General features: G+C 40.5%; 2 protein-coding genes across 5 annotated transcripts; both read right to left on the minus strand.

Moving 5' to 3' along the window:
- Window positions 1–1,688: 1,688 nt before the first annotated feature.
- Window positions 1,689–27,307, minus strand: LOC307037280 (Na(+)/H(+) exchange regulatory cofactor NHE-RF4-like). Its single transcript, XM_079678055.1, has 11 exons — window positions 27,236–27,307; window positions 24,067–24,094; window positions 21,292–21,353; window positions 20,988–21,199; window positions 20,197–20,268; window positions 15,483–15,615; window positions 7,713–7,849; window positions 7,415–7,622; window positions 6,451–6,647; window positions 6,204–6,377; window positions 1,689–2,263 (listed from the first exon to the last, which is right to left on the minus strand). The coding sequence occupies exons 1-11, from the start codon at window positions 27,249–27,251 to the stop codon at window positions 2,231–2,233; spliced, it is 1,272 nt and encodes a 423-aa protein (XP_079534181.1). The 5' UTR covers window positions 27,252–27,307; the 3' UTR covers window positions 1,689–2,230.
- Window positions 27,308–27,717: 410 nt separating this feature from the next.
- On the minus strand, window positions 27,718–44,086 carry nlrx1 (NLR family member X1). 4 transcript variants are annotated; one of them, XM_079675872.1, is made up of 12 exons: window positions 43,704–44,086; window positions 41,988–42,041; window positions 40,578–40,690; window positions 37,292–37,682; window positions 36,790–37,021; window positions 34,753–35,920; window positions 34,390–34,573; window positions 33,477–33,572; window positions 32,694–32,780; window positions 31,591–31,842; window positions 31,296–31,500; window positions 27,718–29,580 (listed from the first exon to the last, which is right to left on the minus strand). In XM_079675872.1, the coding sequence occupies exons 2-12, from the start codon at window positions 42,002–42,004 to the stop codon at window positions 29,410–29,412; spliced, it is 2,916 nt and encodes a 971-aa protein (XP_079531998.1). In that variant the 5' UTR covers window positions 42,005–42,041; window positions 43,704–44,086; the 3' UTR covers window positions 27,718–29,409. The 4 variants fall into 4 exon arrangements, with proteins under 4 accessions (XP_079531998.1, XP_079531996.1, XP_079531997.1 ...); XM_079675870.1 differs by having other exon boundaries at window positions 37,292–37,685; window positions 43,704–44,085; XM_079675871.1 differs by having other exon boundaries at window positions 37,292–37,685; window positions 43,699–44,085.
- Window positions 44,087–56,239: the final 12,153 nt, after the last annotated feature.

Here is a 56,239-nt window from a genome sequence, read left to right on the forward strand (position 1 = left end):
GTTCGCTTTGCTTCCCCACAATGCAGTTAGGTGAAAAACGAGGCAAATTGACGTCACCCCATTCAAAGTCAATGGGCAGAAGCGTTGGAAGATTTTTGTAATGCTGCTGTGTGGACGGGCCGTTAGAGCAGTGGTTCTCAACTGGTGGGTCGCGTTGGAAGGCGTTGGACTGGAAGTACCGGGGAACATAAACGGTTTTGAAAACTTCTTTCACGTAGTGATCATCTTCTCAATAAAACATCTTTGCTGATGTTTTTTTCAAGTCTTCTGGCTGAAGATCAGAATCAAGATTGTTGCTGGAAGTCCCCACGGAGAATAACTTTGCGGTAGAACTATTCTTTATACATCCATGGGTACAACTTCAGAAAAAAATGAACACATGATGAAATATGACCCCAGGTTTTATGATTGACAGGTCACAGAACAATGGGAGCTATCTACCCTTACCCACAATTTAAAATAATTCACACAGATGATCTCCTCTTTACTCTTCTCTCTGTGTGGAGCAGCAAGTTCAGCTGTCAAAACAAAGTGAAACACAAACAATGGCATCAATATTATTAATATGTAGGGTAGTAATATATTTATTTATTTTCTTCTCAGAGTGTACCAGAATGCGTAGTTTAAATGTTAGTATTTTTCTAAAAATCTCCTGGGGGAGAATCCCCCCAGACCCCCCTTCTGGGGTTGGCTTTTCATTACGTCACATTTTTCACGTGTGATGAATTGGCAGGATTGGCTCTGTAACTATATGTATCTAAAATAAATATGTGTACTGAAAGAAATACCAATAACTGTATTGCATTGTTTTCTTATTTGCAATTACTTCATACTGTCTTTGTCTTTTTCATCCTGCATTTATTGTGCCCCCCTCAGAAAATAACTGGCCTCAGCCTGGCCCCCCCAATCAAATTGGTCTAGAACCGCCACTGCCGGGTCCTTGTCACCTTTTTCATACCTGATGAGTTTGCATCTACTTTAAAATATATATTTGCTGAAAAGTCTAAACCTTAAAGATTTAATCCTATATCTTTTGACTGTCCATCTGCAGAAAAAAGTCATATTTCTTTTCCCCCCTTTTTTCAAAGATACAAAATAAAGAATAGGAATGCCAGCATACAGTTAATGGTAATTAGTGCATGCTTTCAGTGACATAATGTAAATAAATATTGCATATTGCTTTACTTTTCATTGTGTACATTAGTCTCTCCTGATCCTCGTGTGGTTCCTTTACTTTACTATAGGATTATATGAGCGTAGCAACCATGATGCCTCAAAGTAAACGTCTTTTAACCAACAATTATGTTTTCCGAGTTTTGTGCACATTTCTGTATTTTATCAAAAAGTGATCTTAATTTAAAGTTGTTAAATCACATTTATTTTGCCCATATCATGGTGCTGTTTCCTGAAAATGTTTCCTCAGCCCAAAACTTCAATCCCAACACAATACCCACATGCGCTGTTGCATGGAAATAAAAAAAGATCTATCAATCAAAGTCTCTCCATAGCACCATCATAATCTTTTATTTTCTTCTTTCCAGTGTTATATTTATTTATTTCTCTACATGGGGCCATGTCACTAAAATGTGCTTTGTTCGAGGCCCTGGATAGTGACAATGATACAAAATTAAACCTTTCCAGCACCATTACAGCAAATCATATAAAATAAAGACCATAACAGACAAGTATTCAGCAATACACATATTTATTCATTAGCTTCTATATTGGCGGCTGTGGCTCAGGTCAGGTAGAGTGTCGAGGTGTCCTTGGGCCGACACTGAACCCAAACTGCTCCCTGAGAGTGTGTGTGTGTGTGTGTGTGTGTGTGTGTGTGTGTGTGTGTGTGTGTGTGTGTGTGTGTGTGTGTGTGTGTGTGTGTGTGTGTGTGTGTGTGTGTGAATGGGTAAATGCTTGCTAGTGTTGTAAAGTGCTTCGAGTGGTCGTTTAATAAATGCCAGTCCATTTACCATATATCATGCTCATTATTTTAAAGACAGTTCACAGCTTACATCATGCAGTAGTCTTCACTCAAAAACATGACCATTGCTTATAATTAACAAAAGTATATAAATCAAAAAGTACATGTGGACTTCAGAGGATTAAGAAATCAATTCATGCAATGTCATTATCACAAAACATGGGCCCAACACCGGTTCCAGGAGAAAATTAGAACAATGTCGAAAGCTCTTCTTCCTGTCTCCTGAGGTCATAGTTGTTCCATGCATTCCCATCACAAGAAAACATCACTTGTTCTCTCTGGCAGCTGAAAAACACAAAAAAGAGGGACATTTATTCAGAATATATATATGTATGACACTAATTACTATTAAAAAAACATCTGTTGTACATTTTATACAAAATACGTCTTTGTGTGTTTTGAAAAGCGATAAATTAAATGTAATATTATTATTATTATACGTATTTTAAACTGAAATGCTTAAAAGGAAATTAAAGGGTTTCTAAGGAGAAGGGTTACGATGCCTTTAATGTTCCCGCAGAGAAATGTGTTCTGGCACTTATACATGTTTTGACTAAATTGCAAAGCTGGCTGCAAACTAGGGATGTTGAAATTAATCGTTTCTACGATGCATCGCGATGCGGACGTGGACGATTTTGCATCGATGCAGGGACAGAACATAATAGATTATAGCGTAGTAACGTTGCATCCTGATTTTTCGGCCGCGGCTGTACAATGAAGTTTTATTTATTTATTTATTTCTGTCTCACGAATATCAAATCGGTAGGTGACGCAGAGATCAGGGAACAGAAGTAGGGAGCAGCTTTATCCACCAACACAAGCAACACCAGTCCAGAACCAACAGCAGAGTGACCCGCTCTGAATCAGTCCAGAACCAACAGCAGAATGACCCGCTCTGAATCAATCTGCTGTGGCTCAGAGACACACATGATTCAACCCGGTATCACGGCAAGACGTGAACATGTGACGATTTACCACGCTGGGAGACGTGAAGATGTCACGATTTCGTCCCTTCAAACGTGACAGTTACACGGTATTGTTAACATGGCCCAACCAGTGGAGAAATACCCGGAAATGCCAAGCAAATGCTACCCCAACGGTCGGTTGTTATTGTCAATATTACATTACATTGCATTTAGCTGACGCTTTTATCCAAAGCGACTTACAATAAGTACATTCGACCAGGAAGATACAACCTTGAAGAAAACAGAATCATATAAGTACATCAGGTTTCGTAGAGCCAAACATTTCAAATGCTACTCAACTGGCTTTAGATAAGCCAGTCCTTTATTAGTATATAAGTGCTTTGTTATTAATTCTATCGCTCGAAGTGGAGTCGAAGATGAGTTTTCAGTCTGCGCCGGAATATGTGCAAGCTATCTGCTGTCCTGATTTCAATGGGGAGCTCATTCCACCATTTTGGAGCCAGGATAGCAAACCCACGTGTTTTTGCTGATGGGAACTTGGGTCCCCCTCGCAGTGCGGGTGCAGCAAGCTGTTTGGCAGATGCAGAGCGGAGTGCTCTATTAACATAATAATAATTTATTTTTTAATAGTCACACTCAATTTCGCCGATTTTCTTGTTGCCCCAGCTGGTTGACACCTCTTTTAGCAGAAACAAAGGCTACATTAAAGTATTAAATCAATGTTAATCCATGTGTGTGGTTGTGGAATTAACGGACGTGACGTGGTGCGATTGCGTTGCTAGGCAACAGCTTCGTTCATGTTAATTTACAAACTCTTCAACTACAGCCCTAGTTATATTTAAAAACATTTTAGAAGGCCTCACATAATACTTTAATGTAAATTAAAATGTGAAGGAATGTGTGTATAACAAAAATAAATCCGTCATAAACAATACCGGAAACAGACGTAGGCAAGATCCTCAGCTCGGTGATTTGTATGTTTTAGCCGCAATGCACGTTGGGATATGGTGTTTATGCAACACATTCTCACTCCCAACTCGGCCTATGTCGACGTTATGTCAGGGTCCCTGTCGTCACTTTCCAACGCAAGGGGGGGCCCTTTAGCGTTGAGTTTCAACTATCAGGGAGTCCCATTGACTTGCAGAGAGCTCCCTGAACGTTGGTAATAGATGAGTTGGGATCGCGGCGAAATGCTCTCCGCAGATCCATTCTCACAGCGTTTATCAAACTTTTTCTTACTCAATATCTTACCTGCAGGCAGGCTCCTTGGACCTGTCAGCTCCGGACAGCGCAAAATGCGTACATGAAGCGCTACGTCATGAACGCAAGAAATCATACCCTCGTGGGGTCGCGCTCACAAGTACGAATCGGGTGAGCATCAGGGGAGTCTCAAAAAACCCACACACGAATGCACAGCGATCCATGCACAGAAAGCGGTTTGTGTTTGTCGGCTCAGGGGATTTAAACGGAAAACAAATATGTGTGGATCAAAAATACATATGTAAAAAAAATGTCAGTATTTGGATTTTATTTACATGTATATGAAACGGAACACATTTGTGTTTTTATTGAAAAACACAAGTGTGGATCCGGAAAAACAAGTGTGAATCCTTTTGCGGATCATGAAATACAAGTGTGAATCCTTCTGTGTGCATGTGTGTTTTATGAGACTGTTCTGAGCCCATAGTTTAATTGCTGATATATTTATGATCCACGTCACATATTCAGTTTCGGCGGCAGTTCTTCCTGTTTGTCCAGAAGTCTTCTCATCAGGGCTCAATAAATAAAGAACTACGGCAGATGTGTAATATTTAATGCAGCCGAACCGTGTATTACAATGCCGTTATGTGATGACTTGCAAAGAGAAAAGCAAGCACACTCGGAATGACAATAACAACCGACCATCGGGGTAGAGCATTTGCTTGGCATTTCCAGGTATTTCTCCACTGGTTGGGCCATGTTAACTGTTAAACCCTGAGCCTGTTTTTCAGGTTTCAGGCTCGAAAATGACATTCCCAGAGCAAATGACCATAGCTTCCCTTCTAAAAAGGGTTAAATTAATAATCTTTTTTATCAAAGTAATGGTAAACCTGTGAGTTGGATGTAGAAAAGTCAGATTCAATATAGATGTTTTTATTTTAAAGAAAATTCAGATTGAACATGGTAAAAAAACTGTAAATTATAGTGCCTGTCCCAAAAATATTTTGTACTTATAGTGAAAACTAACCTTGGATGATGGGTTAGTAGACTAAAAGCTTTAGGAATCCAAAGTACAACATATAATAAGTACCCTGTATCAAGATTGGTGCAAAACAAGTGATATTTGACCTTTTTTAGACAGATTTAGCAAAAAAAAAACCTCTTCTGGGGCCATTTGGGTGGATTTTTCATATCATCTCTTTCTAACCGTCAGAGCCAATGGAATCGAGGGGAACTCCCACATAGTCCTTATTTGGTAATGTGTGTGTGTTAGACTGCCGCATAGCCAAGACCGGAAGCAGCAGCCACTCTGGTGGCTACCATTAGCAGCTAACTTTTGCTCTGCGATTTTTACATAAAAAATGGAATTATGGATTATAAATAAGACAAATTATTGCCCAGAAACTTTATCAACCTATGGATTAACCGATTCAGCCGCGTTTTTTCTCGTTTTAATGCCATTGAACACGTCTTTTGATCAGATTGACAGCTACGGTGAGACGATCTCCCTAGAGGCTATGTAAAGGTACGTGTTGTGATGTCTGTGTTTGCTTCCCCTGTCGCAAGTTCGGATCACTCAGTGATGATACTATATACCTAAATAATCTGTGGAACCTCAGCTTTAATCGGGTATCTTGTATGTGCAGCTACGATAAGTAATAAGGGTACTTTTATCTTGAGTTCTGTGCCAATTTCCGTTGGCATTTTTCGCTAAGGGGTCATTTATATGCTTCTTATGAGACTTGTGTTTTGTTTTGGTAAAAATGTTTTGTATCGTCAGTTAGCTGAGATTATTTCCGTTAATCTGGTATCTGGGCCATGTTAACAATACCGTGTAACTGTCACGTTTGAAGGGACGAAATCGTGACATCTTCACGTGTCCCAGCATGGTAAATCGTCACATCTTCACGTCTTGCCGTGATACCGGGTTGCATGATTCTACAACCAGACAAATTCAATGCAAATTTGACAATAGTTGTATAATATTATGGAAATGTAACAACGTTTCAGTCGTGAATCTACAGTTATATAGCCCCTTGTTGGGGATAGACACAGTATTCTTGCCAGATGCACAGATGTAATAAGCTGTGAGATCATACCTGTGTGGGTAAAGTTCCTGACTGATCCGGGATACACTCTGTTGGATATGTTGGACTTCCATCTCCATGTTTCAGCGGGGTTTCACTTTGGTTCTTCGTGCAGTGTGAGGCAGCCCGCTGCCTGTTATCCTTGACTGAACATTCGTCATAGAACAACAACGGAGAAATTCCTATCTGCGGGGAAACAAGAGAAAGCAGTGGAAGACACATTCTGATACAGTGTCTGTCCTGATATCATGGTGCTTACCTCTCTGTAGAAGTCTCTTCCTGGTATAGATATCGTGGTGAGGATGACTGCCTCCCCGCTCTGTCTAACCTCTTTGACGATGTCCTCATGCTCCATAGACTCTATAGGTTTCCCATTGACAGCCAGCAGGAGGTCTCCATCCTCCATCCCTTCCCCCTCAGCTGGACTCCCCACATCAATCTCCCTCAGCACGTGAACTAGGTCACAGCAGCAAAGGATAGGAATCAATAAAGGTTCAGAGAGAATTTAAATCACCTGATTATAACGGTTTATTAAATGGTCTTTAGAGTGTAAAGCTTCAGTTGGTAACTTGATCAATAAGTATACATATACTGAAAACTGTCCTGACCATAGTGCATGAGAAGCATAACATGTCCAAAAAATGTATGTTACACTACCTCCTCAAAGTCCCCATTTTGGCATTAGTAAGACTCAACTGACCCGAGGATAAACAACTTATCAGCTATTATTTTTGACACTTGCAGTAAACAGTCAACAGACGGCTGCTACCAATCCCATTTGACGTCTCTTGCTGATGTTGGCTACGTCTCCCTTATTGTATACATTTTCCATGTTTAGTCCTTTCTTTATTTCATTTATTATTATTTTAATTTATTGGCTGTTAAGAACAACGCAACAGTGCCTACCGACCATGTTTACAAAATATAGGTTGTTGAATAAGCTACTTTTCTAGCCGTACAGGTAGGTAAACAAGTCGCTGGTATCCTTCAAAGATGGCTGACTTGCTTTTGATCACGTTGCATTGCCATTTCCTATAAACCGCTCAGTCACACAAATTAGCTTTCTTTGCTAGTACTGCCACCGAGTGGAGTTCCACACGTATACATTTAATTCTTGGAGAAAATGTTCACAAAAGTACCTACATTTGGGTATACCATGCTTCATTACAAGTGTGTGTGTGTTTTATATATTGTTTTCATGTGTCCTTCAGTGTATCTCTCACCTATCCGTCGCGCTCCCCCCAGCTTCTCTTGTCTCAGCAGGAAGCCGTATCCGTTTTGGTCTTTAACCAGATGCAAGGTTTTGGTGGTGTAGGGCAGGCCGCAGCACTCTGCCGCCACAGGCAGGGTGGGCATCTTCCTCCGGACATTACAAGACTCACTGTCAGGGTTTATCACCAGCACCGTCACTGAGCCCCCATTCTTCTTCAACTGAGAACCAACACACAGCATGAGTCACACACATCATCAGTCCAACAGAACACACACCATGAAGCTGAGTGGAGGAAACCTGAGTCTTACGGTTCTGTTTAGAGTGGAGTGTGTGAGTGTTGACACCCGGACCCCGTTGATCCACATCAGTCTGTCTCCAAAGCAGACTCCCGCTCTCTCTGCTGGACCGCCAGCCACTGTGCTCACAGTATACTGGCCCTTTTGACCTGGTGACACACGATCGATTTTCATAAACATAATTATCAGCAGACCCGGCGCTGTGGGAGGGCCAGGCCCTCCCATTTGACATTCCTGCCCTCCCCCAATAAACATGTTTCTATTTATGCTAAATATGCTAAACATTTTTTTTTTTTTTAAACTATAAATAAACTGTGAACTTTAATGCTACGATGTATGTGATGTCAGATATTAAGACACTCCGCTTCTGAAACGCGCCCGGCGGGTTATGACGCTGGAGGAGGTCGGACCGCCACAGTTTTGCCGCGCTGGAAGGCTCCACTATCACCCCCCCCCCCCCCAAGCGCGTCACATTTTCGCCGCTAAAAGAGTGTGTGTGTGTACGTGTGCTGTGTGTGTGCTGTGTGTGTGCTGTGTGTGTGCTCTGTGTGTGTGTGTGTGTGTGTGTGTGTGTGTGTGTGTGTGTGTGTGTGTGTGTGTGTGTGAGTGTGTGAGTGAGTGAGTGTGTGTGAGTGTGAGGAGCTCCACGGATTGGTCCATTTGGAAAAAAAAAAATCTCCAACGAGGCGTTCTGGGCAGCGCCATATAGATAGAAGAGTTACGACAGCGGAAGTCCAAAAACGGTTATCGTCACGTGGTTCATGCAGACGAGGATCGTTCCCCGGAAGTTCATGGCGGGCAATGTGAATGCATTGATAACAGGAGATAGAACTACGATTTTTGTTAATTATTAGTGAATAAAGGTTTTGATTTACAATATTTATACAACAAATCGATATGTGTATGTATTTACATCAATATGTTTTTAAAAATAAAATAGAATTTGCTAATATTAATTGATAATATTAGGATTAGTGTGAACAACTAGTTTACATGTTAGGCTAACAGTGCCTTGGTTAAAGAGCCTGTTGCGGTTTATTTATAGCTTTGAATTCTTTAAAACCAATATTATCTTCTTAAACTTGTATGGTAGTCAGGAGCATCACTTTCTAATGTTTATTGATATATTTAGAGGGAGGGGATCTAAAGGAATGCTTCAAAATTCAGATTAGATTCATTTCTACCATTTTCTTAAATTCATGGTAGTTTCAGTAATCCCATGGTAATTGAGGACACAAGTTATCTAAATGACTAATGTCATCTTTATGGCTTTCAGAAAGGACAGGAGACCGACAGGTGACTATCAAAGGACTAGCAGCAGCAGCAGCAGCAGCAGCAGCAGCAGCAGCAGCAGCAGCAGCAGCAGCAGCAGCAGCAGCAGCAGCAGCAGCAGCAGCAGCAGCAGCAGCAGCAGCAGCAGCAGCAGCAGCAGCAGCAGCATGATGATGATGATGATGTTAAATGTGTTATTTTAGGAATATCCATTGCAAATACATGGAATTCAATAAACATTGAATAGCATATCATGCAGTTTGTCTGTGCCTTTTCCTCCGTGTTGTCCTGGTTTGCTGTGCTGCCACCATGGTTTGCTGTGCTGCCTGGGGATGCTCAAATCGCTCCGAGAAAGGAGTACGAATGTACGGCTTCCCCACTGACACAGAGCGGAGGAAAAAATGGCTGGCTCAAGTCAGCAGTAGCAATTTCACGACCAACAGCAAAAATTATGTGAGGTTATTATATACAAACACTGCATTTGCACTTTTTCACAAAACGAAAACTACACCATTGGGAAAGCTTAATGTTTTGTTTAATACAAAAAAACAGGGAAAGGCTTGAAAAACACAGAGTTGAGACTCAGGGTGCAGGGTGAGGGTCTCAATGCAGGTATTCAGGCTCCATTGAATCCCCCTCTGGTTCTTGTGCTGAAAGAGGGAGTAACAGACAGGAGAAAGGGTTATACACACCTATTGGATGGGAAATTGCCTTTGGGAGATAAGCTGTGGTCTTTTTTCCCAACTGAAGTTATGGAACTTTATTATTTGTGAGTTTAACAAAGTATGACAAATGGCATCAGTAACAGATGTGAAATGAATTTCTATAAAGTTGTCTCACATTCTTGGTCATATTTTATAAACAGTATGTAATGAGTATAACATGTCCAGTAAGTATAAAGTGTTTCCTAATACTGTGTATTCAACCACTATGGTATAGTGTATGCCGGTACTATGGTATGGTATCCTAGCTTAATCGGTTATCTGTAAACGTTCCCTAAATCTACTAATTTAGGGATAATCCACTGACATCCTTTAATACACATGTTAATTTGAATCAGATGTACTGATAATATCCGCAATATAAATCTTTAAACTTCTTCTTACCTTTAAAAGTCCGTCACGAACGGGCTATTATGCTGCAACTCTACAGCTCTGTTAGCCTTGGCGCTAACTTCCGGGGAACGATTGAGAGGCTCCACGATCCGCCATTGCTGTAAAAAAGTGGTCCATTGGAGTGAACGGAGATGACGTAACTCTCAGTCTATATGGCGCTGGTTCTGGGACAGCATAGACAGGTATTTTCTGTGTTAGAGTGTTACTCGCTACAGGGTGTACTTTGAAGGTTTGTGACTTTGCAGACCGTTTACATACAGAAAAACCTTCATAACACACAAGGGGACGGGTAATAACTGGAAAAGCATGACATGGGACCTTTAATTGTTACTAAACTATTTGTGTTTGTTTTTGCCTATATGGGCATGTGTGGGTAGAGGAGGGAGGGGGTGGGGAATATAGAGTGTACTCTGACACTAAGACTTACATCAAATTGTTCCTGGGGGCCGCAGGAGAGGAGAGGGGCCCTAACAAGGGCGAGGGCATCCCCACCGGGGGTGGGGGGGCGGGCCGGAACGGGCCGTCGTAAGGGGGCCGCAGTAGGCGTTGTGGCGAGTGAAGAACTCACCCGCCAGTCGGAGAAAGCTGGGTCGCTGAGCCGCGACGGGCGTGAATAACACGCTGGTCCCCAGCAGGAAGGAGCACTGCCCGGCCGCAGACGAGGGCACAGCGGCGGCGGGCATGATGCCCTCGGGAGGAAGGAGCCGGGTCCCCGGGGGGCAGGAGCAGCATCCCCGGGAGGAAGGAGCCGTGGACAGGGGAGAGGCCAGACGGGGAGCCGTCCGAAGCTGCCGTCGAGGCGAACCGTGAGCCGCGGTAAGAGGAGAGGCCAGGCAGGGTCCCGAAGCGTGCCACCCATGGGCCGATGAAGGCATGGGCGACGTCCGAAACTGCCGAGGCAAGGGAAGAGGCCAGACAGGGTCCCGAAGCGCGCTAGGTCGAACCTCCTCTCCGGCACCACAAAAAAATTGTCAACAGTCAGGTGACAACCGACGAATGTCGATAGCCGTTAGCAGCTAGCCGTTAGCCGCTAGCTGGCAGCCATCGGTAGCTGCTAGCCGTTGTCTGCTATCGTGGTTAGCTGCTAGTTGTCGTTAGCTAGCGCAGCCTGGACGTGCAGCCGCACGCCCCGAAGAAACAGCCCAATGTGGTAGAAGTCGGCTTCTCCCCTACCCAGCAGGTCGTCCTCAGCCATTCCGCGGGGGGCGCACCGAGCCTCAGTCCGTGTGCCCGTGGCAGCCACGGACGTCTCCATAAATCCCCGGCATTTCGAGAAAAAAACTGAGTTTTTTTATTGCCATGTTCGGGTCCGTCCCAGAAACTTCACGCGACGTTGTCAGGGTCACCAATGTAGTGTCGAGAGATAGGGGCCCCGTCTCAGGTCGGTTAGATTAAATCCTTGCTTCCCTCACTTGCGTCGTTTCCCTGTGTTTAGTCCCTCCCTCCAGGGAAGCATGGAGGGACGCAAGGAAACCACGAGAAGCAGGGAAATGAGTTTTAAGAGCAACGGGACGTCCTTTCCTCCGGAGCGTCACGTGAAGCGACGTCCGTTTGTGATGACGCCGCACAGCTGTTCGTCTGACAGCAGCTCTGTCCCCGTTATTTTCAAAAACACCCCTGCCCCTGTTTTTACTGACACAAACATTTGTATCATCTGTTGTAGACCCCAATAAATAAAATCCAAAAAGATAAACGCCATTCTTAAAATGTATAAACGAACAATAGTTTGATTAATATTGATTAGAGTGCACAATAGAAATAAAATAATTGAGAGAAGAAAAAGATATATATTATCTATCAAAACCCAGTTAGATTAACATTCATTGGATTGCACACTTTGTTTGTTTGTGTGGATATGTAGCACATTAACATTTTAATAGCACTTACAGTAATGACTGACTGAATGGAAATGACAGTAAATGAAAATATAAAACGAAAAAAGTGATCATGAAAATGTTTCCAATCAATGAATAAAATGATTTTTGACTACTTTGTTGTTCAGATATATCACATATTTGTAACTAAATGATACATGAATTGAAACAAAACACAGTGTAAACTGAGGAGTGACTCGTGAGTTTCATTTATTTTCTTCACTCCGCTGGGGTACTGCTCTCATGTCAAGAACAAGAAGCATGAGATCAGTGCATGCACTGCATCGTCCAATCAGTGAGCGATACACAGTAAGGGGGCGGGGCGAGTATCTGAGGATTTCATCGGAGGATGGACTGGTGGTTCCTCCATTATCGCTCCTCCATTATCGCTCCTCGATCCTCGGTCCTCCGGCAGAAATAAGAGCCATGGGACGGTACTCAAGATGGCGCAGACAAATCAACTTCCGGTGAGACCGAGGAGCGAGGAAATGAAAATAGTCGACCTGAGACAGGGCCAGGGACTCGGAGGCGGTGCAATGGAGGTACAAAGCTGGCTTTTATGAGCAGCAGAAATGCAGGTGTTGTCGGGTCGCAGCCCGGGAAGACAAGAGAGAGAGCCAGGAGGGCACACAATATATATAGAGAGCAACACATATGCCCGTGCGGAAACAATACCCCTACCCCACAGTTCCGTGGTGAATTATGTCAACCAGTGATCACTACAATACTATGAAATAAAAAGACACAGTAACCCCCCCCCAAAAAAAGTACCAGAGTGTAGGAATACTCTGTTACAAATAAAAGTCCTGCATTCGAAATTTTACACAAGTACAAAAGTATTAGCATCATAATATACTTGAGTATATTGAGTACCAAAAATAAAAGTAGTCGTTGCGCACATTTCCCCGTTAATATCAGTGTCTCGAAAACACATGTTGGCAACTGAAAGACATCCAATGTTTGGTCTTTTCCTGAAGCATCCTTCACCTACAGTGTCTCAACTGAAAGAGGACCAAAAACACACCAAAAATATAATACAATTTTGAGATTTGGGGATATTTATCTCCCATTCTTTCACTTTTTCTGACATTTCCAACACCAACACCATGTCGTTAATGTCTCTGTTTAGTGAACTACAGCAATCTGAAAGCCTGTACATTATCTATATTACACTTTATCAGTAGACAAATGCAGGAAATGACTTTTTTAATGTAGTATTTTCTGATTTCTGGCACAACACAAAGATATTTCGCTCTGTGCAAACCTTTGACTCTAATATGTCAACAACATAAAACAAGAATATGAACCTGGCTTTATCCAATGTTCACACAAGAGTTCTACATCCTGACACATCCTTCATCTTCTACACTGTCTCAACTGAAAGAGGACCAGAAACACATTACAAATATAATAAAATGTGGAGACTTTGGGATATTTATCTCCCATTCTTTTACTTTTGCACATTTTACAGACCATACATGTCGTTGATGTCACTGTTTACCAAACTACCACTTTTTCTGAAAAATGCATAAAATGATGCAATATATGTTAAATATATGGTTTATAGGCCTACATGTAATTACTGGGGTTCCATTTCTTCTGATTACCTAATTTGGTCGTGCACATTTGCCGCGTGCAAACCTACCTCTTTTGGATTTGGAAAGGTTGGCATGTATGCTAACATTGTCCGACACGCGCTACTGTTATAAATTCAGTAATCACACTACAGTTAGCCTACTAACATACATAATTACTAGATTCTCCCTTTGACAGACAAGAGGGATTTCTGCCGCAGGTTTATATTTAAGTAACATTTGAGCGACTTGCGCGTCCACATGCAGTGCATAAACATCGCTGAGTCGTCATCATCCTCAACAGCGATAACTTTCGAGGGGTGGAGTTATGCCCATTCTTTTTAGTTTGTCCGAAGAAAGGACAGGAATGTGACGGTGAGGTGCAAACTGTGTCCAGGCCAGAAGCTTTAATCCACTGCTGCAAACACAACGTCAAACCTCCACAAGCACCTGCAAAGACAACATGCTAACGTGAAGCTAATAGCTAAGGACCTCCGAATCCAGAGGCTATTTAATGCTGATAGGCCTTTTTTTTTAGGCTATCAATATTTGTGTATTTAGTGGTGTTATCAAGGCCAACCTCTTATTTTGTTTTATACAGGCAATTTGTAAAGTATATTTGTTTATTTTGCCAGTGTCACATTGATATGGCCCACTTGTTCTAAATACCTATTACAATTGTTCTCTTTAAATGCTCTTTAGGTTTTCACCAACTGTTAGCTTGTGGTAGCCTATTTTATTAAAGAGCATACAAATAAAGACTTGTGTTATGTCTTCCTTATTGCAATAGTAATTGTTATATGTGCCTAAGTTTTAAGTTTTGGCTATAGGCTGTTGCTGAGTAACGCAAAAGTAATGTAAAGTAACGAGTAAAGTAACGAGTTACTTTATGTTGAGAGTAACGAAGTAAAGTCATTATATTACTTTTTTCTTTTTTAAAGTAATAAGTAGTGGTGGTGCAGTGACGCGTCCTAAAACCCGGAAGTAAGCTTCTTCCGGTTCCCTCGACAAAGAAGCAATGCAATTTCTCCATAGGATTTTGGAAAATAGCTCGAAATAAGGTCTGTGGTTGACACATATTGAAGAGACGGATCATGTTTTGTTCAGTCAGATAATCTCCACTTGTCTACCCTACTTTTATAATTTCGAATCATAAATCTAATCGATAGATTTATGATTCGGAAGAAGCTTATATTACTTCCGGGTTTTAGGACGCGTCACTGAACCACTCTATATGTAATATATTACTTTTTTTGAGTAACAACCCCATCTCTGGGAGTGAGGAATCCATCATTCCAGCTTGTAACTAAACACAGTATCATCTTTAACACAAATCCCTTTATATACCAGGCTTTATATATACACAGGTTGCTTTATTTAAACTGCGTTGCAGGGATGACGTGTTGTAGGTCGATCTGGAAGTCGGCATTGCAAGGGCTCCTTGACAAAAAGCAATGTAATTCTTCCATTGGATTTTGGGAAATAAGATCTTGTGCTAACAGACGTTTGATACTTAAAGACCTTTTGCTCAGAAAGATAATATCCACATATTTACACCACTTGTATAATAATTGAAATGTAAATGCAACTGCCAGTAGTAGATAGATGTAATGCTATACGATCTACATGACAGTCGCATGACTTGTGTTTAACGTGATAACGTTTAATTTTCTCATTCAGAAACTTTTTTGCAAACTCAGAAGTGGAGCAGAAAGAGCCCAGAAGTGCTTTAATGCTAACTCATTTTGGGTTTTAGGACCCATTCTATACAGCAAGGGTGGACTCATAGAAATCAGTGCAAGAAGTGAATTATCAATCTGACATTTTTGCTGATTAGCTTTCTTATGAAATAGTTAAAGCTCAGAGTACTGGGGGTGTATGGTCTTCAGAAAAGCTGTAAATGAGTTATTAACACTCTATCAAACAATAGCAGCAGTGTGTGGGCACCTTCCACTGAGACGATGGTCATTCCCAGGCCATGCTCCGGGTGTCTGCTGATGTGACACAGTCTGGGTCTGGACCAGCGCTCCCCTTTAGAGGCCCTCGCCAGCTTCTGTAGGTCCCCACCCATAGACATCGCCTGTGGAGAGACATAAATAGGATTCAATCAATGGAGAAATACATCATCGTACAGCCTAGATAAATAAAAGCGTGGCTGTGGCTCAAGGAGTCAATGGTTTGATTGCCTTGGGCAATGGGACTTAAACCCAATAGGCATGTCTATACAAAAAACTATGTAACCAATTTTTAAAGATTAAATGGCTGTATTTGTCACATGCATCACAGTGTTGTTGGCAATGGAAATCTCAAGTCTCAGGCTCTTCCAATAATGCAACATACAATACACTCAACATTAAAAGAATACATTAAATTGTGAAATATGCATAATGGTGCAATTAAGTTGTAAGAATAAGACAAATATATACATCTAAGACAATGATATAAAACAAGTGTGCAACTGAGAATCATAGACTGTAAAGGTCAAACTACAGCATGTCACCTTTCTTCCAATGACACCGAACACTCAGTGGTGACTGGTCATTAGGGACACAGCCCCACCTAGTGTCAGTAGAAAGTAATTAAAATAATAATTCCAAAAAAATGCAAATAAATGCAAAAGAAATACATCTTAAAATATATGTTAAGATCATGTTTAATCATCTGATTCGTATGTACATTGCTGTTTTAGTCTGTGTTATTCTAATTAGTGTCTACAGTGTGCCTATTGAGCCGTTTTGAGTGACGTGGGTCAAGCCCCTGTCAAAGTGAATGGGTGCTGTAAAAACTACACTGCGCATGCTCGGAGTCTTTTTCTATTCAATAGAGGTTTCTCAATACTCAAATTTCCCCTCCTCGACTCCTATCCTCGAGACTTGGTGCCGCCCACAGGAGATGCGAGCGGAGGACTGAGGAAGGGAACCGAGGAGAGAGGAGGGGAAGCATCAGGCGGTTAGAGAAATGAGAACTCCTCTCCTCTGACCGGTCATTTTAAAGAGACGTCCATTAATGATGATAGGAGGCACAGCAGCACTCAGCTGTCTGATGGACGGATGTGTTCATGATGACTTATATATTTAATTAATTCACAGTGCGGTATAATGAGACAATAACAGGCTACAGATACGGACATATACATACATATATTTATATAAATATATGTAATTTCAGAATCAAACAAGTATGAGAGCACTCTCATAATAACGTAACACAATCAGAGACTGGATATATCCCCCCCTCTCTCTGGTCGCTGAAATGGGGAATTGAAATTACAGGCCAAAAGTTGTACAAGTATTAAAAGTAAGCATAGGACACCAAACCAACTGAGACCCGTCTGTCCGCCGCATCTACGCACAGTACCACACACACCTACACACTGTACCACACACACCTACAGCTCCTAAAGCATAATCTTTGTGTATTTTATTATGTGAAGCACTAAATGGTCTTAGAAAAATATCGACTCTTTAGATATCTACTAAACTACAGCATACAAATACAGAAAGTAATGTAGGCCTGTTATACCGAGTGATATATATATTACACACTGCTCTGCTTTCTGCACGGACCTCACAGGTGTTCTCACTGTAAACATCGCATCGCCGTTCAAGCAGTAACTAAAATAATATCCAGGGGATGCATTCAGAGTTGTCATTGGCTGAGATAAGTCCGGCCGTGCGTAACGCGCCCGTTCCCGGAAATGCATCCGCGGAGGAGCCGTGGAGGACTCATCAGTGTCTCCTCGGTTATAGCTCCTCCAGAGAGCCTCCTCAATGCTCGATGCTCGGTCTCGAAATGCATTTAGAGAAATTAGATGTCCTTCAAAATGACGGGCTGAAATTCATTTCTGGGTCACTACCGGAGGACCGAGGAGTCCAGGAGTCCAGGAGTCCAGGAGTCGAGGAGGGGAAATTTGAGTATTGAGAAACCTCTAATGTGTGGGGCAAAAAAATTATCACCATAGAGTGGCGAAGTCCCTCCCCTTCCGGTGGACCTCCATGGGACCTTATTTCGGAAAAATTATGTATTGAAGTCTATGGAGAGAAAAAGATTATCTTTCGATCCCGTTTGAATTGTGCCACGAATTACACATATGATGTTTATCAATTTAAAAGAGAATTTTGCAAGAGTTGTAAAACTGTGAATTTACACATTTGTTTGTGTGAAACGCTCAATGAACTACATCTCTGGTCTCGCAGAACAACACACGTCACCAAGATGGCCGTCACTACTGTCTTGTCAACAAAACAATTGACTACCCCAGTGTTCGAATTACCCATTTGCTTTCGGGGGAGCCCCATATATATTTGTTTTGGCAATCATCTAGGCAGACCTGAAAGATGTATATGTTTACAAGGTAGGCCAATAGGCCTACCTTGTTTGGTAGGACATCTTTTTTCTCATCTCCGAAATCTTGATCGCTTTTTCGTGTGCCTGGCTCTTAGTGCTTATAAATCTTTTACCGCAGGTTATTCTGTTGATCACTGCTGACTTTTCCCTGAATCCATTCTTGTGAAAGGTGCAGTCAGGTGGATTTTTTTGCGAGTGGCAGGGAGATCAATATACTTTTTGCCTCTTTGCAAATCTCACATCCAATTTTTTTTTTTTTTTGAAAAGCCATTGATACCTTTCATCCCACTCACTCCATCTTTTCTGTGTCCAGTTAAAAGGCAGGTCATGGGCATCGTCAGGAAAGGTTCGCTAGCGCAGGTTGCACCGGCGGCTGTGGCCGTTGTTGAAGCCTCTTCCCGCTCCGCATCGGCAGGCCTCTCCCTCGGTGTGGAGCTGTCAAACTCGACCCTAACGCCGCTTACAGCCGGCCAACTAAACGTTGTTCCGTTCACGTTGTTAATTTTAGACTCCTTCACTTCTTTGCTTATGAATCCAAAAGCTGCAAGGCTTGGCTGTTTTTGTTTCGCAATATTTTTTATTACAAAGCCAGAGTTAAAAAAAATATCAGTATGAAAATATCAAATACCGCGCCAGCATCGCCTGCCGTAACCATAGCAACGTAAGTAGCGTAACGAATGCAGCGCCGCCACGTACAGATGGCAACACCCAGAGATATTCACAAATATAAAACAAACATTCAGAAACTGTAATGAACAATGACTATTATTTATTTCAAGAACTTTTATTTACAGAAACTCAACATTTTTAATCTGTGACACAAATATGCACGATTGTTTTGGCTCCCCCTATTTATCTCAAAGTCGGCCTTCAGGGGAGCTCCCTCCCTCTTCGGGGGAGCCAAGCTCCCCCTGGCTCCCCCCCATTTCGAACAGTGGACTACCGTCACTATCACCACAATGACACACGTCCAGAAGAATGTCATGCAAAGCTGCCTGCCTGCCTGCCTGCCTTCCCTTGATTCTCTCTGAACTGCCTGGTATTTTTAATGTTTAATGTCAACCATTTGTGCGGATAGCATGAAGTAGAAAAGATCGCCGATCGCCGATGCTAGTGTTAGCATTTCACCCCCGGGCTTAAATTGTGTATTATAGAATGATCACACCAGTGAAAGTACTCTTCAAAGGGTTAACGAAATATGACTACTACTCTTACTGTTTAACATGTTGGGTTACTTAATGTTACTTCATATTAAGGCTAATAAAAATGACAAGGCTGTAATGCTAACTAACGTGCTAGCTACTAGCTAGGTAGCTAACTTGATCCAGCCACTCTTGGTCCTTTCATCAGACGGGAAGCGAAAGAACGAACAAGACCCATTGCTGGTATGATAACAACCTGGTACTAAGCACACAGGCATCTTGTTAAAGTTATCTTATCTTAGCCAGCGCGATAGATAGATTCTATCTATATGGCGCTGATCCTAGCTATCTCTTAGTGGAGGAAAACAATTGTGACATCACTTACTGGGATTTGTAGTCTCTCTGGGATTTGTAGTCTTTCTAGTTGCGTATTTTTCATAGTCTTATATTTCAACAGTTTTACGACAAACTGTCACTTTTTAGACATGGAAATTATTTTTTAAGAATGACAAACATCATATGTGTAATTCATGGTACAATTCAAACGGGATCGAAAGATACGTTTTCTCTCTCCATTGACTTCAATACATTATTTTTCCAAAATAAGGTCCCATGGACTGGAAGTAGATGGGCGTGACTTCGCCACTCTATAGGGGCACTGTGCTGACATACCCACCAAACGTCATCTCATAATTCAGAGAGCTGATTGGCTGTAAGTACGTGTGCCGCGAAAATAGTAGTTGTTTTTGAAGAGACGAGAGAGCAGCATATAGCGATTAAAATCAGTAAAACGGAAAGAAAATGAATGAATTTGACCATCTAGTTCAGCTTTGGTAAGTTCATTTTATGTCATATCTTTTGTTGATCTTCTGTGTTTTGCCTATAGGCTATTGCTCTGCTGGATCGATTGATATTGTGAACTCGGTGATGAGTGTCTGTGTTTTCCTTATACCCCCCCCCCCCCCCCCCTCTCTCTATCGGAACCATTGATAGCCTACAGCTATTTGTTTACGTGTTTAAAAAAGCACCAGAAGCTTATACGTACACATCTAAGTTGTTTGTGCCCCACCACTTTTGTACATATAAAAACGCCACTGCGGACACTTCTCCACAAACCAGTCCGTTATGGAAGGTAGTAATGAGTTTTGTGTTTCATGGTTCTCGTACAGTACCTGTTCGTACTCTTCCCTCCTCAACACCAGGAGGAACAGGTGGAAGCCGCATGACTGGATCTTCCTCACAATCTGTCAGGAAAGTCAGAGGGAAACAAATAATTTGGGTAATACACTCACTTAATCCGTAATGCCTATGAGGACTGTTTCTCAAACATTAGCGCCATCCAAACACAAACGCAACATTTTGTGAATAATTGATATTGAAACTGAAAGGGAATGTAAGCAGATCCTAATCGCTGCTTTTCTTTGACCTCTCAAGTCTTAATGATTAATCTCAGGTTAAGATAGAGAAAAAAGAAAACATTCAGGCCAAAACCTTTAGATCAGTCCAATCTGTTTACTCTGAACTAAATAGTAAATTGTGTTTCTCAATTGGATATTGGAATATTGCAGAAAATAAAATCTGTTGAGTATGTTTCCTACACAAGAAGTGCAAACATGCAAACTAATTTCCGGATTTCTGCACCAATCTACAATTTTTTGTGTGGCATTATAGTACTTAACGAATTCAACTGCATATTGTTTACATTATAGAGGATCTGCAATACTTGTAGGAAACTGAATGTGAAGTCCCCATCCAAATCCACAATATTAAACTGTTAAAACAATAATTACTTTAATTTAGCACAAAATGAAGGATTGCTATAAACATCACTTTGCTCATTCAACATCAAGACAAATGAAAAACCATACATATTCACATTTCATATAAACAGGTACAGGCCATGTTGCAATAGGTTGCTCTCTTTATATATCTGATGAGTGTCTATCAAATTCTTGACACTAACCCTGGAGAAGTCCGTGTTGTCCACATATTCCTCGTTGACCTCCAGCACTCGGTCTCCATCCTTGAGGCCACTATGCCCTGCAGGACTCCAGGGGTCCACGTCTCTGATCTCAAAGCTCCGGCTGCTCTTGTCCGTCCGCAGGTAGAAGCCGAAGCTTTGTCCCTCCAGCCGCTTCAACTGGCAGAGTGTGGGCACCGGGCTCGGATCAGGCTCTGCACACATCGTTAGTAAAGATCAACTCTGGGGGATTTTAGGAGGGGTTTTTAAGGGTTGTGTATGACAAGAAATGTTATTCAAACCGCACCAGGATCATCACTGATGACCAGAGCTGGATTATCAATCCCTTCCTTCGGATTGAAGGTAAAACTGATGTGAGGAGGAATGGAAAATGGACAGTGAGTAATCAGTGTAGCACAGCAGGGAAAGTTGAGATTCATGAATTCAATACACCTAAAACACCAATACAAATTCCTCATATGTGTTAATGTACTTGGCAATAAACCTGTTTCTGATTCTGATATTATTTTAGAACTTCACTCACAGGCGGATGTGAAATGATGATATTTGACCAACTGTCATACTTGTTTTAAACACCAGAGAGGACATGATTATGTTTATAATAGTTATTCTATGCACCTACTTAGCACAGGAGCTACAATCAGTGTGATTGCTTATACGGTAGCAGGAGCCAATGAATTATGACGCAGAACAAGTTACTAGGCTACAGAAAAAGATTGAAGGATTATTCCATTACACAATTCAAATGGCAGGTTACGCAAACAGAACAAATTACATACATTTAGAAAGAAGAAAAATATAAGACAACTAGTGCAAACAACAACCAAACTCTAAATACTCTTGATGTGACCTTTAACAATGATATTTCATAACCATCAACCGTTACTGTGTAGACCGTTTGCAAAGTTTAAAATGTTGCGTATACTATAGTCAGGGCCGGGGTAATGAAGGCTTTAGAAAAATAAGCCTTAACCAAATGATTTGTTCCTATACTTCTGTGCACTATATATAAAGAATGTTGGTAGACTATTAGGAACTATTTCAGTTGGTATTGGTAAAAAAAACCTCCTAATAACATGGCACTATCATAGGGCTAACTATGTTTTGAATTCTGTCAGAATAAACTGAGGGAGGTTCGTAGAAAACTGCTTTAAGGTGTATATACGTAATCCAGTGGCGGAGCCAGGACATTTTCAGTGGGCTGGCCAGGATGCAACCAGTGATCATTTTGGGGTGGCATTGAAATCACTATTGTATGAACATAAAAATACATCTCACTATAACATAAGAGGTTATTTAAGGCACCTACAACACACCTCTACATTATTTGGGATTAAGCTAGTGGTGGAATAGATCAAATAATATTCAGTATATCTAACTATTTTTTTCTTATTCCCACAGGCAAAGTAACAACGAAGCTTACATTATACAAATGTAATGCAATATACAGACTGTTAGCTTATGGTGATCAGCATCCCTATGAGCTCATTCTCTCAGTGTATCATCAGGAATACAGAGACACACACACATCATTTAAATAAGAGTTTTTAAATTAAATGATCAGTTAAGAATAAATAACAATAAAAAATAGCCCTTAACCCGTAAAACGTAAGGCCCCCGGTTGTAATTTTACAACATTACTTTAAGCTATCCAAAAAAGTCAGTAAATGTTTTTGTTTTTTTAAAAGACTACATTTACATAGTCAAAAGTTCCTTTTGTTCAGCCTCACAATGCTATTGGGTAGTAAATGTGTTTATAGGTCCTGCCCTCTGGCCATACATATAAGACTAACGTTCCTGACAATAGATCTCAATAGTCATCTTTTATGGTGTAAATGCCTTTTTAATAATAACATTTTTGAATGAAACATTCTTAACATTAATGCATCAATCCAAATAAATATAACTTAAATATGTGGGATATCACTTATCACTGTGTGTGAAATGTATAATTGAAATGAGATTTTAGCTTTTTGTTTTGATATACGTATATATGCTCACCTCCTTCAAAGTGAAATTTAAAAACCTCTGCATTTTCTATACAGATATTAACAGTACTTAATGTCAGCTTAGTAAAAAAAAAAACATAATTATTATTTACAATGGACTACGCTTACCTAACAGATTAATTTCCACCACTCATGGACCACACTCACCTTTTTTCTTGAAATACTGGGTGACATACTGTCGCCCTTTAGTCCCTTTCTCTTTTCTCTCTCTCCTTTCTTTTCTTTTTGAAAGCCTGACTAGCATCCCTGCTCCTCACATGCTCTCACTCTCTGCTAGAAAGTGCAGTTTGGATTATTGATGAATGATGAAAAGGTTACTTAAACATTTTTTTTCTTAATGTTCTAAAATTGTTTGGGCCTCGTGGTGAGGGTGTTTGGGGTGGCCACTGGCCAATAGGGTGGCCACCCCCCAGCTCCGCCACTGACGTAATCCAGAAAATGAGCAGCAAACAACTTTTTTCTATGTAAAGATAGCTTAAAGCATATAATGGGTTTTGCTCAAACTTCAAGGTGTTAAGGGAATGCCGCTTTCAGAATACATGATGCGGCACAGCTGGGATTGGAGAGAACTCTTATGTTGTTTTTCTTAAACCCACCAACCCTAACCCTGACAGTATCATGGCTGCATGTGCCAGTACATTAGAAATACATAATTTAAAGAACATTAAAAAACGTTTCAACTAAATGTTGGTACATTGCAGGAATGTTAAATTTCAACATTCTTGTCTGCTGATAGGCCCGGTAAAATAGAAAAAAAACATATTGCGAATAGAGATGTTAGGAAGCTCACAGTTCAGCCTTTATCTGCTTCTGCGTTATCACAGTGATATCATAACTGCATGGCAATAACACAACACACTTAGTTTCAATAATTGATTTATATCTGAATGAAAAATAAACGTTTTTTCTACTGTGACGTTTTATAAACTGCCATCAATGTGAGCTATATATACTGTAGGATTTGAAAGCAATAGTCCAAAACAGGGACAAAGTAGTTTTCTGTTTATTAGGACCTATCAGTACTAAAACAGTGCTTCTAAAGTTACACTTACCGGGGAAATTCCATCGAATCCTGGAAACCTGTGGAAGCGAAAGTCACAAAATCAGATACTTGTACTCATTGATATATTGTATAACAGCAGTTCAGTCAGAACTCGGGCCAACTGTCCACCATCTTAGCTGGGTATTGTTTACCATAGCTACCTGTGAGCAGCTCCTGGGTGTTTTAGATTTGCGTCAACTAAAATGATAAAAAGTTATTGAACTAGGTAACTTTACCATTAGTTACTCAGAAACCAACCAGCTGAAGTTAATGCTTACAGCTAAAAGCATTGATGTAAGCTAAACAGAAAAGGTAAGCAAACATTTGTAGCACTACGCTTACCTCCTTAAATGTAACGTTAACTGATTTAATACAAAAGTACTTCTTCACTTCTGTACATTAGTGTTCCTGTTGTCTTTAAGTAACTATTTTCTACTGAGCAAAAAAAAAAATATTCATATTTTTCAGCTAACTCAATATAAATATATACATTGTCCAGGTACAAAAAACAAAGCAAGTTGAAGCGGGAGGGCAGTAAGCTTAAAATTATATACAAATGTTGCCAGTACATAACCTTAAAGGTCACCTATTATTCAAAGTCCACTTCCTCTTAAGTTCTACATCAACATGTGTCCCCTCTTCTTCATGTCTCTACTACATCAACATGTGTCCCCTCTGTGTAAAGACACTCTGAAAGTTTCAGGAACAAAGATTCTCTCTCTTTTTGTCCTGATCCAGTTCTATAAAAACCTGTCTGAAAATGAGCTGATCAGATTTTGGCCACTTTATGATGTCATAACGTTTTTTTGGCTTGTGTAACTATTAGCCAATCAGCATCCCCCCCCCCCCCCCCCCCGCACACCTTAGCCTCATCCCAATACCCCTCCTCGACTCCTCTCTTCCCCTCCTCCAGGACTTGACCCGGAAATCGATCAAGACACGCCATTTTGAAGGACGTCCCAATAGCTGAAATGCATACGGAGGAGTCGAGGAGGGGTGAGGGAGGAGGGGCGCGGGAGGAGACGAAAGGGAGGATAAACGCGAGCAGACTACGCGGAAGTGTTTTCACTACTCGCTTATAAAAGCCCCGCCCCCACCTTCACAGCTGGTCCATTTCAACAGAGGAAAACCCACAACTCGAAGATGAGTGGAAAAGCGTCACATAAATGTATAAGTGCTCACAGCTCTGTGGGAATTATTATGTGCAATTCATTTCTAAAAGGCTTTCACATTACTATAATTATATTTTTATTTAAATGTAGGCTACATTTTACACCAAAACGGAACACAAAAGCAGGAACAACCATCATACATTGAATTCCTTGACTAACAAGAGAAAGATTCATTCATTTAAATAAATATTTAACCAGAAATGGGCCGGTTCTAAAGGGTTATTCATTTAAGCCCGATGAGAGGGGATACAGCTGAGCACATGTCAACATTAACAGACGTTGTTTAAAAGTGACGTTTGAGGGAACGAGGACATCCCAATGAATACCTGAGGACTCCTTTGTCCTCGCGTCACCTCCTCGTGTCTCTCGCTCGCATCTTACGGAGGCGGAGCTAAGATGCAAGGAAGGGACGCGAGTGAGGCAAAGGAGGAGTCGAGGAGGGGTATTGGGATGAGGCTCTTATCACCTGAATCTCCTCCTAGAGCACCATTGTGTTCTTTGTAACCAAATATCTTTCAGAGGGGCGTGGAGAGGGGCTCCTTATTTTTCATCTAAAGTAACAGACAGAGAATCAGCAGGGCTGAAACAGAGGGGATTATGGGATGCTGCAATGATCTGTTTGGTGTTTGGAGCCAAACACTTCAGAGACATGTTTGTATATATCTGAGGCCTATAGTATATTTAAGCAATAGCTCACGACAGGCCGTGGTATAAGCTCATTATATCACAGCTAAGGGGCGTGGTTCGGCCCGACGCGAAGCGGAGGGTCGACAAACTGAAAAGCAAACTGAAAAGCAAACTGCAGGCAGTTTGCTTTTCAGCCCAACGGTATACTGTTTTTCTCAGACGCGGAGGGATACTGACTTGTTGTGAAAAGTAACTTACAATTCTACCCGTGGTATACGCTCAGTATATCACGGCTAAGAACCAATCAGATTGCTTGATTTGACTTGTCCGTTTTATAATGATGAATAACAGTATAATAGGGGACCTTTAAATAATCGTTTTTTAAAGATGAGTCAAAGACAATGAAAGTCTGTTTCTCACAATGGGAAATACTGTATAAATATATATTCCAAGCAAGATACTGTGTTGAAATTAATGTATTTCCCTCTGAATGTAGTAAGGCAGACAAGTAGTGACAAAGAAACCTACACAGAAATGCTCAAGAAAAGCCATGTTAAATAATAATTTGGAGTGAGAGCTGTCTGTCCCAAACCAACAATGTGTCTCTTTTCCTCAGATCCAAGCCCATCTGTTATATATTGATCCTGTCCAAAAAAACACTTTAACCAGAAAAAACCCACCTAGAGTCAACAGGCCAAACCCTGCTTATAACCAGTGGTTAGTAGTACACTTATTCTAGTACTGTACTTAAGTTATATTTTGAGATTCTTCTACTTTCCCTTTGTATTCTCAGTTTATGCTACTTTTTACTTCTACTCCACTACATTTTAGAAGCCAATGTCATACTTTTTACTACACTTAATTTATTTGTCAGCTTTTGTTACTAGTTACTTTTTAGGTTTAGATTATTAGCTAACACAAAGTCTAAATCAATTATTACACTTTTATAACAAATATTCAAATGAGCTCCACCTTTACCAGTTGTGATAAAAACGTATAAATAATATTAAGCCTGTAGCTCAATTTATATGTGATTCTAAAATGGGCCATTACGCATAAGGAGTACTTTTACTTTTGGTACTTTAATATTCTGATGCATATACTATTGTACTTTTACTTAGGTAAGATATTGAATGCAGGACTTTTACTTGTAACAGAATACTTTTAAAATGTAGTATTGCGACTTTTACCTAAATACAAGACCTGAGTACTTCTTACACCACTGCTTTTCACCAGAATAAAAAAAGCAAGCCAGACACAGGTAAGAGTGACTTACCAATACAGCCATGGTGACTTCTCTCAAGTGAGCTGTGTCAAGTTGAACGGGACTTCACATTTGTATAATCAAATAATGGAGAGTGGAGCAGAGACAGAGCCTACCTGTAAAGGTCCTCATGGAGTCCTGAGAGTGTGTTCCTGTGCAGACTGTGACACTGTGGACAGACAAGGTTCACAGCACACACACACAATAAAAGACGCCTTCAGCCGGTGAGATGGTGACTCCTTTAGCCAGTCATATAGGTTAAACATTTACCGACTGGCAGAGAGGAGCCGACACAATGTGGTGGAAGAAATGTCTGTAGACCCAACAGTGTCCTTTCCTTCTCGTGGCTCTTAGGTAAGCCCATTGGTACTTAATAAAGATATCTTTAAAACACCCAATATTGCTTTCTATTTAAACATTTCCATGTAATACAGCTGGTCACTCGAATTGTCAACGTTACTCGATAAACACATCTACATTCAAACATAAGGAAGCTGTCATTACGCTTAGCATAACAAAGAGGTAACTATCCAAGTAAACAACAATGTTTATGTTTGATCTAATACATAATTCAACAGAAATAACTTAGACAACACTGTTTACATTATACAATTTAATGCAGCATGTTTCAATGACATGCCAGCATTAATATTACAGCACTGAACATGCACCACATCATGCTGATCTGAGGATAGAACATCGGATATGAAATAAAGTTAAAATAAGGCAGCATTCCTCCATAACCTTTTTAACTTGGAGGGTTGAAGGCAGTTTCAAACAAAAACAGAAATAAGATAAGAAAAAAGTAACTTCAAGAAAAGTTATTTGGTTCAGCCCTACCATTGATACAGTTTACATGTTCCACAACAAACCCATAGGAAAGGGATAGGAGTATCATGTGCTTTTGAAACCAGCTGGGTACTGGCCCTTTTTTTCATTAGGTAGTTGAACATGGGTTTTTACAAAACCCTATTGCCCATTAAACAAAGCAAACAAACTCAAACACAAGTAGATCTGCAAAAACTTTGACTAAAAGTACAATATCATATTTAATACTTAAAATATTTTACGTTCTAGCAGGAACTCTAATCATAAAATAACTTTAATACAACTTGACATTTAATGCCAGCTTTTGGTACTTGGTACAGCTCAATGAAATGAAATGAAATGAAATGGAACAACACGTTTCAGTTTGAACCAAAACCCTACTTAGATGTTCAACATATAGTATAGAACAAACACATTTACAAGATCAAACCAAATACAGCTGTTGGTGGTGAAATAAGGCAGCTGGTCATATCAGAGAAGAGCAATAAACACACTTCCTCTTGAATGCAGACACAGTACAGTACATATTTGTTTTATTTTGAACTGAATGAGTCTAAGAGAAAACATGAAGGTACACTTTCTTAGCTCAATACATATATTTTAAAAGTTATATAAGGCTTTGCACATATGTGGCTGCATGTGACTCCGATTCAGGAGCATATTAGGGAGGCACCAAGATGAAATCACTCGTCAGTCTCCCAGCTTAATGGACCTGATTACAAAATCACTGCAGCAGCCTTGTTATTTTACTTAAAGATTGACTTGTAACTTATACCCAGCATATTAACATTTAACAAACAATCTGCTTCAGTTTGAGAGGAAAACATATCAGATGATACCTGTTGAAATTCTTTAAAAAGGTCACCTATTATGCAAAATCCACTTTTCCATGTCTTTTATACATAAATATGTATAACAATGTTTTTTTAGGTTGTGCAACCATTAGCCAATAGCGCCCTGTTCAACAGTGCTGACCCAGAATCAGCACTTTTGAAACAGGGCTGAAACAGAGGGCTTTATGGCATGCTACAATGATCTGTTTGGTATTTAGAGACAAACACTTCAGAGACATGTTCTGTGTATATCTGAGACCTATATTGTTGAAAAAGAGTATAATAGGGGACCTTTAAAAACCAAATGGATGTAACTCTATCCGCCTCCCCAACCTCCTCTTGTGTTATCATGTAGTTGTATGTACATCAGAAAGTCTATCATATGTGTTCGTGTTCATTAAATGCACCTGAATAGTCAGCTCATTTTTGTTCCATAGCATTACAAAAGCATTACACCGCCAAAATGCATTTTGCTGCAATTATTGGTAAAAAGCTCGCTGTGAGTGTCCTGACTGCATTCTCTGTTAGGATTAAAACATCTCTGACAAAATGATAAAACAAAGTCTCTTTGAGATGCTTGGTAAACTGTTGAATGTCAGCTCTTTACAGTTATGAAGATGTAGCCCGTTTCACCTCCTGGTGTTGATGGCCCATTTGCTTTTTCCTGAGGATGGAGGTATAGTGTCCTTCTCCAGCATCCTTAGAGTCTGCCGGATGCCCTTCTCCACCCTGCGGAAGTGCAGCCTCTTCCAGAAACTCTGCTGCTGCTGACGGCCCCACTCCAGGTCCCTGAGGAACACCTGCAGGGGGAGGGGCTGAGTTACTGTCATGCATCACAATGGACTTCATGGAGGAATGTATTTGTATGCTTACCCTCTCCAACGTTCTTCCTTTGTAGTTAATGATTAAGGAAATACTTTCTTAATGCTATAAAGAGGCCCCCACTTATGTTTTCTCCTCCAAATCTAAGGCCAGCCCACTGACAGCCCAATGCCTCCAAATCCCAGACTCTGGTAGTCTGCCCGACAGGAGGACGGTCATTGAAGCAAATATACAATATTCATGACAGCACTACTACAACCTCCATGTTAGTCACGTTACGCCGTTTTCCTCTTGACTGACGACGTCTTCAAATCAGCGGTTCATTTTTTAAAAGGTAAAGGCAAAACAACTTCCCAGTACAAACACAATAGCCCTTATTTAAATCATGAGGTCCCAAATGTTGTGAAATGCGCTTAATGCCGCCAAATAATTTTTCCACTTCAACATTTCACAAACAAAAATAGGTTGACAGCCAAATACCACCTCAAACACAACATGGCAAGCATATTTATTGTTCCTTTAATCCCACTCTTCGTTAGAGCTCATTATTTCCCATTTCATGGCGTGTTGAGCCACCCTTTCATTTTTTGTGGCAATCATTTTTTCCAAAATAAATTGTATTTTTAATCTACTCTTCAAACACCTTAAATTAAGATTACATAATTAATATGTATTTTAGCCAGAAGAATAGTTGTATTTATTAACTGTGTGTGGTCTTCATCTAAAAGCCCAAATAAAATATTAAAGGGTGTAAATGTAAATTCAATATTTGCCGCCAAATAATTTGCAAACATTATGATTTGTGTGGAAACATTTTTTTGTATTTTAACCTCTTTTCCTTTCTCTTTCTCGATCCTCCTTAGCAACGGTCATTACAGTCCTTGACAGTGGTCTGTTCCACTGGATTAACAACATGTCACATGTTCTGAATTGACCAATCAGAACTTTATTTAGACTCCGTATTGTTTATGGTTGAATGTGGGCCGCGAACATTTTTTGGATTCTTAAGTGGGCCCTGAGTTGAAAAAGGTTGGGAACCGCTGCTCTATGGGTTAAGATACTCAGCGTCTATTCTCCATGATGAACATGACCATTCATTCGATTGCGGGGTTTCACCACAAGAGGGCGCTTTTTCACAAAAACACGTTCACCAGCTAAAATAAGATAAGATAATGTTTCGTGGCAGCAGCATTAATACATTGTATTGCACATAATTAGAAATAAAAGGGAGTAGAAAATAAACAATTATACAATATAAAAATCTCAAAATAGAAGATGAAAATATTCCAAAATATATATATTATATTCGAAAATATAAAAAGTTGACCGTGAAGATACAAATCTGTAAACTATATGACAAATAAAACACTATTTAACACTTTGTTTTGTTAAGCCGATGGTTCAAACGGTATTTCTCCAAGACATACATTAGTTGAACGAAACGTCAATAATGTTTGTGGAGTCAGTAGTCAATAGTTATTAATCACATATCAGTAACAGCAACATCTTTCATTTTCAGTGGTGAAATTAATTTGTATGCTTAACCTCATACTTTTTACCTTTTTAGTTAATGATTATGCTAATGTTTTCTAAATGCTATAGTCATACTTTATGGATATTTAACTCAGATGAACTGTTGGGTTTTTCTTATCGCTGAGGTTTCTCTCTGACTTCATTACGTAGTTGTGTGTACCTTCAGCTGCTCCTTGACTCGTTGGCGGTCCCAGGAGGAGATGTTCTTCTGGATCACGCTGAGGATAGGGTGCCAGTCCTCGGAGAGGTCTGAGCCCTCGGTGACTGAAGCCAGGACCTTCACCCTCCGGCCGCTTTGGCTCTTGGGATCTCCTCGGACATACAGTGACTGCTTCCCCACGTCAGTGAGAGGGTTCAGGTACAAGCTGCACAACACACAACACACTACATCAACACCAAAACCTGAAGAGAAGATAGTGACACTCTTCACTACACTGTGTTGCAGAGCTGCTCACTGCACAGTGTGGATGCTGGGGTGCTCCCTGCAGGCGTCCACCAGAGTCATGGCAGTCCTGTCTCCGATGTTGTTGTAGGCCACGTTGAGCTCCTGGAGGCCCTTGTGCTGCTGGAGCCTCTCAGCCAGCTCTTGGGCCCCCCGGTCCCCCAGCCCGGTGTGCATCAGGGACAGGTGCGTCAGGGACTGGTTCTCTGGGAAGGCCTCCATCAGAGTGCTGGCTCCAGACTCCAGCAGAGTGTTGTCACACAGTCTGAAGAACACGTTAGAATAGTCAGACATTGCTGGGCTATTCAATAATGCATCTATTGCAAAAAGTTATATTTTAAATCAAATCGTTTCATACAATCATACTAACTGGGGTTCATATTGATAAATACAAGTGGCCGGTGAGGGTGAGCACCAATTCCTTTCACTTCCTTTATTTATTATTTGTTTTAAAATAAATGTTGCCTGCATGAAACTGACGAGGCAAAGTATCTAGATGCTTCCAGTGGTCCATTTACGGAACATTTTAGTCCGGTTGTCTTTCCCAAGGTCCTGATGTATTCCCCTTCACATCTGTACTTACGTTTTTTCACCGAAGTTCAGTGATTGGGAGAAGACAGGAACTGATTTTTTTTAAATATTTGACTATGGCCTGTGACTGCCTTTAATATCAAGCACATTTTCTGAAAAAAGCAGGACTAATGGACCCTTTCTTATGGGTAAACCATTTGAGATAAGGATCATTTAGGAGGCTGTGCTGGTACAGAACAGATGATCTCACTCTATAATTGGTAGTAATAATACTAATAATACTAATACTAATACTAATACTAATAGTAATAATAATAACAATAATTGGCATGGTAAAACGTGGTGTTTACTCATGATGTTGAAGGTGTGTTGGTTCACAATAACCACCTGCCTGTTGTTAATCCGGCAGCTAACTGCGTTTGATGAATTACTTTGTAATGTTTGGACCTGATCTGCAGCGCTGTTGATCAGGTCACTTTGAGTAACTCATTGAATTTTGTATATTCCAAACGAAAGACAATAGCACAGTAAAGAGAGGATTCCTTTGTACAGAACCCTTAAAGACATGAGTAAACGTGTTCTTACTGTAGGGATCTAATACAGCTCTCGGGGTCTAGAAGCAGATCCCTGAGGAGGATGCAGGACTCAGGACCCAGGCTGTTAAACTGCAAACTGAGGACAACAGAGACAGGCAGACACAACAATCACACACAGCATTCACATGCTAGACGAGAATGAGTCATTAGTAAAAATGCCTTTAAAACACATCTTATGACCCATTTATATCAATAAGGGTGGACTAAAAGCACAAGAACCTCTTTGGCTTAATGCCACATCATTAACCTGTTTGAACTGGTTTAACCATGTTTTACCACAGGGATGCCACACATTGACTCTCTATTTGGTTACTTTAGAGAAGTAGACTAATTGATGAGTCAATCAAGAAATAAAACGATTTAATAAAGAAATAATATATATTTAGAAAAAAACAAAACAGCTATTAATCAAATGAAGCCGATAAGATGCTAACCAATAAACACAGATACATGTTAGTAGACAACATGCCAAAGATATGTGAGAGTTCATAGACTTTTTCTCTGATTGAAAACATCACTCAGACATACCTCTTTGATTTACAATAAACTACAAATAAAACAAAACACACTGTAACTGATTAGGACAGATAAAGTAGTTCTACTGAATTCTAATCAGTCTGATGTATTAACATTGCTATGGTTTAACAAACACTGTTCAATTCTTAGTAATATTACAGTACAACCTTTAGCAAGATGCAAACAAACCACATATTTCCTTTGAAAAGGGCCCCTCTGTTATTCACTGCAAACCACAAAGAAGAGTGTTCCTCACTTGAGTTTGAATGTGTGTCTGAAGGCAGGCCACAGCATCGGAAGCCTGTCCTGAGTCAGCAGGCAGGAGGACAGGTCCAGCTCTTCAAGGCGATAACTGCAGTCAGAATCCACAACATGTTTTGTAAAATGACAACACTAAACATACATGCATTTCATATGCAGTAGAACAAACTATACTATAGCTATAATGTCTTCAGAAACTTTTTGAAACTGAAATCTTTGCGCTGAACATCGCTGCCTATGGAAAATACTTCAATTCAAAAAAATACAACGGAGAACAGAGCTGTATTTCTTTATCATAACATATGATTTTACTAGGGCTATCAATGTTAGCGCCAATATGAAAATACCAGAAAATCAACTCTGTGTATCGCACAGAAGGTAACCACAGCGGCTCCCTGTGACAGTGGGTTCGTTGATGCTTTAGCTAAGTGACAGAAAAGGATCTGTCTTCATTCCAATAATTCAGAAATCACGTTATGATAAAGTAAGGAATCTTCAGATTTCTCTTTCTCAGATTGCATTTCATGGGTCATTTTTTAGATCAATTGACACCACTAGTTGTTTTTACAAGAATGCCGTGAGAGAAAACGTAACTCTACTATCTTCTGGTTTAAACGTTTCAGTAAGATTTAGTCACGGAAGTTCTCCCAAAATTAAAACTGCTCTTTTGTTGTAGTTTCTTGATTTTTATTTTTTTTTATTTCTAATTGTTGGGTGCGAACACGATTTTCCAGCAGTAGGTATGGCCAAGGCTTTAATTTCACGAAGCCCAATAGTTGTAGCAGCAACTCCAAGTATACTCTTTTGGATCCACTTGGTATTAAACAAGTAGAAATAATAATATCTTACAAAGCCAGGAAAAAAATAAAGTACTAAACCCTAAACAGGTTTCAAATGAAGCGCTTTACCTGGCAGGAGTGCACGACAGCACAGAGCTCAGGACAAAGCACTTGAGTGAGGTCATACGGACGTTGGTGAGGCGGATGCTTCTGATCGAGGCCAAAACCTCTGCGGTCAGTCTGGGGTTCTGGAACTCATAGAGGAGGAGCAGCAGATCCATCAGCTCTTCTGGGGGCTGAGGCTGGCTCAGCTCTAGTATTAAATAAGACAAAACTTCAACATAATAAAAAATATTTGAGCGCAGGGTATCTTTCAGGGGAATTCTGATGTGTCAAGTTAACCTTAATAGACTTACAGTACTTAAACAATCACTTAAGTCAAAAGACAAAGCACACAGTGTTTAACAAGACTGAAATGAACACATCTGTTACCTCTGACAAGGTACTTCCTGAGGGCATGAGTGATCTGGGCCACAGTGGTGCTCTGAATGCTGCAGCCGAGTTGCTGGAGAAGGACACGGTTACCGTAATGCAACAGCCCCCCCATGAAGATAGGGTAGAGCTCAAAAGGCTGGGCCTCACTGATCTGCTGGGGCTCTGGGCCATGGACTCCCAGGAGGCTTTGCTCCACCTGATCCAGTACGTCCTCGTTGTGGCGATCCTCGGTGCGGAACATCTCGGCAGCCATGGTTCTGGCGATACTGCTTTGGTTTTTAATGCTGATCTTCTCGTAGAGCTTTGGAAAAAGCTTAAGGAGGTTGAAAACAGCGAATATCCGGAGGGGAATGAACTTAGAGAGGATGTTAAAGATGGCACTGACGTCCTCACTGGCTTGACCAATGGCCACAGACACCTGCTTGGTCATCTTCTCCAGAGCAGATTTGTTCTCACCTAGAACAACGTAGAGAGCTGCCAGGTACTCCTGCATGGCTGGGACAGCAAAAACATACCGCTTCTGATCAATCTTACTGGGGTCTTCTGGTGAATGCTTGAAGCTTTCTACACAGGGAGCCAAGAAGAAGTCGAGCACATCAGTCCGGAACATGGCCAGCTGACGCAGCTCCTCATCCGTCTTGGTCTTCCCTCCTATCCACTGCTCCAGTTCCTCTTCTGAGAATGACGTGCGTTTGTTCGTCACGCCGTCAAACGCAAGTTTCCCGACTGTACGGACTACATACAACATCAGAGAATTGTGCTGCTCCTGAATGGCCGCATTTGTCCCTGTCCCTGTGCCAAGCACCTCCCCTCCAAAGTTGAGTCTGAGGAAACTGGTGTAGATGCCGGTCAGTGTGCGGATGGGTGCCTTGGCGTCTGTGAAATGGAGGAAGTGTAAGGTGGCACATGTGAGCCAGCAGTAGGACGGGAGGAAGCAGGCTGCAGCCAGCTGGCTCTCTCTCTGAAGGTTGAGGTAGAGTAGCTCTATCAGACCATGGGCCTCATTGTTATGTGTAGTTTCTCCAGTCTGCTGCATCAGGCGGCTGGTGAAGTAAGCTCGCTGGCGGTCCGGATCATTGAAGCCACAAATCTGGGCATAGCGAGTCACGTACTTCTGAGGGATACGTTCCAGAGCAGAAAGTCTGGTGGTAACCAAGACGCTGGCCTGGGAACATACAACAGCCAACTTATAAAGCCAACAACAACACATATTGAAATTAATACACTTAAGAAATAAACACAGATTTAAAGAGTACCTAGTATACTTTTGCAAACTTTTTGGCTTGTTCGGCCTTGGGTATTTTAATTGATTCAGCTTGGTACAAGAACACAGCATTTCTCTGTAGAACATAGAACATTGATAGTGATGTTGCAAGGATGCGTCCTAAAAACCCAGAGATGAGTTAGCATTTGACCACTTCTGGTTCTCCGCTCAAAGTCAAAATGCTTCCCCTTTTTTGGAACATATATTCAGGGAAAAAGTTCAATTTCCTGATTCTTTTTGCCATGTTTTTGTTTTGTGTTATTTGGTCATTATTATTTGGTATATAATTGAATATTATGGATGACTGAAGGCTGGAAAGTGCTCTTGAGCTGTAGAAGACTAGGTTCCTTTTCTTAAAACAAAGAATTTGATTTTTGTTGATGTTGTGACAACTGTCATTATACTGTAGATAAAATGCCATATAAAAATCTAACACCAGCTAAATTGATATTGCTTTGGGTGCACAACGGAAAAAAAGATTCAGTTCAGTGCTGTCCTAAATAATATATTTATATGAATTGCTGGAGCTCACATATTTCACAGCTCCAGCTCTTTAATTTAAAACAGAATAAATACAGTATGAATATGACCAAGTAACACATAAAACTACAGACAATCTTTATTTAGCCCTTATTTAAGCCTTCCAGCTGTTTTAAGGGAAATTATCCTGCCCTTTACTCAAGGCTTTTATTGTGAAACTTCTACAGGAAGTGCTGATTACAGAGAAACAGAAGAGATGAATAAATAACATTACAGTGATTGTCCCTCACCTCAGGCAGGAGGTACTTCCTCAGCAGGTTGACCACCACTACACCTGGAGGCAGCACCTCATTGGGGTCACTGCAAAGCTCCGTGGCTCCAATCCGGAAGTCCAGTTTCATCTTCTCCATCCCATTGAAGAGGAAGAGTACATCCCTGGCCTGGTTCCCCTCCCCGCCCAGCAGGGGGTGTTTTTTTAGGTGGAGGTACTTCCTGCCCACAAGGTCCCTCAAGGAGACCGCCCTGTGATAGAGGGGATAATTCACTTTGTGCAATTTATTGCTAACATATCCAACGACGTAAACTAAATCTGGGCCACCGTGTCCATTTTCATATTCTAGAAGAAATTCTAAAGAAAATAGATTTGAAATCTAATCTTACAACCAGCTACAGCAAACTGATGTCAACATTATTTTTTAGTTATGTTGTCAATATGCATTTTTATTTCCCATCTATGTTTTCTGAAGTGCTCCCGTAGGCATTTCTTCATTACTATATATATATCTGTCTTACTTTGACAGTTGGCCCAGGTCCTCACAAGAGAAAGGAACCAGCAGCTTGAAGTGAGTCAGGGTGGCACCAGCGCACCAATCCAGCACCAGCTTGCGCACCACGGTACTTTTCCCGGTCCCCACGGCCCCGTACAGCAGCACGTTGAGGCCCCGGCCCTCACTCCAGGCATCGGTGGTTTCAAACAGCTGCTCCACGGTCACATGGCCGCTGGAGGGGGTCTGGGTTTGGAGAGGGGAAGTGAGCAGTCCTGCCCTCTCCTCTGCATTTCTTTCCAGGATCATCGGGTCCACATGCATGGTCTCCGGGCTGAAGTAGCCTCCAAACTGTTTCTCCTCCTGAGGAAGGTGGCTGAACCACATGAAGAGCTTCTTCTTGTGGATCTCTATGGCTTCTTCTGTAAGAGAGTAAAAAGTGAGCTCCACACTTTGAGTTGAACTTTTCCCAACTCCCCTTTGACATAAGGGACATATTTTCAGATTTCACAAAATACCCCGAGAGCTGCTTTTGACATGTACATTTTTCTAAAAGAGGTGAAATAGTGTAATGATGTTATTTGTAGTTCTGTTTAGGATTAATTACATAATCTTGCATAAATGTTTCAGTGTTCTCGCAACTTTTCCTTCATCAAGTCTTTTTGGAGCTGTGCAACCAATCAACTGCATGTAAGGACACCTATTCAAATGTAAAAAACCCACTTTATAATGGATGACAATGAACCATTCTGCACTTCAAAACCTGTGCATGTTAGCAGACACTAGAAAAACACTTGTAAACTAGGATAATGTTTTAAAAGATCTATGGGTAAACATAAGCAACTATTATAAAAGGCTATTGGAATAACTTAAAACACAGACTTGACTTACCACTGGTTCAACCGACAATACTACAAGGTGAGGTGAAGCTATGCTGCCTTGAGCTAGCATTATGCAATGCCTATTGCATTTACGCTTCTAAGTGGTCATAATATGTGGAGTCTATCCTGCTGTCGAACAAATGTGCAAGTATCATAAATTAGATTTTGCCACAGAGCTTATTTTCAGACATTTTCCAAAATCCAATGGAGAAATCATATTGAATTTGGTCGAGGGAGCACTTTGAGAGATAGAATTACTAACAAAGCACTTATATACTAATAAAGGACTGGCTTATATAAAGCCAGTTGAGTAGCACTTGAAATGTTTTTGCTCTATGAAACCTGATGTACTTATATGACTGTTTTCTTCAAGTTTGTATCTTCTTGGTCGAAGTCGCTTTCGATAAAAGCGTCAGCTAAATGCAATGTAATGTGATGCTAACTTTTGGGTGGGCCTACAAAAATATGTCATCACTGCACCACTCCATTAAGACTACAGATAATGTAGCTATAACTAAAACTGTACCCAGAGGAGTATTGGTCATGAAAGCTGAAGTTCTTTTTACACTGTGGTCTCGGCACTATTTTAATGTGGGGCAACGAGCAATTAGAAACAGCGTTTGGACCATTGGCATGTTCCTGACCTAGAAACCAGCTGTCTGTGTGGTATTTTGGGTCCCAGCTCGCTGCTACACTATAACCACACACACCTGTACACATATCACCAAGGTCAGCTATATCTCTGCTGTTGATAATGGAAACATTTGGTCATCTGAGTTGATTAACTGAACTAAACGTGTATTTTTTTAGATATATAACATTACTCATAACAGTGTGTCAGTCAGGAAACTTTTCAGGTGTGTAGTTTAGAAGAAAGTGAAGCCTAAGTTTGAAGATGGCAGCTTGAATAATGTTGGCAGGGAGGGAGGGTCTGACAAGAGAAGGATCATGGGAAAGATCCTGAGTGTTTGGAGCCTGAGCCCTGACTGGAACTGAAACCATCTCTGCTTCTGCTGCATAGACTAAAACATTAATAATATTGTATCTGTCTCTGCTTCACTACTCTATGGAAGTGGAGTACTAAAGTGCTGTAGTGCCCCTTTAAGAGCAACCTGCTGCTGCTGCTAATAATAATACTTACATAACCACTACATTCACACAACATATTCAGCGTTAGCACTGTCCTGAAACCTTCCACTGAATGCTAAACTCCAATCATGAAGTTGTTCAGAAACAAAAACTGTTAAAAATCAAAATCCTGTATTTACACTATTGTTACGACCCTGGGTCGTTAGGTCATTTGTGTATATATTTTTCCCTCCTTCTGTGTCTGTGAGTGTGTTTGTGATTGTGTGTGTGTGTGTGAGCAAGCAGGTGGTGCCCGTTAGCTGATTAGCTACCCTCGTCAGGCTGATTGGTCCACCTGAGGAGACGGGAGCATTTTTAAGCTGCAGCCGTGTAGTTCCTCGAGGCTCTCTCTCTGACTCAAAGTCTCCTACTCCCAACGTTGCGCGTGTTAAGATCTTTTGTCCTGTTGTGCTGTGTTCACACTTTGAGAGTATCTTGTCCTTCTCTGCTTGCTGTGAGCTGTTTCTTTACCTGTCTTTGTAGACGAGTTATTTTTCTCAGGAGTGCAAACCCCTTTTTCTTTCTTTTGGATTGATTGTTTTCTCTTGTTTTAAGTTAGAGTAGGTAAGAAGCCTGTATATTTATTTGTCTCTATTAGGTAAGATTTTGTGTTAAAGGTTAGTTCGTTTGTGTGGTTTTGTTATTCCTGTCTTGTTAATTATGTATCAGACTTTCAGCATGTTTTTTTGTTGTGAAAGTATATTTTTGTTGGATTTGGTAAATGAAATTTACCAAATGACATTCTCTGTCTCGGCGTCCTTTGTCTTGACAGTGGGAAAAGTGGGGAGAGAGCAAACTTTGTGCTGCGCCTAGGTTCCCCTAGGCCTGGGCGTAACACTATGAATATACCTTGTTTGTTTTTTACTGTTTTAGTTTTATGTCAGAAGGCAATGTTTGTTTTTTATTTTGTCAAAAATAAATAAATCACCTAATCCTTCAAAAATGGCAAATCTTCAAAAAACACAACATTTTATTTATTTGCATGTCATTTTTCAAAAATCCAACAGTTTTCAAAGATGATTTAATTGTTAGAAATAACATTTTTGAGAAATCACCTACTTTCTGTAAGATCATCCTTTTTTGTGAATTAACCCAATTTTCAAAGTTATTACATTTTTGAACTAAGAAATTATTTAAATGTTAAAGAATCATCAATATGTTGAAAAAAATCTGTCATTATAGAAATCTGTCATTTAAAAAAAATCAACTTGTCCCTGAAAAAAGGCTTAATTGTGTCAAAATCAACAACATGGTTCAATTTGACTTTTGTCAAAAAGCAAAGAGGCTAAGAACGGAGTTGAGCACCTGGTCCTGAAGGGGGGGAGCAGAAGCTCCTGCAGTGAATTCCAGTGGCGGAGTAGAGAGAATACTCCGCCCTCCTCTTCCACCTCCATGCTCCCAGCAGCTGACTCAGCTGTCTGTGAATCACAGCGCATCACAGTCAGCATTGATTAAAATCCACAGAGACAAGCTCTAAAGGTCATTTTAATCTCGCAGTCAACAGGTTGCGGCAGGCAGACACACATTCCCCCAAGGCACTGCCATTTTAAACAGGCACGCACATTACACCCTGTAATTCTACTAAGGCTCACCCTATGATGCTTTTCACACACACGAAAATGTTAATTGCATGATAAGAACAAGTATTAAGGGAATTTCTTTGTCTAGAATGCTAGGTCTCATTAAAAAACCAAGTATTAAGTAATAATCTCCAAGATTGGCAATTGAAATACCATTCTGCTCAATCACCATATCACCACAAGAGGTAACACGACTGTTATTGCCCTATGGACTGTTTAAAGTCCTTGCACTTGCAGTACTATGAACTGTATGTCTTTTGCAACTTTTCTAGGAAAGGTAACACCGTTCATATTTCTGGGAAGTGTGATCATATGTCACACTTACAAAGTTGTAACAAATGTAACATAGCCTAAACTTTAAAAAAAAAATTAAAGGTGGGGTAGGTAAGTTTAAGAAACCGGCTCGAGATACACTTTTTGTTTGATAAAGTTATGTGAGAACCATTACTTTCACCTCGTAGGAAGTGACGATAAATTGAATTAAATATACTAATGTTAAACTCCTAAATATTGGTCAAGGTCTTTATTGACCGTAAAGCTGGGTAGGTAAGTTTGAGAAACCGGCTCGAGATACACTTTTTGTTATATTCCATGGAATGCTCTTAACATCCCGATTGCAATGAATATCTTAAGTGCTTTGGCAACAAATCCATAAATAAATGTCCTCTGTGGAAGCTGTAGCGCTGTAAAAAGCACGACCAATCATGTGAGCCGGCCCGGCTAAAATAACTGGATGGCCTACCTGCCTGTCAGCCTGCGATCTGTGCACAAACTTATCTCGTGCCCTCATTGGTCATGTGCACGTTCGTGTGTGTTGGAGGAGCGGCTCTGTAAGGAAGTAGCAGATTTCTTCCGGCTGTGTATTTTCAAATTCTAGCGAACTCGAGCTGGTTTCTCCAAAATTACATACCCCACCTTTTATGTCAATGAGAGCCCAACCATTGACAGCCAGGGTTGATGTGAGCGGGGATTGATGCGTTCTAACTTGTACAACAGGTTTGGATGAGTTTTGTTGGCATGTTTAATCGCACAAATCCACAATCTCTTTCACTCTGGGTTTTCTTTCTTCGTACTCATTCCTGCACCTCTAAAAGGGATGTGACCTCACAACTATGAAAAACAATTATTCACCTACCTCTGCACTGAGCTCATCCTTCTGTTCTGCTGCCTCTTTGAGTCGAGGAGCACTCTGTGAAAAACAGGGAACGCACAAAATGTAGACATTTGTCATTTTCAATCAGGTAATCTTGAGTTTTTGGAATCATTTTTTAAACAGTGCTTTGTCTGTTGACAGAACGAGCCGTAGCTTGTCTTCACCTCTTATAATTGAAAATGTAGAAAGCTAGATCCTTCACATCCACATGAGTTAATCTCTCAGAAACACCATCTAAAAAGGGAAATGCTTCAATTTTCTCTTAAATCATGTTTGTTTGTCATAGCAACAAAGTCATTGCCCAGCAGCAGCAGCAGCGTGGCACCTGCCACAAGAAGCTAAACTGCCAGCGGCCACTATTTGAGCTAGCTCTGTCTCAATTATTGGGCAATCTGCTGCTCCAAACCTTATGTTAATTATTATTTAGAGTGAATAAGCACATCTGTTCTGTATGTTATATATTTGTTTGTTTAGAAATCATACGTTACATTGACAATGGAGAAATAAGTTAAAATCATGTTCAGACATGAATATCCCTTGAGGGTTAATGCGCTGATCAACCAATCATTGCGTCTTTAGGCAAGATACCTGTCCAAAAATTGCTCCCGCATGTTTACAGTACTGAAAAGTGTATTTGGGTCGCTTTGGAGTCAAACTCATAACATGAAGACAATAATGTGATATAAGTTTTAGACATCCATAGACACATCAAATAATAGCCAGAAAATCCTCAACTTTTTGAAATCAATATGTTTTTTGCACAATATAACAAAATATATATATTTTTTTGTATTTCATCATATTTGACGCGTCAGGCAAAACAATGTCTCAAAAACAAATATTGCTGATCTTTACATTTACAACATTTGAAACATTTGAACTGATTTGGGTCTTTCTTAATTTTTTCAAACAGGAAACTTTTAACAACGTCCTTATTTCGCAAAACAAGGGAAAATGCTGTTTGATTGCATTTTGATAATATTTGGAAGACATTTTTTTACCAACTGTATACATTCGGTCCAAGGAGAAATAAATTAAACTCAACAAACTTGTTTTAGCGTTTTGGACATGGTTTATTTGAAATGTCATTGGTGGGACAGAACATGTCCACCAATTCTGGAATGACCCATCAATTTCAATCTTTAGTTAGTTTAATGAAATCATCTAAACAGTGTATTTGGCATTGCGGAAGCATACTATAAACTGCATCATGAAACTGGAGCATGAAGCCGCCATACCAGCAGCCGTCTGAACACTGTATTAGGCTGAGAACAAGGTGACAGTTACATAACGTTCAAACTGACAGGCGAGGTGTTGGAAAACTAAAGGACGTGACATTTCTATGGCACAAGTTCCCTGGACACTGGTGTTGAGCCAAGTCTATTAAAACATTAAAATAGAGGAAGGGAACTTTAGGTTACTGACTTAACGCTACTTAAACACCTGGCAATAGTATTTTAAGATACAGTTCGAATACATTTCATATATTCATTGCGTAGAAGCAATACCAGGAAGCACGAGTCAGTGTAGCTAAATGTTACTGGAGTCAAAGCTTAAGTGACTTTAACGTTATCATGCATGCTATCGTATTATAAACATGTCTCTACCCCTTCACATGCTAAACTAATAAAGTTATGAATGCAAACCAAATGTGAAGTAAAATGTCACGGAAAATGAAACGATAGTAGCATACAGTACCAACGCCTTATAGTCCTGCGTCCTTGTCTCCCATCGGTGGCTGTGTCCGCTGACATTCAGGTTATCTTATCTGCCTTCATTCATTCATTCATTCCTATTCATTACTCCTTATCGCTATCACTCCGTTTACTGACTGACTACCGTAACGCGAAAACAGAGAGGTACACTTCAATGTTCAGTGCTGTGTTCCGCACAGCACTGCAGCATAGGGGAAGTCCGGTAGGATTTTCAGAATAAAATACACTTCGACCTTCTTCTTCTTCTTCTTCTTCTTCTTCTTCTTCTTCTTCTTCTTCTTCTTCTTCTTCCGTGTTTATTGGCAGTTGGCAAACCAACTTGTAGGTGCATTACCGCCACCAAGTGGACTGGAGTGTGGACAAGAGACTAAGCAGAAAACAATAAACAAAACAAACAAAACAAAGAACCAAAACTCTAGATTATTTTTAAATTGATCAATTTCTCTTAGAAATTTAATAATCTCACAATATATATTGCCTGATGTTTTCCCTAACAGTCCTGATAGCGACAAGTCATAGAATTTAGCTTTCTTCAGTGTCTGGAAAAACACATTTCTCTGAGTACTATATTTCCTGCAAAGCAGTAAAACATGCTCAAAAGTTTCTGGCTGGCTACAGTGTACACTTTCCGGTTGCATGATTTCCTATTATACTTAATGATTTGATTGAGACCTGTATGACCTATTCTTATCAGAGAAATGACATTTTCCTCCCTTCTTTTAAACCCCACCTTCCTTCCATCCCCCACATACCCTTGAATTTTATAAAGATGTCTTCCTGTATCACTAAGGTCCCAATGATCTTGCCATGTTGTTTGTGCATATTTCTGTATGAATGTTTTAACCTCCGCTTTACTGAGTGGAACTTCTATGTCTATGTTCATACTTCTGAGTGTTTGTTTGGCCAGAATATCCACCTGTTCATTACCCTCCACACCAACATGAGCAGGAACCCAGATGAAACGAGTTGCTATGCCTTTGATTTTCATTTTATATAAAATTAGATATATTTAATTTATTATGTCCATTCTAGATGAAGATCTACCTGATCGTATACTCGATAATGCTGAAAAGCTGTCAGATGCAATTACAGTATTATGTATTTCTTTCTCCTCTATCCCTTTCAATGACAGTACCAATGCCAACAACTCTGTGGTGTATACTGACACATGGTCTGTTACCCTTTTCTTGATATGTGTATTACTCACTGGGATGTATACTGCTGCCCCTGCACGCCCTGTCTCTGGATCTTTGGAACCATCTGTAAATATGATGGTTGAGTCTGAGTGATATCTTGCAAAATAATTCTGGACTATGCGCCATACTGGTAGTTCTTTCTTTTCCTTGAACTCCCTTTGTATATTGAGGTCTACACTTGGCAATGGGAATAACCAGGGTGGAATGGATGAGATTGGAACTGTGGGGCAATACTGTATTTGATTCAAACCTATACTTGCTGCTTTAACATCGCCAATCCATCCAAAACTTATTAAATGTGACTCATTGTGCTCCCAGCAGTCTTTCAAAATACTTTTTGCAGGATGACTATCACTGTGCCCCTGAAGGTTTACCCAGTATGCCAACATTAACTTCACTCTTCTTATCCTTAAAGGCATTTCTCCCATTTCCACCTGTATTGCTGATACTGGAGATGTTTTAAAAGCTCCACTACAAATTCTCAGGGCATGAGCTTGTAGGACATCCAGTTTTTTAAGGTTTAATTCTGCTGCTGCCATGAATGCTATACAACCATAATCAAATACAGGTCTCATAAGTGCCCAATATATATTCAGAAGTGATGACCTACTTTCTCCCCACTCCTGTCCCGCCAAACACCGAAGTACATTGTTGACTTTTTTACATTTATTTTTGAACTTTTCCTATATGATTGCTCCATGTTAGCTTTCTGTCAGACCAAACACCAAGACATTTTATTGTATTAACCTGTTCAAGAGGTTGCTTATACAATTTTAACGATATAAGAGCAATGTTATGCCGTTTTGTAAAACAAATGACCTGCGTCTTAGCTACTGACAGTTTGAATCCCCATTTATTTGTCCATTTCTCCACTTCCACTATTGCAGCTTGTATTTTCTTTCCAACATGTGCTACATTGCGGCCTTTTGCCCACAAAGCCCCATCATCTGCATACAAAAACTTTCCCATACTTGGATTAATTTGATTAAAAATGTCATGTATCACTATATTGAACAGCAACGGACTACACACACTACCTTGCGGAGTACAATTTTCCACAGCATAAACACTTGAATATTCTGCACCTATTCTTACTTGTATTTTTCTTTCCAGTAAAAAATTCATAACCCAATTATATGCTTTACCACCAATTCCCAATGATTTTAACTTGATTAGTAGTCCTTCCTTACAGAGCATGTCATAAGCCTTTTCAATATCAAAGAAGACTGCAATCACTACTTCCTTGTTGGTCTGTGCTTTCCTGATGTCTGATTCTAAGCACAATATAGAATCCATTGTATTCCGACTCCTACGGAACCCACTTTGATATGGGGACAACAGAGCTTTACTTTCTAAGATATATCTTAACCTTTCTGTAACCATTCTTTCCATGATTTTGCATAAATGAGATGTCAGGGCAATAGGTCTGTAGCTAGATGGATCTGAAGGGTTTTTCCCTGGCTTTAGAATGGGCACTATTATCGCTTTTTTCCACACTGAAGGAAGTTGGCCAGAATCCCACACCCTATGAAACAACCTTAACACAATGACTAGAATGTTATCTGTCATGTGTTCCAGCATTTTGTAACAAACACCATCTTTCCCGGGAGTGGTTTGACGAGCACTAATAATTGCTCTTCTCAACTCAAACATACTAAAATGCAGGTCCAACTGATCCCCTAACACTTCTACTCTATCCAATATTCTCGGGTTTTCCATGAGTGTATTATTTCTGCACTGCCTGGCTTCCTCTGTAAGGTTATCTGAACTTTCCTAAATGTTTGAGCTAGAAGTTCCGCCTTTCCTAAGTTTGCGACAGCCATTTTGTCCCCTCTGCTCAAAACTGGCAACTCATAATTCCTTCGAATTCCCCCCATTCTCCTAATCATGCCCCAAACATCTGCAAGCTGTACTTCTCTTCCAATACCATTGCAATATTGCCTCCAAAAAGTGCGTTTTTGCATTCTTATTGTTCTCCTTACTATAGCCTGGGCCTTTTTATACTGATTCAAAGCTTCCTGAGAATGGCTTTTTTTGAGTTGCCTGAAAGCTTTATTTCTGTCTTTAATGGATTTCCTACATTCACCATTCCACCGGGGTACACTCTTGGTACACCTAACTCCTGCAATTTCCGGAATTGTTTCTTTGGCTGAATGAATGATAACCTTAACCAGCTCATCATTGAATTTATTTATATCATCATAATTTTCCTCTTGAAGTGTTTTACATCTATTCGTACTTACAACTTGGAAGGCATCCCAATTAGCTTTTCCCAATTTCCATTTAGGAATTTTCTTTTCCTTTTCAAACCTTATGTTGGTCCCAACTTTAGTCATTACCGGATAATGATCGCTGCCCACTGTAGTATGCTTTACCACATTCCATGTACTTATACCTGCTAAAGCACTAGATACAAATGTCAGATCGAGTACTGTTTCTATATTCTTAGTGCAATTGTATCGTGTTCCTTCCCCAGTGTTAATACACACTAGCCCGTGGTCATCTATAAATTCCTCAACTAATGCACCATTTGCATCTGTGCTACTGCTACCCCATAGTGAGTTATGTGAATTAAAATCCCCACACCATATTACTTTGTCTTGCAGTGAACCCCCAGCATCCTCTAATATCCTTTGATCTAATTTCCCACATGGATTATAATAATTTACTATATCTATAGGTCCTCTATCATTCCATACCCTTATAACTATTGCTTCATGATCTGTACTTACATGCATAACTTTGTAACTTATACCACTCTGTATGAATCCTCCCCCTCTGCCAGAGTCCCTATCTCGTCTAACTGCAGTATATCCCTTCACAATAAAATGCAGTTGTGGTTTCAGCCATGTTTCCTGAATACAAAGTACATTAGGTTTCTCTCCCAGGTTGTCATTATATTTTTTAAACTCTTGTCCATTTGCAATTAAACTTCTAGCATTCCACTGCAGTACAATTAACACCATCATGATGATCCAGTCCATGTCTGAGGTTGTTGGACGTCATCATTTAGGATATCTTTCACATTTTCCCACTGCATCCCTTTCACATCAAGGTACTTTTCAGCTGATCTGACAATTTTTTTGATTCTTTCATTCCGGCTTGTAGTCTGCGCTGAACAGTTGATAATCTCTGCCATAAACAATACAAACTCTCTTTTACTCACTATCAGAGTGTCCTCCTTCAACTTAACACAGTTGTGGACTTTTCCTGTTTCTTTGCTCTTACTGTTGTTTCCCATTTTAACCTGCGTTCCTCCTGAAACTGTCTTTGCTGCCTCTGCATAGCTAACTTCCTGCGTCACCCTGACTCGCTGCACCTCTTCTGCTTTCTTGCTAACCTCACATCCACGGTACGCTGAGCTATGCTCCCCTCCGCAATTGCAACATTTCAGCTTTGCCCCTTCTTCACATTTTCCGTATTCATGATCTCCACCACATCTGCCACACTTTTGTTTTCCCTTGCACACTGCCGACACATGTCCAAATCTCTGACATTTAAAACATCTTATTGGTGGTGGAACATACGGTCTCACATCATAACACATATATCCAATAAGTATCTTTTCCGGAAGCCTTTTTTCTTCAAAGGTGATCAGAACCGAAAGACTATCTTCTTTAATCCCATTGCGGTTTGCTTTCATGCGTTTATAATCACTTATTTTTGCATTTGTTATATTCTCTTTCACATCATCAGCTGATATTCTGACGGGGATTCCTGTCACAACTTCCCTGACTAGCTTTTTACCACTGAACAGTGAACATTACACTTTCTTACCCCCGACGGTACTCATCTTTATTGCTCTCCCCTGTTGCTCTCTATCCCTACATTTGATCAACATTGATCCATTCCTCAATACTTTAGCACTCATTACATCTCCGATTTCTTTACTGATGGATTTAGTTAAGCGTATAGGGTTCCACACGCCGAACAAAGCTCCCTCTTGCGCAAGTTTCACAACCACCATGAACTCCTGTTGCCTATTTCCGACTACTCTTTCTCTCCTTTCCCCCTCACTATTGCTCTCATCCGAATGAGTATTTCCTCCCTTTTTACGTTTCTTTCTCCTCACTATATCCCATTTTTCACAACACCCGCCTGCTACGTCCATGTCTCCTAACTTGCTTCCTGCTTCGTCACTTCCCTCTGCCATCTCTCGTCCAGTCACAGTCCATAGTTGCCACTACACATCTACCTATCAACGGTAGAACAATTAGAGGCCAACTAAAAAACTGTTTTTAGCTTATTCATGAGTGGCCAAATGCAATAATTCAGTCACAATGTTGTTCTTTTTTTTTCAAATAATTTTTTTTTTCTTCTCCATTTCTCCTAGGGGGCTCCGTAGTAGTGTGTTGACCTATGGTGTTGACCTGCAAGATAGTTTTATAAAAACGGTGTATTTTTGAACCAACAGTTAAGGTTTAGCCTGCAAGCCTGTGTGTTACAGTAAATACATACAATCTATGGTTAAAACGAAATGTTATTTTGAGGTTAGATAATAAGAAATGAGACATACAGTATATTCATGGTAGGTTTTTGCAAGTTGTAAGACCTTTATGCCAATGTTGCCACCTATATAAATGTCCAGCATAAAGATCTTAACCCTTCTAAAAACCTACACAAAATACAAGTCTTATTTGTATCATTACAAATAAGACTTATATTCTGTGTAGGTTTTTAACCCAAAATAACATTTAGTTTGAAACTATTTGGGTTTTTATTATTTTTAACATGTAAACCCTTGATATTTTTAGTTTAGTATGGAAAGATGATTACATTTAGGTCAAAATGTGTCTTCTTTCACTTGATCAGTACATTGAGATTGTGACATCTTACAAATACTTGGGCGTTCATCTGAACAATAAACTGGACTGGACTGATACTTGTGATGCTCTGTACAAGGAGGGACAGAGCAGACTCTTTCTGCTGAAGAGACTGAGGTCTTTCGAGGTGCAGGGGGGCACTCCTTTTTACATTTTATGACTGTGTTGTGTCATCAGCCATCTTCTATGGTGTGGCCTGCTGGGGCAGTAGCATCTTGGCTGCTGAAAGGAAGAGACTGAACAGACTGGTAAGGAAGGCCAGCTCTGTCCTGGGGAGTCCTCTGGACACTGTGGAGGTGGTGGGAGACAGGAGAATGGCAGCCAAGCTGTCCTCCCTGCTGGTCAATGTGTCCCACCCCCTCCAGACCAGGACACCCTGTCCTCACTGCAGCTCCTTCAGCGACAGGCTGCTTCACCCCCGCTGTCTCACGGAGAGATACCGCAGGTCCTTCCTTCCTGCAGCGGTAAGACTATACAACCAGCACAGCCCCTAGTAGACCCCCCCCCCCTCACACACAACAACACAGACTATAACACCCCTTGCTGTTAAATACCAACCAGCTATGTGCAATGTGAGTATGTGCCGTTAAAACTGTGCTATATATACCTGGCTGCTAAATCGTAAGAACTGTTACAGGATGTGTATTTTGTAAATTGTGCAACTTTTTATTTTTTATTATATCATAACTTTTTTTTTTAACTTAGTACTTTTTAATGCATGTACTGTATATGTAACATCAAGCTGTCTGTGGCTCTTTTCTGCTGTAACTACGTACATTTCCCCTCTGTGGGACCAGGGGCAGATCTAGAAAAAATATTCATGGGCTGCCAAGAGATTTTGAGGGGTGGCATCCCCTTGCAGAAGTATATGATGATTTAATCGCAATCATATCAATCAATGTTAACTTGAAAAGCCACAATATTTATATTTTAACTCAATAACGTTAGGTGACATTATTGTGGCACATCAGTAAAGCCTTAAAGGGGGACTATCATGCAAAATGCCCTTTTGTACATCTTTTTATACATGAATATGTGTCCCTGGTGTTCCAGGGAACGCACCAAGTGTCAGAAAACACAACCCTCTCTATTTTCCTCCATACCCAAATCTCTAAAAAAGGGGCTGCAAAGGATCTGATAAAAACTGATCCAGATTTGAACACTGTCCTGAAATCAGGACGGTGGCGCTACGCAGTGCTTGAATTGGAATAAAAAAGGTGCCAGTACTCTAAATCAGCAACTGTTTCAAGTCAATTTATTTATACAGCCCAAAAACAAGTATTTGGCTCAAAGTCATAGTATATCCTATAATGCTGGTGGGTTTGTCTCTTTACTGTATATTTTAGAAAGGCTAACTGCACTTAAACAAAATGACTCAGGGTGCATCTGAGATTAGAGGGGGTGCAGGGGTAAAGTGCTATTTTTATAAGTGGGGAGTGGACCTGACACCCTTTAGGGGGGTCCGGGGCATGCTCCCCCGGGAAGATTTATTTTAAATATTGAAGTTAAATGCATCAATCTGGTGCACTTTGAGAGCAAAATGAAGATATATATGGATACCTCTCAACATCCATATGAAACAGAACTGTAAACAGATTTACTTTTTCTTTATGGATATAAAAGAAACTAAAGCCTGACTCCTACTGGCGGCTGGTTAAATTACTCCTCGTCCCTGAGTACACTCACCATCTTTCAGCAGGAAAGGAGAGAGGGAATCAATGGAGCTGCCAGGGAGGACGCAGGGGAATCCAGACGGTGGTTTATGGGATGCAGACGTAGCACTTTGTATGGAGACCTGAGAGAGAGAGAGAGAGAGAGAGAGAGAGAGAGAGAGAGAGAGAGAGAGAGAGAGAGAGAGAGACATTATATACTGTATGTGTTCATTATATCTACTTTTTCAATATTATTATGTATTGTTTTACACTCACGTTGTTAAAAAAAGGCTCCAGAAGGCCTTGGGGACAGCAGTATCAGGGGCTGGAGCTGGACAGGCTCTTTCATCAGCACTTCTCCTTCCCTTTGCCAACCACGGCCTCACATACTTTTCTGGATTGAACTGTCCTAGCGGTGGTCCATTGCATTTGATAAAAACCAGACTGGACAATCGGCTGACAGAGAGAGCATTCCTTTTTGCAGTAAGGATATCATTCATGCTGCTGAATGCCCGCTCACACTCACTAGTGGAGACAGCGATGGTTCGGACTGCTTTTAGTAGAGGCTCCATGGCAGCAGGTGTACGGGATGCCCTGATTTCCTTATATTCACGAAAGCCCTGAACAGTCTCTCTTCTGTCCACTTTCAGCACTTCGCACAAACGTGGCACCTCTGCGTCCCCATACTGTATGTCTAACTCCTCTTCAGGCCAACTACCAGGATGGAGAACCTTTATGTCATGTATTAGCTGATTGTGCCGGGCCTCCCGGCATTGCAATGGGCTTTCTCTTTTGCTGACATGAGAGGAGGTTGTGGAAGTCATTCTGTGTCTCAGATTCTCTACCATACTGCGGAAAAACTGACCTGCATGAATCTGTACAAGCCTGCCATTCTCACGCAGGGAAACACCTTTTAAAGACTTCTCAGCTAGAGCTCTATGAAGTAGTCATATGTGGGCCAGGCATGGAGACCATGGATTCAAAAACTCGTATTTCTCGAGTCAGCAGCCTATCTGCTGTAGGCAGTGTCATCTCTCTTTTTTGGAGTTGCCGAGAGAGGTCGCTGAGCTCTGTGAGCGCATCATACATCAGTCCCAGATTGCTGACAAACGGTGCAGATGTGAGCACATCATCAAGGCCCTTGTACTTTGCTCTGTCTCTGGAATCCCTGCTCGTGTCGTTTGCAGCATTTGAAAAGTGATCATGAAGCACTAGTTTTCCCAGACTGCTCTGACGCTCCATTCACTTGAAGCTACGGTCAGTGTATGTTTTGGTCATTGGATTTTCTTTTCACAAATGGATATTCAAAAACAAAAAACGACTGGATATTTGATTTTCGTTTTCAAATTGGAAAAACCAAAATTGAAATACAAGGCGTTTTTCTTTATCATGGTCAAAAAGTGATTTACTAAACTTAAAAAACGGGATGATTCTCATTTTTTACATCTCAAAACAAAAAATAAAATCACTAGAAAGCAGAAACAAAAAAACTACCGTTTTTTCATATTCTGCTACCGGAAGTTACCTTACAAAATAAGAGCGCAGACGAAACTCACGAAAGTGATTTCAAAAGCACTCGTAGCAAGAGTGCTTTTGTTTTGGAATCGTAGGCTTTGCTAAAATGTCTGGCCAGCGCCATATAGACTTTTTTTTATTTTTTTATTTTTTTATAGACTTTTCTATCTATATGGCGCTGGCGCTGGCTAAAATCAGCGAGTTACGTTATCTCCGTTCACTCCAATGGACCACTTTTTTAGAGCAATGGCGGATCGTGGAGCCTCTCAATCGTTCCCCGGAAGTTAGCGCCAAGGCTAGCAGAGCTGTAGAGTTGCAGCATAATAGACCGTTCGTGACGGACTTTTAAAGGTAAGAAGAAGTTTAAAGATTTATATTGCGGATATTATCAGTACATCTGATTCAAATTAACATGTGTATTAAAGGATGTCAGTGGATTATCTCTAAATTAGTAGATTTAGGGAACGTTTACAGATAACAGATTAAGCTAGGATACCATACCATAGTACCATACACTATCCAGCGGTTCCCAAAGTGTGGGAAGATGAGCCTCCCCTCAGAGAACATAATCCCAGCCGCGCCCCCCTCCCAATTATTATTGCTATTATTATTATTATTATTATTATTATTATTATTATTATTATTATTGTTGTTGCTATAATGCAGGGGTATTCAATTGCATTTCAAAGAGGTCCAGTCAGAGAAAATGTCATAAAATTCTCTGTTTTCGCTACCTTTCTCTTTTTTGATTGGCTGAGCGTCACCTCCTTAAAACATGAAACAATAGCTTTTTTAAACCTCTTGATCTTTATGTTTTAAACATGTTGAGGTTAAGGATGGCAGCTTCCTCATACGTTGCACTCGGAGAGAAATAGTTGAGACGGAGATGTCTTTAGCAGCAGGGAGGAGTAACGTTTCATCAATGTTGTGAGGTTTACCTGCCCTTAGCTATCCGTAACGCCACTCGGTATGATGCTTCGGTTGCCTTTGTATTCACAGTGCTAAATGTGTCAATGACATTTTTCTGTGACTGCAATTCCTCAAGCTTCCGGTCAAAAAACTTCTGTGGCTTGGTCACCAAACATGGGTGTTTCGTCTCAATATGACGTATATAAAATATGACCAAGAATGTGAGACAACTTTATAGAAATTCATATCACATCTGTGACTGATGCCATTTGTCATACTTTGTTAAACTCACAAATAATAAAGTTCCATAACTTCAGTTGGGAACAAAGACCACACATTATCTCCCCAAGGCAATTTCCCATCCAATAGAGAGCTGCAGTGACGCGTCGTAAAACCCGGAAGTAAGTTAGCATTTTTAGCACTTCCGGTTCCTTCCACAAAAAGCAATGCATTTTTTCCATAGGGTTTTGGAAAATAGCTCGAAATAAGGTCTGTGGTTGACACAAACTTAAGAGGTAATTGACGTTTTGTTCTACGACATTAAATACATCAGCAGTGACCCCACTGGGGATTTTTGAAGAGTTTACGTGTCTGAAAAACGATGGTTGTTACCGAATGGCTGAATAGGACTACAGAAATTTTCGAGGCCGTTGTACGTCATTACGCCGAACACGTAAACACTCCCGCTAAGTTTGTTTTCCCCTGTGTTCTGCTTAAAAGCAAGTACCTGACTATCTTTAGTATCTGTATATATCTGACCATTAGAATCTGTATTTTTGAAATTGTCGTTTTTAACACCGTAGTTTTACAAATGATAGAGTAATTAATTACCAGTGTTTTCCAATTTTACTCGGCAGTTCGTTTCGTTGGCTAACGTTAGCTAAAGCTAGCGCTACTAGTTAGCTACGCAATGGTTTGTTGCTTTGCTCCGGGTTGCAGCCACAGGTCTTCGCATGAAACGTGCTTGTTCTATCGTTTCCCGGCCAAGGTTTTCCAAAGGAGAGTCTGGATTCGTGCCATGAGGTAAGCTGACGTTACATTTTTGTCCATGTCACGGTGAAATGTAAATAATGGGTAGTGACTGTATCGCCGTTATAGAGATGGCGCTGCTGAAAAGACCGCAACACAAGTAAAGATAATGAATACATCCTATTAAAACCTGTGTGGCTTATATGATAAGTCTTATTAGTACAAGCAGCATAGCGTTTCACCATGTAACTAAAGATTGTAGTCAGGGAAATCAGTTTGACATATTGAACTAATAACAAATCACCTCTGGCTGGCAGAGAACTCTCTGCTCCATAGCTTCTCTTGGACGTAAAATCACATGTACATTTTACATTTATATTCAATTTAATATTCCATCCCTCACATACTTTTGTATATATAATAACTTATATTTTGTTTTTCTTGTTATGCTGCTGCAACACAAACATTTCCCAAATTGGGATCAATACAGTAATATCTTATCTTAATTAATTAAGAAATATAACTATTATAATTAGTGTAGCAGCTGACACCTATTTTCAATATGGATTAATCAACCATTTATTTCTTTAGTTCAATTTTCATCTATAAAAATGTCAAAATAGTGAAAATGTTCACGAGACTTATCAAAGTGCAAGGTTATATCTTTAGATGTTTTGTTTTAGCCTATGTACTGTATGTCTTAATGTTCTTACAGTATATGTGACGGTGTGACTTCCATGAAACTATATTTTATATCTTCCCAACAGACGAGCTGATAGAAAACCTAACACTCTAACAACCACAACATTGCAAAGGCGAGTAAATGTAAATTAAAAACAATTCACAATTTTATTATTTCTTCTTCTTTCTTGCAGTGAGGTGAAGCTGACCTTGCACTTGGTGCCAGTAAGGATGTTCCTCACGCAGGCTGAATGTTTCTCCTTCCTTACTGACAAAGAAGCCCTTGATTTGCAATGCTTCACTAATTGTCATTTCCCTGGCTCCGTAGGGACACTTTACCTCCAGCACAGCGGAAGACCCTACCAGACCATCTGGAGATGCCCCCAACACTCCTGATTGGGAGAGCCACAAATCTGACTCTTGGACCTTCATCTGAGTTGCAGTGGTGAATGCCCTGACGCCCTCACATTCATTCATAGTCCCCCACTGTACAGACAAAACACCATCAAGGGCCTGTTGTTGCCTTAGCACCCTGGCAATGGGAAGCAGTCACACGCTTTGACCTCAGGACAGCTCCAAAGTTGCTGGCAGTCAACCTTCCTTTCCTGAACAAATGCCAGTTTGGGCTGGTTCGCTGACCAGTGGTAGCCACCTGAATTGCCCTCTGTTGCTCTTCAGACAATGCCATGCTTGCCACAATTGCCTCAGGTCCCTGATGCCCAACAGATTTGATCATTTCAGGAACAGTAAGTGTTTCCAAGCTGTAGTGTTCCT

This window comes from Notothenia rossii (assembly GCF_949606895.1).
Source record: "Notothenia rossii genome assembly, chromosome: 4".
Lineage (NCBI taxonomy): Eukaryota > Metazoa > Chordata > Actinopteri > Perciformes > Nototheniidae > Notothenia > Notothenia rossii.

Coding starts and splice junctions, on each gene's coding strand:
- nlrx1 (XM_079675870.1), bottom strand. Junction 32,781..33,476: donor AGACACACATTCAAACTCAA/GTGAGGAACACT, acceptor TGTTGTCCTCAG/TTTGCAGTTTAACAGCCTGG. Junction 31,843..32,693: donor AGCTGTATTAGATCCCTACA/GTAAGAACACGT, acceptor CGTGTTCTTCAG/ACTGTGTGACAACACTCTGC.
- LOC307037280 (XM_079678055.1), bottom strand. Junction 7,850..15,482: donor GACCATCGTCTCAGTGGAAG/GTGCCCACACAC, acceptor GTGTGTCACCAG/GTCAAAAGGGCCAGTATACT. Junction 7,623..7,712: donor ACTCCACTCTAAACAGAACC/GTAAGACTCAGG, acceptor GTTGGTTCTCAG/TTGAAGAAGAATGGGGGCTC.